Genomic DNA, 72,089 nt, shown 5'->3' on the forward strand with positions numbered 1-72,089 from the left:
TCTATAGTAGTACCACTATATAGGGAATAGGGCTCTGGTCTAAAGTAGTACCACTATATAGGGAATAGGGCTCTGGTCTATAGTAGTACCACTATATAGGGAATAAGGTTCTGGTCTAAAGTAGTGCACTATATAGGGAATAGGGCTCTGGTCTAAAGTAGTGCACTATATAGGGAATAGGGCTCTGGTCTATAGTAGTACCACTATATAGGGAATAGTGCTCTGGTCTAAAGTAGTACCACTATATAGGGAATAGGGCTCTGGTCTATAGTAGTACCACTATATAGGGAATAAGGTTCTGGTCTAAAGTAGTGCACTATATAGGGAATAGGGCTCTGGTCTATAGTAGCACCACTATATAGGGAATAGGGCTCTGGTCTGAAATAGTGCACTATATAGGGAATAGGTTTTTGGTCTAAAGTAGTGCACTAAATAGGGAATATGGTTCTGGTCTAAAGTAGTGCACTATATAGGGAATAGGGTTCTGGTCTAAAGTAGTGCACTATATAGGGAATAGGGCTCTGGTCTGAAATAGTGCACTATATAGGGAATAGGTTTTTGGTCTAAAGTAGTGCACTAAATAGGGAATATGGTTCTGGTCTAAAGTAGTGCACTATATAGGGAATAGGGTTCTGGTCTAAAGTAGTGCACTATTTAGGGAATAGGGTTCTGGTCTAAAGTAGTTCACTATATAGGGAATAGGGTTCTGGTCTAAAGTAGTGCACTATATAGGGAATAGGGCTCTGGTCTAAAGTAGTGCACTATATAGGGAATAGGGTTCTGGTCTAAAGTAGTGCACTATATAGGGAATAGGGTTCTGGTTTAAAGTAGTGCACTATATAGGGAATAGGGTTCTGGTCTAAAGTAGTGCACTATATAGGGAATAGGGTTCTGGTCTAAAGTAGTGCACTATATAGGGAATAGGGTTCTGGTCTAAAGTAGTGCACTATGTAGGGAATAGGGCTCTGGTCTAAAGTAGTGCACTATATAGGGACTAGGGCTCTGGTCTAAAGTAGTGCACTATATAGGGAATAGGGTTCTGGTCTAAAGTAGTGCACTATGTAGGGAATAGGGCTCTGGTCTAAAGTAGTGCACTATATAGGGACTAGGGCTCTGATCTCAAGTAGGGCTGTATATCGGGAATAGGGTGTGATTTGGAACGTATCCTCAATAAACATGGAGTGAGATAATTTAGCCCTACCTCAGTGCCCCAGGGGATCCTTAGTGTATCTGTAGATGAGATGAGGGAAAGCAGTTTCCATTCTTGACCTTTGAAATACAACTAACTGTCTTGTTGTTGTTATGTCTCTTCACAGTACATATCCCAACTAACTGTCATGTTGTTGTTATGTCTCTTCACAGTACATATCCCAACTAACTGTCATGTTATGTCTCTTCACAGTACATATCCCAACTAACTGTCATGTTATGTCTCTTCACAGTACATATCCCAACTAACTGTCATGTTATGTCTCTTCACAGTACATATCCCAACTAACTGTCATGTTGTTGTTATGTCTCTTCACAGTACATATCCCAACTAACTGTCATGTTATGTCTCTTCACAGTACATATCCCAACTAACTGTCATGTTATGTCTCTTCACAGTACATATCCCAACTAACTGTCATGTTATGTCTCTTCACAGTACATATCCCAACTAACTGTCATGTTGTTGTTATGTCTCTTCACAGTACATATCCCAACTAACTGTCATGTTATGTCTCTTCACAGTACATATCCCAACTAACTGTCATGTTATGTCTCTTCACAGTACATATCCCAACTAACTGTCATGTTATGTCTCTTCACAGTACATATCCCAACTAACTGTCATGTTATGTCTCTTCACAGTACATATCCCAACTAACTGTCATGTTGTTGTTATGTCTCTTCACAGTACATATCCCAACTAACTGTCATGTTATGTCTCTTCACAGTACATATCCCAACTAACTGTCATGTTGTTGTTATGTCTCTTCACAGTACATATCCCAACTAACTGTCATGTTATGTCTCTTCACAGTACATATCCCAACTAACTGTCATGTTGTTGTTATGTCTCTTCACAGTACATATCTGTTTTAGTTTCATAGGTCTTCATTCACAGACGTGTGAGGCTGGAGATTGACTACATCATGGTTTTCCATCCAGTGTCAGGTTATTATTCATGTTATAAACTAGCCTGTTATCCCGTCAACCTGCCTTCTATATTGAGACTGTCAACACATTGTTTATCCTATCTATATTGAGACAGTCAACACATTGTTTATCCTATCTATAATGAGACAGTCAACACATTGTTTATACTATCTATAATGAGACAGTCAACACATTGTTTATCCTATCTATAATGAGACAGTCAACACATTGTTTATACTATCTATAATGAGACAGTCAACACATTGTTTATCCTATCAATAATGAGACAGTCAACACATTGTTTATCCTATCTATAATGAGACAGTCAACAGTCAACACATTGTTTATCCTATCTATCATGAAACAAGTCAACAGTCAACACATTGTTTATCCTATCTATAATGAGACAGTCAACACATTGTTTATCCTATCTATCATGAGACAGTCAACACATTGTTTATACTATCTATAATGAGACAGTCAACACATTGTTTATCATATCTATAATGAGACATCCAACAGTCAACACATTGTTTATACTATCTATAATGAGACAGTCAACACATTGTTTATACTATCTATAATGAGACAGTCAACACATTGTTTATCCTATCTATAATTAGACAGTCAACAGTCAACACATTGTTTATCCTATCTATAATGAAACAGTCAACAGTCAACACATTGTTGATCCTATCTATAATGTGACAGTCAACACATTGTTTATCCTATCTATAATGAGACAGTCAACACATTGTTTATCCTATCTATAATGAGACTGTCAACACATTGTTTATCCTATCTATCATGAGACAGTCAACAGTCAACACATTGTTTATACTATCTATAATGAGACAGTCAACACATTGTTTATCCTATCTGTAATGAGATAGTCAACACATTGTTTATCCTATCTATAATGATACAGTCAACACATTGTTGATCCTATCTGTAATGAGATAGTCAACACATTGTTTATCCTATCTATAATGAGACTGTCAACACATTGTTTATCCTATCTGTACTGAGACAGTCAACAGTCAACACATTGTTTATCCTATCTATCATGAGACTGTCAACACATTGTTTATCCTATCTATCATGAGACAGTCAACAGTCAACACATTGTTTATCCTATCTATAATGAGACAGTCAACACATTGTTTATCCTATCTATAATGAGACAGTCAACACATTGTTTATCCTATCTATAATGAGACAGTCAACACATTGTTTATCCTATCTATAATGAGACAGTCAACAGTCAACACATTGTTTATCCTATCTATAATGAGACAGTCAACACATTGTTTATCCTATCTATAATGAGACTGTCAACACATTGTTTATCCTATCTATCATGAGACAGTCAACAGTCAACACATTGTTTATCCTATCTATCATGAGACATCCAACAGTCAACACATTGTTTATACTATCTATAATGAGACAGTCAACACATTGTTTATCCTATCTATAATGAGACAGTCAACACATTGTTTATCCTATCTATAATGAGACAGTCAACACATTGTTTATCCTATCTATAATGAGACAGTCAACAGTCAACACGTTGTTTATCCTATCTATAATGAGACAGTCAACACATTGTTTATCCTATCTATCATGAGACATCCAACAGTCAACACATTGTTTATACTATCTATAATGAGACAGTCAACACATTGTTTATCCTATCTATAATGAGACAGTCAACACATTGTTGATCCTATCTATATTGAGACTGCAAAAACATTGTTTATCCTATCTATAATGAGACTGTCAACACATTGTTTATCCTATCTGTACTGAGACAGTCAACAGTCAACACATTGTTTATCCTATCTATCATGAGACTGTCAACACATTGTTTATCCTATCTATAATGAGACAGTCAACAGTCAACACATTGTTTATCCTATCTATAATGAGACAGTCAACACATTGTTTATCCTATCTATAATGAGACAGTCAACACATTGTTTATCCTATCTATAATGAGACAGTCAACACATTGTTTATCCTATCTATAATGAGACAGTCAACAGTCAACACATTGTTTATCCTATCTATAATGAGACAGTCAACACATTGTTTATCCTATCTATAATGAGACTGTCAACACATTGTTTATCCTATCTATCATGAGACATCCAACAGTCAACACATTGTTTATACTATCTATAATGAGACAGTCAACACATTGTTTATCCTATCTATAATGAGACAGTCAACACATTGTTTATCCTATCTATAATGAGACAGTCAACACATTGTTTATCCTATCTATAATGAGACAGTCAACAGTCAACACATTGTTTATCCTATCTATCATGAAACAAGTCAACAGTCAACACATTGTTTATCCTATCTATAATGAGACAGTCAACACATTGTTTATCCTATCTATCATGAGACAGTCAACACATTGTTTATACTATCTATAATGAGACAGTCAACACATTGTTTATCATATCTATAATGAGACATCCAACAGTCAACACATTGTTTATACTATCTATAATGAGACAGTCAACACATTGTTTATACTATCTATAATGAGACGGTCAACACATTGTTTATCCTATCTATAATTAGACAGTCAACAGTCAACACATTGTTTATCCTATCTATAATGAAACAGTCAACAGTCAACACATTGTTGATCCTATCTATAATGTGACAGTCAACACATTGTTTATCCTATCTATAATGAGACAGTCAACACATTGTTTATCCTATCTATAATGAGACTGTCAACACATTGTTTATCCTATCTATCATGAGACAGTCAACAGTCAACACATTGTTTATACTATCTATAATGAGACAGTCAACACATTGTTTATCCTATCTGTAATGAGATAGTCAACACATTGTTTATCCTATCTATAATGATACAGTCAACACATTGTTGATCCTATCTGTAATGAGATAGTCAACACATTGTTTATCCTATCTATAATGAGACTGTCAACACATTGTTTATCCTATCTGTACTGAGACAGTCAACAGTCAACACATTGTTTATCCTATCTATCATGAGACTGTCAACACATTGTTTATCCTATCTATCATGAGACAGTCAACAGTCAACACATTGTTTATCCTATCTATAATGAGACAGTCAACACATTGTTTATCCTATCTATAATGAGACAGTCAACACATTGTTTATCCTATCTATAATGAGACAGTCAACACATTGTTTATCCTATCTATAATGAGACAGTCAACAGTCAACACATTGTTTATCCTATCTATAATGAGACAGTCAACACATTGTTTATCCTATCTATAATGAGACTGTCAACACATTGTTTATCCTATCTATCATGAGACAGTCAACAGTCAACACATTGTTTATCCTATCTATCATGAGACATCCAACAGTCAACACATTGTTTATACTATCTATAATGAGACAGTCAACACATTGTTTATCCTATCTATAATGAGACAGTCAACACATTGTTTATCCTATCTATAATGAGACAGTCAACACATTGTTTATCCTATCTATAATGAGACAGTCAACAGTCAACACGTTGTTTATCCTATCTATAATGAGACAGTCAACACATTGTTTATCCTATCTATCATGAGACATCCAACAGTCAACACATTGTTTATACTATCTATAATGAGACAGTCAACACATTGTTTATCCTATCTATAATGAGACAGTCAACACATTGTTGATCCTATCTATATTGAGACTGCAAAAACATTGTTTATCCTATATCTAATGAGACAGTCAACAGTCAACACATTGTTGATCCTATCTATAATGAGACAGTCAACACATTGTTTATCCTATCTATAATGAGACAGTCAACACATTGTTTATCCTATCTATAATGAGACAGTCAACACATTGTTTATCCTATATCTAATGAGACAGTCAACAGTCAACACATTGTTTATCCTATCTATAATGAGACAGTCAACACATTTTTTATCCTATCTATAATGAGACAGTCAACACATTGTTTATCCTATCTATAATGAGACAGTCAACACATTGTTTATCCTATCTATAATGAGACAGTCAACACATTGTTTATACTATCTATAATGAGACAGTCAACACATTGTTTATCCTATCTATAATGAGACAGTCAACTGTCAACACATTGTTTATCCTATCTATAATGAGACAGTCAACACATTGTTTATCCTATCTATAATGAGACTGTCAACACATTGTTTATCCTATCTATCATGAGACAGTCAACAGTCAACACATTGTTTATCCTATCTATCATGAGACATCCAACAGTCAACACATTGTTTATACTATCTATAATGAGACAGTCAACACATTGTTTATCCTATCTATAATGAGACAGTCAACACATTGTTTATCCTATCTATAATGAGACAGTCAACAGTCAACACGTTGTTTATCCTATCTATAATGAGACAGTCAACACATTGTTTATCCTATCTATCATGAGACATCCAACAGTCAACACACTGTTTATACTATCTATAATGAGACAGTCAACACATTGTTTATCCTATCTATAATGAGACAGTGAACAGTCAACACATTGTTTATCCTATCTATAATGAGACAGTCAACACATTGTTTATCCTATCTATCATGAGACATCCAACAGTCAACACATTGTTTATACTATCTATAATGAGACAGTCAACACATTGTTTATCCTATCTATAATGAGACAGTCAACACATTGTTTATCCTATCTATAATGAGACAGTCAACACATTGTTTATCCTATCTATAATGAGACAGTCAACACATTGTTTATCCTATCTATAATGAGACAGTCAACACATTGTTGATCCTATCTATAATGAGACAGTCAACACAATGTTGATCCTATCTATAATGAGACAGTCAACACATTGTTGATCCTATCTATAATGAGACAGTCAACAGTCAACACATTTTTCATTATATCTATAATTTAAATTTAATTTAATCTTTATTTAACTAGGCAAGTCAGTTAAGAAGAAATTCTTATAGACAATGACGGCCTCCCAAATTTCAAAAGTTTTCCTGCGGGGACGTGGGGCCTGGGATAATTTTTTTATTTTAATTTTTTTAATATAGATATAGGACAAAACACACATCACAACAAGAGAGACAACACTACATAAAGAGAGACCTAAGACAACAACATATCAAGGCAGCAACAAATGACAACACAGCATGGTAGCAACACAACATGACAACAACATGGTAGCAACACTGACTGACAAAAACATGGTAGCAACACAACATGACAACAGCATGGTAGCAACACAACATCATGACAACAACATGGTAGCAGCACAAAACATGACAACAACATGGTAGCAGCACAAAACATGACAACAACATGGTAGCAGCACAAAACATGGTACAAACATTATTGGACACAGACAACAGCACAAAGGGCAAGAAGGTAGAGACAACAATACATCACACAAAGCAGAAACAACTGTCAGTAAGAGTGTCCATGATTGAGTCTGAATGAAGAGATTGAGATAAAACTGTCCAGTTTGAGTGTTTGTTGCAGCTCGTTCCAGTCGCTATCTGCAGCGAACTGAAAGAGGAGCGACCCAGTGATGTTCGTGTTTTGGGGACCTTTAACAGAACGTGACTGGCAGAACGGGTGTTGTATGTGGAGGATAAGAGCTGCAGTAGATATCTCAGATAGGGAGGAGTGAGGCCTAAGAGGGTTTTATAAATAAGCATCAACCAGTGGGTCTTGCGAAGGGTATACAGAGATGACCAGTTTACAGAGGAGTATAGAGTGCAGTGATGTGTCCTATAAGGAGCATTGGTGTCAAATCTGATGGCTGAATGGTAAAGAACATCTAGCCACTCGAGAGCACCCTTACCTGCCAATCTATAAATTACGTCTCTGTGATCTAGCATGGGTAGGATGGTCATCTGAATCAGGGTTAGTTTGGCAGCAGGGGTGAAAGAGGAGCGATTACGATAAAGGAAACCAAGTCTAGATTTAACTTTAGCCTGCAGCTTTGATATGTGCTGAGAGAAGGTCAGTGTACCTTCTAAACAGACTCCCAAGTACTTGTATGAGGTGACTACCTCAAGCTCTAAACCCTCAGAGGTAGTAATCACACCGGTGGGGAGAGGGGCATTCTTCTTACCAAACCACATGACCTTTGTTTTGGAGGTGTTCAGAACAAGGTTATTAAGGGCAGAGAAAGCTTGTTAGACAATAAGAAAGCTGTGTTGTAGAGTGTTTAACACAAAATCCGTTGGAGGGGCCCGCTGAGTATAAGACTGCATAATCTGCATATAAATGGATGAGAGAGCTTCCTACTGCCTGAGCTAAGTTGTTGATATACATTAAGAAAAGCGTATGGCCTAGGATTGAGCCTAGGGGTACTCCCTTGGTGACAAGCAGTGGCTGAGACAGCAGATTTTCTGACTTTAAACACTGCACGCTTTGAGAGAGGTAGTTAGCAAACCAGGCCAAAGACCTCTCAGAGACACCAATGAGACAGTCAACAGTCAACACATTGTTCATCCTAAATATAATGAGACAGTCAACACATTGTTCATCCTAAATATAATGAGACAGTCAACACATTGTTCATCCTAAATATAATGAGACAGCCAACACATTGTTCTGGTATCGCTGAGAGTTGGGTTTGATGCCTCTTCTATGTGGTTAATTACTAAGCATCCTGCCACACACACACACACACACACACACACACACACACACACACACACACACACACACACACACACACACACTTTTAATTACTGAGCATCTTACTGACAGACAGGTCCTTTCAGCCCTGACACATCCCAGAGCCCAGATCCCAGTAAACAGTGATTTCAAAGAGAAACACACATCTGCACACTCTGTCACTCTAATTCCATATATTTAACAAAACAACCAACATTTCCAGAGTGATCTGATGTCATCTGGGTTTGACATAGTGCAGTCAGATCTGATGTCATCTGGGTTTGACATAGTGCAGTCAGATCTGATGTCATCTGGGTTTGACATAGTGCAGTCAGATCTGATGTCATCTGGGTTTTAAATAGTGCAGTCAGATCTGCTGTCATCTGGGTTTAACATAGTGCAGTCAGATCTGATGTCATCTGGGTTTTAAATAGTGCAGTCAGATCTGATGTCATCTGGGTTATAAACAGTGCAGTCAGATCTGATGTCAAATCAAATCAAATTTTATTTGTCACATACACATGGTTAGCAGATGTTAATGCGAGTGTAGCGAAATGCTTGTGCTTCTAGTTCCGACAATGCAGTAATAACCAACAAGTAATCTAACTAACAATTCCAAAACTACTGTCTTGTACACAGTGTGAGGGGATAAAGAATATGTACATAAGGATATATGAATGAGTGATGGTACAGAGCAGCATAGGCAGATACAGTAGATTGTATCGAGTACAGTATATACATATGAGATGAGTATGTAAACAAAGTGGCATAGTTAAAGTGGCTAGTGATACATGTATTACATAAGGATACAGTCGATGATATAGAGTACAGTATATACGTATGCATATGAGATGAATAATGTAGGGTAAGTAACATTATATAAGGTAGCATTGTTTAAAGTGGCTAGTGATATATTTACATCATTTCCCATCAATTCCCATTATTAAAGTGGCTGGAGTTGAGTCAGTGTCAGTGTGTTGGCAGCAGCCACTCAATGTTAGTGGTGGCTGTTTAACAGTCTGATAGCCTTGAGATAGAAGCTGTTTTTCAGTCTCTCGGTCCCAGCTTTGATGCACCTGTACTGACCTCGCCTTCTGGATGATAGCGGGGTGAACAGGCAGTGGCTCGGGTGGTTGATGTCCTTGATGATCTTTATGGCCTTCCTGTGACATCGGGTGGTGTAGGTGTCCTGGAGGGCAGGTAGTTTGCCCCCGGTGATGCGTTGTGCAGACCTCACTACCCTCTGGAGAGCCTTACGGTTGAGGGCGGAGCAGTTGCCGTACCAGGCGGTGATACAGCCCGCCAGGATGCTCTCGATTGTGCATCTGTAGAAGTTTGTGAGTGCTTTTGGTGACAAGCCGAATTTCTTCAGCCTCCTGAGGTTGAAGAGGCGCTGCTGCGCCTTCTTCACAATGCTGTCTGTGTGAGTGGACCAATTCAGTTTGTCTGTGATGCGTATGCCGAGGAACTTAAAACTTGCTACCCTCTCCACTACTGTTCCATCGATGTGGATAGGGGGGTGTTCCCTCTGCTGTTTCCTGAAGTCCACAATCATCTCCTTAGTTTTGTTGACGTTGAGTGTGAGGTTATTTTCCTGACACCACACTCCGAGGGCCCTCACCTCCTCCCTGTAGGCCGTCTCGTCGTTGTTGGTAATCAAGCCTACCACTGTTGTGTCGTCCGCAAACTTGATGATTGAGTTGGAGGCGTGCGTGGCCACGCAGTCGTGGGTGAACAGGGAGTACAGGAGAGGGCTCAGAACGCACCCTTGTGGGGCCCCAGTGTTGAGGATCAGCGGGGAGGAGATGTTGTTGCCTACCCTCACCACCTGGGGGCGGCCCGTCAGGAAGTCCAGTACCCAGTTGCACAGGGCGGGGTCGAGACCCAGGGTCTCGAGCTTGATGACGAGCTTGGAGGGTACTATGGTGTTGAATGCCGAGCTGTAGTCAATGAACAGCATTCTCACATAGGTATTCCTCTTGTCCAGATGGGTTAGGGCAGTGTGCAGTGTGGTTGAGATTGCATCGTCTGTGGACCTATTTGGGCGGTAAGCAAATTGGAGTGGGTCTAGGGTGTCAGGTAGGGTGGAGGTGATATGGTCCTTGACTAGTCTCTCAAAGCACTTCATGATGACGGAAGTGAGTGCTACGGGGCGGTAGTCGTTTAGCTCAGTTACCTTAGCTTTCTTGGGAACAGGAACAATGGTGGCCCTCTTGAAGCATGTGGGAACAGCAGACTGGTATAGGGATTGATTGAATTTGTCCGTAAACACACCGGCCAGCTGGTCTGCGCATGCATCCTCTTTTTACCAGAAAGATGTTTTTTCCTGTCTGCGCGATGCGTGGAGAAACCTGTTGGCTGCACCGCTTCGGATAGCGTCTCTCCAGTAAGCCACGTTTCCGTGAAGCAAAGAACGTTACAGTCTCTGATGTCCCTCTGGAATGCTACCCTTGCTCGGATTTCATCAACCTTGTTGTCAAGAGACTGGACATTGGCAAGAAGAATGCTAGGGAATGGTGCACGGTGTGCCCGTCTCCGGAGTCTGACCAGAAGACCGCCTCGTTTCCCTCTTTTTCGGAGTCGTTTTTTTGGGTCGCTGCATGGGATCCACTCCGTTGTCCTGTTTGTAAGGCAGAGCACAGGATCCGCGTCGCGAAAAGCGTATTCTTGGTCGTACTGATGGTGAGTTGACGCTGATCTTATATTCAGTAGTTCTTCTCGACTGTATGTGATGAAACCTAAGATGACCTGGGGTACTAATGTAAGAAATAACACGTAAAAAAACAAAAAACTGCATAGTTTCCTAGGAACGCGAAGCGAGGCGGCCATCTCTGTCGGCGCCGGGAGCACAATGGAGCACAATGTCATCTGGGTTTTAAATAGTGCAGTCAGATCTGATGTCATCTGGGTTTTAAACAGTGCAGTCAGATCTGATGTCATCTGGGTTTAAAAATTGTGCAGTCAGATCTGATGTCATCTGGGTTTGACATAGTGCAGTAAGATCTAATGTTATCTGGGTTTGACATAGTGATGTCATCTGGGTTTTAAATAGTGCAGTCAGATCTGATGTCATCTGGGTTTTAAATAGTGCAGTCAGATCTGATGTCATCTGGGTTTTAAATAGTGCAGTCAGATCTGATGTCATCTGGGTTATAAACAGTGCAGTCAGATCTGATGTCATCTGGGTTTTAAACAGTGCAGTCAGATCTGATGTCATCTGGGTTTTAAATTGTGCAGTCAGATCTGATGTCATCTGGGTTTTAAATAGTGCAGTAAGATCTGATGTTATCTGGGTTTGACATAGTGCAGTCAGATCTGATGTCATCTGGGTCATCTGGGTTTTAAATAGTGCAGTCAGATCTGATTTCATCTGGGTTTTAAATAGTGCAGTTTTAAATAGTGCAGTCAGATCTGATGTCATCTGGGTTTGACATAGTGCAGTCAGATCTGATGTCATCTGGGTTTTAGTGCAGTCAGATACGATGTCATCTGGGTTTGACATAGTGCAGTCCCCCCCCAGGAGACCACCCCAGCTACGGTCCCTCTCCAGGAGACCAGCCCAACTACGGTCCCTCCCCAGGAGACCAGCCCAGCTACGGTTCCTCCCCAGGAGACCAGCCCAGCTACGGCCCAACCCCCCCAGCAGACCACCCCAGCTACGGTCCCTCCCCAGGAGACCACCCCAGCTACGATCCCTCCCCAGGAGACCACCCCAGCTACGATCCCTCCCCAGGAGACCAGCCCAGCTACGGTCCCTCCCCAGGAGACCAGCCCAGCTACGGTCCCCCCCCCCCAGCAGACCACCCCAGCTACGGTCCCCCCCCAGCAGACCACCCCCGCTACGGTACCCCCCAGCAGACCACCCCAGCTACGGTCCCCCACAGCAGACCACCCCAGCTACGGTCCCTCCTAAGCAGACCACCCCAGCTACGGTCCCCGCCAGCAGATCACCCCAGCTACGGTCCCTCCTAAGCAGACCACCCCAGCTACGGTCCCCCACAGCAGACCACCCCAGCTACGTTCCCCCCCAGCAGACCAGGCCAGCTACGGTCCCCCCCAGCAGACCAGCCCAGCTACGGTCCCCCCCAGCAGACCACCCCAGCTACGGTCCCTCCCCAGCAGACCACCCCAGCTACGATCCCTCCCCAGCAGACCACCCCAGCTACGGTCCCCCCCAGGCAGACCACCCCAGCTATGGTCCCTCCTATTCAGGCCCTCCTAAGCAGACCAACCAAGCTACCGTCCCCCCCCCAGCAGACCACCCCATCTACGGTTCATCTCCAGCAGACCACCCCATCTACGGTCCCCCCCCAGCAGACTACCCCAGCTACGGTTCATCTCCAGCAGACCACCCCATCTACGGTCCCCCCCCAGCAGACTACCCCAGCTACGGTTCATCTCCAGCAGACCACCCCAGCTTCAGAATACTGCACCATAGTCTTGACCACATCCTAATGACACCATAGTGGTCTGGACCACAGCATAATGACACCATAGTGGTCTGGACCACAGCATAATGACACCATAGTGGTCTGGACCACATCATAATGACACCATAGTGGTCTGGACCACAGCATAATGACACCATAGTGGTCTGGACCACAGCATAATGACACCATAGTGGTCTGGACCACAGCCTAATGACACCATAGTGGTCTGGACCACAGCATAATGACACCATAGTGGTCTGGACCACAGCCTAATGACACCATAGTGGTCTCGACCACAGCATAATGACACCATAGTGGTCTGGACCACAGCATAATGACACCATAGTGGTCTGGACCACAGCCTAATGACACCATAGTGGTCTGGACCACAGCATAATGACACCATAGTGGTCTGGACCACAGCATAATGACATCATAGTGGTCTGGACCACAGCATAATGACATCATAGTGGTCTGGACCACAGCATAATGACACCATAGTGGTCTGGACCACAGCATAATGACACCATAGTGGTCTGGACCACAGCATAATGACACCATAGTGGTCTGGACCACAGCATAATGACACCATAGTGGTCTGGACCACAGCATAATGACACCATAGTGTTTTATGACACCATAGTGGTCTGGACCACAGCATAATGACACCATATTAGTCTGGACCACAGCATAATGACACCATAGTGGTCTGGACCACAGCATAATGACACCATAGTGTTTAATGACACCATAGTGGTCTGGACCTCAGCATAATGACACCATAGTGGTCTGGACCACAGCATGATGACACCATAGTGGTCTTTACCACAGCATAATGACACCATAGTGTTTAATGACACCATAGTGGTCTGGACCTCAGCATAATGACACCATAGTGGTCTGGACCACAGCATAATGACACCATAGTGGTCTGGACCTCAGCATAATGACACCATAGTGGTCTGGACCACAGCACAATGACACCATAGTGGTCTGGACCACAGCATAATGACACCATAGTGGTCTTTACCACAGCATAATGACACCATAGTGGTCTTTACCACAGCATAATGACACCATAGTGGTCTGGACCACGACATTTGTTCACCGATATCCCTTTCTACTTTCAAACAGTTAAATTATTTCTTTCTCAAGCCCTGAGGTACTTTGATCACTGGGATTTGATCAGTCACATTCCTAAATAAACACAAATAGGGTCAGGATCTGCCACATAGTTTTACAAGGGTTTGGTATTGATATCAGGAGGTATTGATATCAGGAGGTAATGATATCAGTAGGTATTGATATCAGGAGGTATTGATATCAGGAGGTATTGATATCAGGAGGTATTGATATCAGGAGGTAATGATATCAGGAGGTAATGATATCAGTAGGTATTGATATCAGGAGGTATTGATATCAGGAGGTATTGATATCAGGAGGTATTGATATCAGGAGGTATTGATATCAGGAGGTATTGATATCAGGAGGTATTGATATCAGGATATCAGACCATATCAGGCCATTATGTTGGTTATGGGATATGATTGGTTGAATAATTATTTCCTATATTAGTCTACGAGAGCTTTTTTTTCAATCTGAAATTAGTATTGAAAAATGATCTCCTATCAATCTAAGACTTCTATTAGAATTGATTACGAGAGTCAGTGTTCTAATTGATAAATGATTGATGACCCCTATAGGTTCAATGAATTACTACTAAATTATCTCTGTTGTTGTGTCTTATGTATGAGTCAGTTTGCTAGCCTTTTTCCCTGGTTCCATCTTAGACTTAAGATTCAGCGGATGAAATCATCTGTTAAAATGAATGGTCATCTTTTCCCCCTCTCTGTCTTCCTGTTGGTGAGTAAAGCACGCACAAGCCTGTTAGGCATTAGATTACTGTCACAACTGGTAACAGTAACATTTCACTGATGTAGACATGCAATGGCTAGGCCAGCAGCATTCCCTCCATTCCTCCTCCCTCCTTCTCTCCTCCCTCCCTCTATTCCTCTTCCCTCCATTCCTACCTCCCTCCCTCCATTCCTCCTCCCTCCGTCCTTCTCTCTTCCCTCCGTCCTCTCCTCCCTCACTCTTTCTCTCCTCCCTCTTTTCTCCTCTCCTTTCCTCCTTTTATCCCCTTCTCGCCCCCTCTTTCCCTTCTCTCCACCTCTCTCCTTCTCCTCTTCCCTCTCTCTATCCTCCTCCTCTCCTCTCCTCTCGAATGAAGAAAGTAATGGAGAGGAGAGAAGAGGGACGGAGACAGAGACAGAGGGAGGAAAACATGCCAGACATATTCTAGCATTAGGCGTTATGTAAAAATGGGTCAGAACAGATCCCATGCTGGATCATCTGGCAGAACGCTGGGCTAGTAAATGAAGTAAGGACTAAGGTTGCGTACAATATGTCACCCTATTCCCTATGTAGTGCACTACTTTTGACCAGTGCACATAGAGAATAAGGTGCCATTTGCGATGCAGCCCTAGTCTAATTACCCATGCAAATCCTCAGCGCCATAACTAGAGTGGACGGAGAGGCAAAGAGTCTGCTATTACTAACTGGGGGAGGGAGAGAAAACGAAGAAGGTCATTTGATGAAATGTTTTGCTGAAAGCAAGTTTACTTTAGAGGATACTGTATCCACCAAACGGAGGAAACAACACTGTAACATACATTAACCAATGAAAGCATAACTTGAAAAATGAAATGCCCCTAAAAGAAAGGAGATGATGAATGAAAATAATGCTTTGATGTACTTTATCATGACTATGTCAGCACCCTGTGTGGTGGTGATAGTGCCTACCATGCAGTAGGTCTTTAAGGCTGCAGGTATGGGTGTGGTTAGTGGCGTGGCCAACCCACATGTGCCATCTTGAATGAACTGAAAGCCAATGGTTAGAGAGAGGACATGTAGTAGCTAACATGTTGTAGCTAAAATACATGCCGATAGCTAAATGTGTTAGCATGGATTGCAGAGCGTCAGGGCTGCGGGAAATCGACACAGCTGGTGGAATCGCTAGGAATCTGAAAGGTTTTTGCGAGCATAGAGACGCCAGAGATAGCCAGATTATTAAATTAGGCTAAGGAACAGAAGAAGAAGGCCATTATAGCTCATTATATTGGCACGATAGTTAAACGGAAACAAACCGCAGTAGGCAAATCTATTTTCTATGCAAACTTTCTAAATATCAGCAACAACAAAAAAATTACTGTCCGAGTAAATTGAAGCATAGCTATTTTCATATTTTTCAAGCTTAACATTGTTGTCATCTATCGCCCGCCAGGTGCCCCTGGAGAGTTCCTCAATAGGCTTGACACCTTGATTAGCTCATTTTACTGGGTGACTTCAATCTCACAACGTCTGACTTCGATTCATTTCTTTCCTTTCCTCTTTTGACCTCACACTTTCCCACTCCCCTATCACTAACAAGGCAGGCCGCTCCTACCAGGTGGAGAGGAGAGAGTCTAAGTCTGCACCACAAACTCTCACTACTGGTGTCCCTGGCTGGCTGGCAACAGGACCATCATCCTTTCTCCTCTGTCGGGGAAGATGTTGGACTGGACTACACGTTCGTCATAACGATGAGACCAAGGCACAGCGTGAGATGAATACATGCTTCTTTTAATGAAGAATAAAACACTAAACAAACTAACAAAGAAACAAAACAAACGTGCCGCTATATAACAACGAGTGCTGACATGCAACTAGACATAGACAATAACCCACAAAACCAACATGGAAAATGGCAACCTAAATAGGATCCCCAATCAGAGACAACGATAAACAGCTGTCTCTGATTGGGAACAAATTCAGGCCACCATAGACCTACATTTACCTAGACATGCCGAAAAACCACTAATATACAAAAAAAACCCTAGACAGGCAAAAACACACATACCCACCCTCGTCAGACCCTGACCTAACCAAAAACAATAAAGAAAACAAAGATAACTGAGGTCAGGGCGTGACAACTACATAGCAATTATTTTTAATCCTGTTTGTTAGATCCGGATCTTTATTCAAATGCTCACTGCCGTTTTGCCATTCGGGCGAACAAATAATGGGCTTATTACCAACATCTTTGTCTCTTATTACAGCGTGGTGCTTGCCTTGCCACTTCAGTGCACACAGCATTATATAATAACATTTCGTTTTGTGAAGAGTCAAAATAAAAATTAATTTGACGTGTTCTAAAGACCTGAACGGCCTTCCATAGACCTGAAGACCTTCCATAGACCTGAAGACCTTCCATACGAAAACAAATTATGGTTTTGACAGTTGTTTGTGTGGAATCACCTCATACATACTCACTGTTTTGCTTCATTTCTGAGATAGCTCCCCCCCCTCCACCACACAGTCAGATAGATAGAGCTCTAGTGTTCATACCCAGGCATATGCTGTGCTCCAGGTGGGTTGCAGACCTGGCCTGGGTTCAAATACTATTTAAAAAATGTAATATACTTTAGTAATGTTTGCTCCAGCCTATCTGGACTGTCAGATTTGCCGTTTTGCTACTATTCTATTGGTCCATTAAGCAAGGCAAGCTCAAGAAAGCACAGACAAAGTATTTGAAAATATTTCAAACGGTATTTGAACCCAGGTCCGGCGGGGTGTACTACATAACGGAACAGCTTGTCTTGACACTGCGCTGGGGAGACAGACAGCGAACCTCAAGTCAGCCAATCAGCCAGTCACACCAGATCTGCTCGAGTAAAGCTATTTGGAATCGCTGCCGCAGTGTGACATGACAAGCACCGCCTGCAGTCTGATCAGCACGCAGTGTGACATGACAAGCACCGCCTGCAGTCTGATCAGCACGCAGTGTGACATGACAAGCACCGCCTGCAGTCTGATCAGCACGCAGTGTGACATGACAAGCACCGCCTGCAGTCTGATCAGCACGCAGTGTGACATGACAAGCACCGCCTGCAGTCTGATCAGCACGCAGTGTGATCAGCACGCAATGTGATCAGCACGCAATGTGATCAGCACGCAGTGTGACATGACAAGCACCGCCTGCAGTCTGATCAGCACGCAATGTGATCAGCACGCAATGTGATCAGCACGCAGTGTGACATGACAAGCACCGCCTGCAGTCTGATCAGCACGCAATGTGATCAGCACGCAATGTGATCAGCACGCAATGTGACATGACAAGCACCGCCTGCAGTGTGATCAGCACGCAATGTGATAGCCCCTGAAAAAGATCCCTTCAAAGATATGAAGGTTTATATGAGAATATATTTTACGGGTACAATACTTATTTCCTCTGCATCAAATAAGAACATTCAAGCTTTGTTTGGTGTTGTTGTGTGTTGTTGTTTTGTGTTGTTTGGTGTTGTTGTGTGTTGTTGTTTTGTGTTGTTTGGTGTTGTGTGGTGTTGTTTGGTGTTGTTGTGTGTTGCTGTTTTGTGTTGTTTGGTGTTGTTGTGTGTTGTTGTTGTGTGTTGTTGTTTTGTGTTGTTTGGTGTTGTGTGTTGTTGTTTTGTGTTGTTTGGTGTTGTTGTGTGTTGTTGTTGTGTGTTGTTGTTTTGTGTTGTTTGGTGTTGTTTGGTGTGGTGTTGTTTGGTGGAGTGGATTTGTGTTGTTTTTTGGAGTGGTTTGGTGTTGTTTGGTGTTGTTTTGTGGAGTGGTTTTGTGTTGTTTTGTGGAGTGGTTTTGTGTTGTTTTGTGGAGTGGTTTTGTGTTGTTTTGTGGAGTGGTTTTGTGTTGTTTTGTGGAGTGGTTTGGTTCTATTTGGTGTTGTTTGGTGTTGTGTGGGGTTTGGTGTTGTGCAGTGTTGTTTGGTGTTTGATGTGGTTTAGTGTTGTTTTGTGGAGTGGTTTTGTGGAGTGGTTTGGTGTTGTTTGGTGTTTTGTGTTTGGTGTTGTGTGGTGTTGTTTGGTGTTGTGTGGTGTTTGTGTGGTGTGGTTTGGTTTGGTGTTGTGTGGTAGTGTTTGGTGTTGTTTGGTGTTGTTTGGGAGTGTGGTTCTTCTTAGATCTCTATCTCTCTCTAATCCCAAATAACTATACATGTATATCTAAGAATAATGGATTAGTTACAGCCTTATTCTAAAATTGATTACACTAAACACTTTCCTCAATCTACACACAAAACTCTATAATGACAAAGCGAAAACTGGTTATTAGACATTTTTGCAAAAAATTACATAAGTATTCAGACCTTTTGCTATGAGACTCAAAATTGAGCTCAGGTGCAACATGTTTCCGATGATGATCGTTGAGTGGTTTATTTTTTCTTTTTAGTTATCAAGACTCTTCCTTGAGCTGGCTGCCAGGCCAATCTGAGCAATCGGGGTAGAAGGTCCTTGGTCAGGGAGGTGATCACTCTGATAGAGCTCCAGAGTTCCTCTGTGGAGATGGGAGAACCTTCCAGAAGGACAAAGATCCCTGCGTTACTACACCAATCAAGCCTTTATGGTAGAATGGCCAGACAGAAGCCACTCCTCAGTAAAAGGCACATGACAGCCCGCTTGGAGTTTGTCATCTAAAGACTCAGACCATGAGAAACAAGATTCTCTGGTCTGATAAGATTTAACTCTTTAACTCTTTGTCCTGAATGCCAAGCGTCACATCTGGAGGACACCTGGAACCATTCTTCTGGTGAAGCATGGTGGTGGCAGCTGAGTGGCTTAGTTTGGCCTGGCGGCCAGCTCTAGGAAGAGTCCTGGTGGTTCCAAACGTCTTCCATTTAAGAATGATGTAGGCCACTGTGTTCTTGGGGAGCTTCAATGCTGCAGACATTTTTTTGCTCTGACATGCACTATCAACTGTCGGACCTTATATAGACAGGTTCGTGCCTTTCCAAATCATGTCCAATCAATTGAAATAACTACAGGTGGACTCCAATCAAGTTGTAGAAACATCTCAAGGATGATCAATGGAAACAGGATGCACCTGAGCTCAATTTTGAAATGTCATAGGAAAGCGTGTGAATACTTTTGTAAATAAGGTATTTCTGTTATTATAATTTTTGTACATTCGCAAAAAATAAAATACTTTGTCATTATGGGTGTTATTATTGTTATTATTGTGTGTTGATTAAGGAGGAAAAACATGTATTTAGTAAACATTTTTTTATAAAGTTGTAACTTTAAAGTTAAAGGGTCTGAATACTTTCTGCACTGTGCTGTTATTGGCAAAGAGGTACGGAAACTTCAGAGTGTTTTCTATCCTAAGCTGTCAATTATATGCATATTCTAGCATCTTGTCCTGACAAAATAGCCGTTTACTTTGGGGACGTTATTTTTCAAAAAAAAAATGAAAATAGTGTCCCCTAGATTCAAGAGGTTCATGTTTAAAAAATATCTAAAGTTGTATTACAAAAGTGGTTTGAATTGTTTTGGCAAATTTAAGGCAACTTTTGAGATATTTTGTAGTGACGTTGCGCAATTTGGAAGCTGTTTTATTCTGGATCAAACGCGCCAAATAAATTGACATTTTGGATATATATGGACGGAATTAATCGAACAAAAGGACCAATTGTGATGTTTATGGGACATATTGGAGTGCCAACAAAAGAAGCTCGTCAAAGGTAAGGCATGTTTTATATTTTATTTATGTGTTTTGTGTAGTGCCTGCAGGGTTGAAATATGCTACCCTCTTTGTTTACTTTTGTGCTATCATCAGATAATAGCTTCTTATGCTTTCGCCGAAAAGCCTTTTAAAAATCTGATCAAAAATCATGTTGGCTGGATTCACAACGAGTGTAGCTTTAAGTTAGTATCTTACATGTGTGATTTAATGAAAGTTAGATTTTTATATCATTTTATTAGAATTTGCCGTGTTGCATTTTCCCTGGCTTTTGGCCAAGCGTCCCCTATACCATAAGAAGTTAAGAGTCATCCGTTGGAAAACCCTGTCTTCTACACAGACGGTTCAAGCACTGTGGAGGAGGGTGTGAGGAAGGCAGGCTGGACAGTTACCACAATGGACAATGTGATAGTGAAAGGCATGTTAACTGCAGGAACATCAGCACAGGTGTAAATGGTGGCTTTGACAGAAGCATGCAAACAGGCTGAAGGAAAAACAACTCATATCCACACAGACTCTCGGTATGTTTTCGGTGTTAACCATGATTTTAGAAAAATATGGAAAAACAGAGGATTCATGACATCACTGGGAGCTCATGCGAAGAATGATGACTCTATCGAATGCTCTCCAGTTACCTGGACAAGTTGCGATTTTGAAAATGAAAGCTCATGGAAAAAACATTTACAGAAGAAAGTAAACGTAATGATCTGGCTGACAGAGCTTCCTAGGAGGCTGCCAAGAGAACACTTCTGTCACCTAAACTGATTAGGAGTTGCACCTTGGATACATTGCAACACATTAGAGACATTCCACGCAGTGCACCACAATTTGAAGTGTGGGAATGGATGGCTACAGGATGCAAACTCAATCAAGAAGGTGTGTGGAAATACAACCAGAGATGTGTAGCGCCAAATGCACTCCTACCCTACTTGGTGACACAGATCCACTCTTTGGGACACAATGGTGTGGACAAGATACTTTATCGTTTCGTGGGCAAACGGTGGAATCCTGGAAATTGGCTGAGGCTGTTGTGGCGAATTACAACATTTGTATGGAAAACAACACCAAGGGACAAGTGAAGTACAGACACGATGACGCCTGCCTCACCAGGAGCCTTCAGACATCTACAGCTTGATTATATCACGCTGCCCAAATGTAAAGGACAGGAAGATGTGCTGGTCGTTGTTGATCGTTTCTCACGATGGGTTGAAGCCTACCCTACTAAGTAAGGAACTGCACAACACACAGCTAAAATTCTGATTTGAGGAATCATTCCAGATGGGATTTCCAGAGCAAATAGATTCCGACCAAGGCACTCATTACACAGGAAAAGTCAGGAGGTAGCTCGTCTTCTGAACATAGACTGGCAACTACACTGCCCTTTACCATCCTCAACCAGAGTGGACAGGTAGAATGCACAAATCGAGTTTTGAAAGAGAGACTTTCAAAGATGCATCAAGAAGGGATAGAATGGCCAGATGCATTGCCTAAGGTATTATGTAGTATACGGGCAACACATAACGAAACCACAGGGTTGAGTGAGTTTGGGGTCGTCACAGGTCGACCCATGTCACTACCAGGCACGTTAGATTTGAGAAAAGCAGACGTTCACTTTATGAGTGACACAAAGCTTAACTATTGCATACAACACTCTAATGCAGTAGTAGGAAGCAGACAGACAAGTAAAAGAGGCGTGGGGAATAACTCCAGAGGGGGGGACACGACGTAATACCAGGACAGTGAATAACTCCCGAGGACGTAGTACCAGGACAGTGGGCGATGGTCAAAAAAGTATGTAACAGAGACATTAGGGACAAAATGGGAAGGTCCATATCAAGTTTTGCTCATAAGTAGGTCATAAATGTCCAGGGAAAATCGCAATGGATACTGTACATGTCACTCATTGCAAGGTTGTTGATGACAAAGAGGAGCCTGGAGAATTAAATAACTGATTGATTAGCAATCGGGGGTGAAGTAGCATAGTAAAATGATCAGAACCTGATAAGCTTTTATGTTGTTCACTGCAGTCATCATGTTAGGAAAATCTATGTGAAATATCAATTTCTCTTGGAACCGGGACATGTTGCTTTCACTTTTTTTGTTTGCTTCGTTACAGGTTATGATAATCTACTGTCTGAAGCTGCATCAATATCCCTTGCACCAAGGACTGTACCTGAAATGATACAAGATCACCGGAGAAATGTTCATTAGAGAAGTCCTTATCAACCTGTGGAACGGAATAAGAATTCTTCACTGCCGGCAGACTGTCAGAATATAATTTCTAATAGTTATCTATAGTGGGCAGAACAAGTATTTGATACACTGCCGATTTTGCAGGTTTTCCTACTTGTAAAGCATGTAGAGGTCTGTAATTTTTTTTATCATTGGTACACTTCAACTGTGAGAGACGGAATCTAAAACAAAAATCCAGAAAATCACATTGTATGATTTTTAAGTAATTAATTAGCATTTTATTGCATGACATAAGTATTTGATACATCAGAAAAGCAGAACTTAATATTTGGTACAGAAACCTTTGTTTGCAATTACAGAGATCACATGTTTCCTGTAGTTCTTGACCAGGTTTGCACACACTGCAGCAGGGATTTAGTGATTCATTTAGGGGGGAGTGTATGAGTATTTTGAAGATAAATATACAATGCAGAGGACTAAAGATCAAGAGGGATTGTCTGGGAACAACCTCGCCAATAGCCAATGAAATTGCAGGGCGCCAAATACAAATCAACAGAAATCTCATAAATCAAATTTCTCAAACACACAAGTAGGCACCATTTAAAAGATACAATTCTCATTAATTCAGCCACAGTGTCTGATTTCAAAAATGCTTTACAGCGAAAGCTCCACAAACGATTATGTTAGGTCACCACCAACTCACAGAAAAACACAGCCATTTTTCCAGCCAAAGAGAGGAGTCACAAAAAGCAAAAATAGAGATAAAATGAATCACTAACCTTTGATGATCTTCATCAGATGACACTCATAGGACTTCCTGTTACACAACACATGTATGTTTTATTTGGTAAAGTTCATATTTATATCTAAAAATCTCATTTTACATTGGTGTGTTATGTTCAGTAGTTCCAAAACATCCAGTGATTTTGCAAAGAGCCACATCAATTCACAGAAATACTCATTATAAATGTTGATGAAAATACATGTGTTATACATGGAAATATAGATAAACTTCTCCTTAACTTCTTGCGTCGAGCAATCCCGTATCCGGGAGCATAATCATAGCCTCAAGCTCATTATCATAACGCAACGTTAAATATTCATGAAAATCGCAAATGAAATGAAATAAATATATTAACTCACAAGCTTAGCCTTTTGTTAACAACACTGTCATCTCAGATTTTCTAAATATGCTTTTCAACCATAGCTACACAAGCATTTGTGTAAGAGTATTGATAGCTAGCATAGCATTAAGCCTAGCATTCAGTAGGCAACATTTTCACAAAAACAAGAAAAGCATTCAAATAAAATAATTTACCTTTGAAGAACTTCGGATGTTTTCAATGAGGAGACTCTCAGTTAGAAAGCAAATGTAATTTTTTTCCAAAAATATTATTTGTGTAGGAGAAATCGCTCCGTTTTGTTCATCACGTTTGGCTAAGAAAAAACCCCGAAAATTCAGTCATTACAACGCCAAACTAACTCCATAATATCGACAGAAACATGGCAAACGTTGTTTAGAATCAATCCTCAAGGTGTTTTTCACATATCTATTCGATGATAAATCATTCGTGGCAGTTGTGTTTCTCCTCGGAAGCAAACGGAAAAATACACGCAGCTGGAGATTACGCAATAATTGCGACGGAGGACACCAAGCGAGCACCTGGTAGATGTAGTGTAAAATGGTCAATCTTCCAATGATATGCCTACAAATACGTCACAATGCTGCAGACACCTTGGGGAAACGACAGAAAGTGTAAGCTCATTCCTTGCCCATTCACAGCCATATAAGGAGACATTGGAACACAGCACCTTCAAAATCTGGGGCACTTCCTGTTTGAAATTTCATCTTGGTTTCGCCTGTAGCATCAGTTCTGTGGCACTCACAGACAATATCTTTGCAGTTCTGGAAACGTCAGAGTGTTTTCTTTCCAAAGCTGTCAATTATATGCATAGTCTAGCATCTTTTCGTGACAAATTATCTTGTTTAAAACGGGAACGTTTTTCATCCAAAAATTAAAAGAGCGCCCCCTATATCCAAGAAGTTAATGCAACCGCTGTTTCAGATTTCAAAAAAACTTTACGGAAAATGCATAATCTGAGTACGGCGCTCAGAGACCAAAACAGCCAAAGAGATATCCGCCATGTTGTGTAGTCAACATTAGTCAGAAATAGCATTACAAATATTCACTTACCTTTGATGATCTTCATAAGAATGCACTCCCAGGAATCACAGTTCCACAATAAATGTTTGATTTGTTCGATAAAGTCCATAATTTATGTCCAAATAACTTATTTTGTTAGGCGTTTGGTAAACAAATCCAAACGTGCGTTCAGGTCCAGCCGAACGTCGGACGAAAAGTTCAAAAAGTTATATTACAGGTCGTTGAAACTTGTCAAACTAAGTATATAATCAATCTTTAGGATGTTTTTATCGTAAATCTTCAATAATGTTCCAAAGGGAGAATGTCTGTAGAAAAGCAGTGGAACGAGAGCTAACTCTCTCGTGACTGTGCGTCACAAGCCTGTGACACTCTGCCAGACCCCTGACTCAAAGAGCTCCCATTCCCCCCCCCCCCCCTTTATAGTAGAAACAGCGTTCTAAAGACGGTTGACATCTAGTGGAAGCCTTAGGAAGTGCAACATAACCCATATCCCACTGTGTATTTTATAGGCGCTGAGTTCAAAAACTACAATCCTCAGATTTCCCACTTCCTGTTTTGGATTTTTTTTCTCAGGTTTTTTCCTGCCATATGAGTTCTGTTATGCTCACAGACATCATTCAAACAGTCTGAAACTTCAGAGTGTTTTCTATCCAATACTAATGATAATTTGCATATATTAGCAACCGGGACTGAGTAGGAGACAGTTTACTCTGGGCACGCTATTCATGCAAAAGTGAAAATGCTCCCCCCTATCCCAAAGAAGTTAACGATCAATGGAAGTGTTTTTTCTGTAATAGGGAATACATTATTAATGGGTCAGAGACATGGGAGGAATTTGTCTAGACATTGAGCCTGAAACAGGATACTTGCTATTTGGCCAATGGCCCAGTTATATTGCAAGGAATTCCAATTGGTCAACCACAGGCTAGGGTTGGGTCATAAAACTGCATCCTGTCTCTTTGTTCTGCAGAGAGAATCACTGAGGACAGGTGAGAATGAACATCTATCTACCTCTCAGCATAACATCTATGATTTGTCCACTTTGAGTAAACCTATTTTTATCCACCTGATTTGCTATAAGGTCTGTTATTGAAGAGTAACATCAACTGTCTAAAACACAGAAGCGCGCTGTATCGCCAGTCTAACTTAGTTTTTCCTACTTCCTGGATATGCAGTACGATTCTCACAACATACAGTTGCTGCCACTTCCACAATCTTGTTGAACAACACTAAAAATGTCTCTCTCTGATCTCTCTTTCCCCACAAAGCACAGTGATTACGACTGATACGTTATATGTTGTGATGCGTGAATGCAGTTCTACAGTTGTCATCATTATGTTTCCTTCTGCAATCACTACTGTACATTATGAAATCTCATTTATATTGTGTGTGGATGATTACATGTAATTTGTGTGTGTGTGTGTGTGTGTGAATGTTAATGTTGTTTGGTGCTGAGTATTAGTTAACTAGTGGCTGAACACTGTGAATGTTAATGTTGTTTGGTGCTGAGTACTAGTTAATTAGTGGTTGAACACTGTGAATGTTAATGTTGTTTCGTGCTGAGAATTTGTCCATTAGGAGAGGAACACTGTGAATGTTTGTGCTGAGTATTAGTTAATTAGTGGTTGAACACTGTGAATGTTAATGTTGTTTGGTGCTGAGTATTAGTTAATTAGTGGTTGAACACTGTGAATGTTAATGTTGTTTGGTGCTGAGTACTAGTTAATTAGTGGTTGAACACTGTGAATGTTAATGTTGTTTGGTGCTGAGTACTAGTTAATTAGTGGTTGAACACTGTGAATGTTAATGTTGTTTGGTGCTGAGTATTAGTCAGTTAGGAGAGGAACACTGTGAATGTTAATGTTGTTTGGTGCTGAGTACTAGTTAATTAGTGGTTGAACACTGTGAATGTTAATGTTGTTTGGTGCTGAGTATTAGTCCATTAGGAGAGGAACACTGGTTCGACATGCTAACAGGGGGAAATGTACCAATCAGCCACTTCAGAACCCCACATCCAGTCCGTTACCATAGTGATTTAGAGGGTGAATAGGGGAGAAGTGGAGGAGCATGGCAGACACCTGCATGCCTCTTACAGACACGCTGGTGAACACACACACACACACACACACACACACACACACACACACACACACACACACACACAAGCTTACACACAGTTTTCTCATATTCACATATCCAAACACACATTCACACTCATTCATACAACCTCCCTCCCCCTTCTTTCTAAGGAGTTAATCTGGGGAGGAAGATAATTGGTTCATTACATGGTCAATTAGCCAGAGCAACAGTACAGAAGGAGACAACATCAAACACCTGTCCAGGTAGCAGGTAACGAGTAATGATGGATGGAATCACAATCACATGATACATTCCAGAGAGGGGTCCAGTCTCACATGCTATTTCCAGGCCAGATTGAGAATAGAGAAAACATTTGAAGCCGTACTATTGTACCAGTGTGTCCATTCCCTCCACTCTCGACTACAGTTGTTCTGAAATAACCTATGTGTTAGGAGTGGGTGTCCAATTAGAGGAGGAGATGATTATGGTGTGACCAATCAGTGTCAGAAGTATAAATAATTTCAAATTCATTAACATTAAACAAACCAGACAGCCACAATTTTGTTTTGTTTTTTGAAATGTACTGATAGCCAGGGGCTCCAGACATAATTTACAAATGAAGCATGTGTGTTTAGTGAGTCCTCCAGATCAGAGGCAGTAGAAATGACCAGTGATGTTATTTTGAAAAGAGCTTGAATTGGACGATATTCCTGTCCTGCTAAGCATAAAACATGGAATGAGTGTTTTTGGGTTTCGGGGGAAAACATACGGGGTAAAAGTGCATTATTTTCTTTAATAAAAGTACAATTTGTCAAAAATATAAAAAATAAAGTCCCCCCCAAAAAAATGACTTAAGTAGTACTTTAGAGTATTTTTACTTAAGTACTTTACATAACCGGTAATACAGTGCCTTGCGAAAGTATTCGCCCCCCTTGAACTTGGCGACCTTTTGCCACATTTCAGGCTTCAAACATAAAGATATAAAACTGTATTTTTTTGTGAAGAATCAACAACAAGTGGGACACAATCATGAAGTGGAACGACATTTATTGGATATTTCAAACTTTTTTAACAAATCAAAAACTGAAAAATTGGGCGTGCAAAATTATTCAGCCCCCTTAAGTTAATACTTTGTAGCGCCACCTTTTGCTGCGATTACAGCTGTAAGTCGCTTGGGGTATGTCTCTATCAGTTTCGCACATCGAGAAACTGACATTTTTTCCCATTCCTCCTCGCAAAACAGCTCGAGCTCAGTGAGGTTGGATGGAGAGCATTTGTGAACAGCAGTTTTCAGTTCTTTCCACAGATTCTCGATTGGATTCAGGTCTGGACTTTAACTTGGCCATTCTAACACCTGGATATGTTTATTTTTCAACCATTCCATTGTAGATTTTGCTTTATGTTTTAGATCATTGTCTTGTTGGAAGACAAATCTCCGTCCCAGTCTCAGGTCTTTTGCAGACTCCATCAGGTTTTCTTCCAGAATGGTCCTGTATTTGGCTCCATCCATCTTCCCATCAATTTTAACCATCTTCCCTGTCCCTGCTGAAGAAAAGCAGGCCCAAACCATGATGCTGCCACCACCATGTTTGACAGTGGAGATGGTGTGTTCAGGGTGATGAGCTGTGTTGCTTTTACGTCAAACATAACGTTTTGCATTGTTGCCAAAAAGTTCAATTTTGGTTTCATCTGACCAGAGCACCTTCTTCCACATGTTTGGTGTGTCTCCCAGGTGGCTTGTGGGAAACTTTAAACAACACTTTTTATGGATATCTTTAAGAAATGGCTTTCTTCTTGCCACTCTTCCATAAAGGCCAGATTTGTGCAATATACGACTGATTGTTGTCCTATGGACAGAGTCTCCCACCTCAGCTGTAGATCTCTGCAGTTCATCCAGAGTGATCATGGGCCTCTTGGCTGCATCTCTGATCAGTCTTCTCCTTGTATGAGCTGAAAGTTTAGAGGGACGGCCAGGTCTTGGTAGATTTGCAGTGGTCTGATACTCCTTCCATTTCAATATTATCGCTTGCGCAGTGCTCCTTGGGATGTTTAAAGCTTGGGAAATCTTTTTGTATCCAAATCCGGCTTTAAACTTCTTCACAGCAGTATCTCGGACCTGCCTGGTGTGTTCCTCGTTCTTCATGATGCTCTCTGCGCTTTTAACGGACCTCTGAGACTATCACAGTGCAGGTGCATTTATACGGAGACTTGATTACACACAGGTGGATTGTATTTATCATCATTAGTCATTTAGGTCAACATTGGATCATTCAGAGATCCTCACTGAACTTCTGGAGAGAGTTTGCTGCACTGAAAGTAAAGGGGCTGAATAATTTTGCACGCCCAATTTTTCAGTTTTTGATTTGTTAAAAAAGTATGAAATATCCAATAAATGTCGTTCCACTTCATGATTGTGTCCCACTTGTTGTTGATTCTTCACAAATTTTTTTTTTATATCTTTATGCTTGAAGCCTGAAATGTGGCAAAAGGTCGCAAAGTTCAAGGGGGCACTGTATCCTGGCCATGATCTCACCTGACAGAGAATGGGGTAGATAATATTCTAACTTAATGTTATTGTATATTAATGTCTTTAAGTATGCTCAAAATAATGTCTGCCAGTCTGTATGAACAAATGTTTCCAACCAACCAAGCCAATAGCACTGACGTTCGTAGAGATACTCTTGGTTGGTAATGGGACTGGAGGGACGAGTCTGAGTCGGTGGGTGGGGTTGTTGGCACTGTACGTAAACAAAAACAACTCGTTACTTCAATAGTACACGATTACAATACAATGTCGTGCTCCTGTACACACCCCACTTGTATCCTGTTTATATGCCAAAGAAACATGTTTTTTTTTAAAATGTTTAAACATACTATGGATGGAATGTTGTTCATGTAACCAGGGTAACTGTAACACACTAGGCGTAGTGGGGGCGGAGTCAGGTGTAGTGGGGGCGGAGTCAGGTGCAGGAGGCAGAATGCTCAGAATAGCGCTTTATTACGCACAGGGAAAAGTAGTACTCTCCACGAAACTGGGCGTAATCAAACAAATGCCCCAAAAACAGGTAACTAAACAACACGCACTACAACACATCAACACAGTGGGAAGAATAACCCGCAGAAAGAGCAGGCGGGCCAACCGGCTTAAATAGCCCAACTCAAAATATAAACCAGAAACAGGTGAAACAAATCAGACTGAACCAACAGAAAAGAGAAAAGGGGATCGGTGGGAGCTAGTAGACCGGTGACGACGACCCCCGAGCGCCACCCGAACAGGAAGGGGAGCCACCTTCGATGGCAGCTAGTAGACCGGTGACGACGACCCCCGAGCGCCACCCGAACGGGAAGGGGAGCCACCTTCGATGGCAGCTAGTAGACCGGTGACGACGACCCCCGAGCGCCACCCGAACAGGAAGGGGAGCCACCTCCGGTGGCAGCTAGTAGACTGGTGACGACGACCCCCGAGCGCCACCCGAACGGGAAGGGGAGCCACCTTCAATGGCAGCTAGTAGACCGGTGACGACGACCCCCGAGCGCCACCCGAACAGGAAGGGGAGCCACCTTCGATGGCAGCTAGTAGACCGGTGACGACGACCGCCAAGCACCACCCGAACAGGAAGAGGAGCCATCTTCAGTGGGAGCTAGTAGACCGGAGACAACGACCCCCGAGCGCCACCCGAACAGGAAGGGGAGCCACCTTTGGTGGCAGCTAGTAGACTGGTGACGACGACCCCCGAGCGCTACCCGAACGGGAAGGGGAGCCACCTTCGGTGGCAGCTAGTAGACCGGTGACGACGACCCCCGAGCGCCACCCGAACAGGAAGGGGAGCCACCTTCGATGGCAGCTAGTAGACCGGTGGTGACGACCGCCGAGCGCCACCCGAACAGGAAGGGGAGCCACCTTCGGTGGCAGCTAGTAGACTGGTGACGACGACCCCCGAGCGCCACCCGAACAGGAAGGGGAGCCACCATCGATGGCAGATAGTAGACCGGTGGTGACGACCGCCGAGCGCCACCCGAACAGGAAGGGGAGCCACCTTCGATGGCAGCTAGTAGACCGATGACGACGACCCCCGAGCGCCACCCGAACAGGAAGAGGAGCCACCTTCGATGGCAGCTAGTAGACCGGTGACGACGACCCCCGGCGCCACCCGAACAGGAAGAGGAGCCACCTTCGGTGGCAGCTAGTAGACCGGTGACGACGACCGCCGAGCACCGCCCGAACGGGAAGGGGAGCCACCTTCGGTAGGAGTCGTGACAGTAACATGCTAATGTAACCATCCTGTGACGTCATGGCCCATAGTCCACCAATATGTCATGCAGATGAGCCATTGGTTACTTGATGAGCCATTGGTTACGCTGGATATTCCTTCAGTGGATCTGGTCGGTAGTTCACACTAAGTAGGACTCAATGCTGTATATAGGCAGGCAATGTGCTAAACAGGCAAACATAACTATTTTGGTTGATTTACCAGCAAAATAATGATTGAATCACAAAAAAACATAACAAAGCTTTCCTCTCTTTCAATGTCGGGGTTTGGACAACCACAACTTGTACAGCCTCAGGTTCACTCTAAAGCAAACGGTCTCCACCAGTATCTCCCTGATAAATACATGTTTGTGTGATGTTACTGTACTGAATCTTTATAGCTAGATACATTTTCTAGCTAGCATTATCATCTACAAAACTAAACACACTCATGTCATCAATATGCATATCTAGCTTTACTAACGTAGCTAGCAGACTAAATACGCAGCCCAACACTTACCTAACTTTACCAGTCCCTGAGAACGGTGTCCATTTCAGCGTTACTCTTATGGATTGGTCATGAGCAGTCTTTTTCTTGCTTCTTTTTCTCTTTTTGGGTGGAGATGATTCAGATCCAAGACCAGAGAATGATGGCTTGTTGGCTTTGTCTGCTCTGTTTCTTTCTGACAGCTGTAACATGTGACTTTCACTTCCTCTCCGGCTCTGTGTCAGCCAGGTCATTAGAGTGGGCGGGATTAGAGCAAAGACACACCCAGAAGCCCAGCCCAAGGCAGCTCAGTGCTCAAACAAAGACACACCTAGCCCAGAAGCCCAGCCCAAGGTGGCTCAGTGCTCAACCAAATACACACCCAGAAGCCCAGCCCAAGGCAGCTCAGTGCTCAACCAAAGACACACCTAGCCCAGAAGCCCAGCCCAAGGCAGCTCAGTGCTCAACCAAAGACACACCTAGCCCAGAAGCCCAGCCCAAGGCAACTCGGGGCTCAACCAAAGACACATCTAGCCCTGGAGGCCAGCTCAAGGCTCAACCTCCTTGTTTTAGTTCGAAGTGAAAACACTACACATGAAGTGGGGCGGCATAGGGTCGCCCACTACCTGCAGATTCCTGCTTAAATGGAGATTCTATAAAGTGAATGAAAGTGAATGAACCAGCTGTGATATTGCCAGCCGAGACCCCTGAGGTACAGCTGCATAATGAAGCCTAATACATCTGGGACTTACATACACACGTAGGTTATCATCAGCAGAGTCAATAGAGGGGCTGTAGATGCAGGAAGGGAGCATGAAAAATGACCAACCAACCTACCAACTGACCAAACGTCATACCTACTGTACGTACCTACCATCCTCCTCAGTGAATCCTCAAATATAAAATTAGTGAAACATTAAAAAAGTTATCCTTCATGGACAAAACAATACTAAATATATTCACGTCACCAAATAATGGATTAAAACACTGTTTTGCATCAAAGGTCTACAGTAGCCTCAACAGTACTCTGTAGGGCAGCACCATGGTGTAGATGGAGGACAGTTAGCTTCCGTCCTCCTCTGGGTACAATGACTTCAATACAAAGCCTAGGAGACTCATGGTTCTCATCCCCCCTCCATAGACTTACACAGTAATTATGACAACTCCCGGAGGACATGCTCCAAACTATGAGAGCTCTTGCAGCATTAACTGACATGTTGTCCACCCAATCAAAAGATGAGAGAATGAATCTAGTACTGAAAGCATAAGCTACAGTTAGCTAGCACTGCAATGCATAACGTGTGGTGAGTAGTTGACTCAAAGAGAAAGACAATAGTTGTACAGTTTTGAACAAATTTATTTATTCCTAAATTAAGGAGATGCGAGAGAGAGAGCAAGAAATTAATTTCTCAGAACAAGAATAGATTGACAAGTTTCAGAAGAAAGTTCTTTGTTTTTGGCCATTTTGAGCCTGTAATCGAACCCACAAATGCTGATGCTCCAGATACTCAACTAGTCTAAAGAAGGCCAGTTTTATGGCTTCTTTAACCAGCACAACCATTTTCAGCTGTACTGACATAATGATCAATTAGCCTTTTAAAATGATAAACTTGGATTAGCTAACACAACGTGCCATTGGAACACAGGACTGATGGTTGCTGATAATGGGCCTCTGTACGCCTATGTAAATATTCCATTAAAAATCTGCCATTTCCAGCTACAATAGTCATTTACAACATTAACAATGTCTACACTGCATTTCTGATACATTTTATGTTATTTTAATGGACAAAAAAAATGTGCTTTTCTTTCAAAAACAAGGGACATTTCTAAATGACTCCAAACTTTTGAACGGTAGTGTAAAAATATGGACGAGCGATGTCAGAGCGGCATAGACTAAGATACAGTAGAATAGTATAGAATACAGTATATACAGATGAGACGAGTGCAATATTTGAAAGCTACGTAAACATTTTTAAAGTTACATTATTAAAGTGACTAGTGTTCCATTTATTAAAGTGGCCAATGATTTCAAGTGAGTGCATATAGGCAGCAATACGCTGTAATAAGGCCATACATTTTTTTTATCATCAACCCTCATCTTAAACGGCTCCGACCACCTCTGCCACCTACCTGCCTACCTTCCGTGCTGTTGCCTAGCAACACATCTGCAAATAATACCACTACAGTACTTAGTTCCTGCTTTGATTTTCCCCTCAGTTAATTAAGTAGCTATCCCTCTTCCTTGTTGACTAAGGTGAGTCATGAACTCTCTTATAGATGATGTAATTTGTCAGAATGGATTGTTGTTGTGAAAAACATCCAATGAATACTTATCAATTATACGATCACAGATAACAACATCAACAACAGCAACTGTCTTCTATGAATAAATTGCATGGGTAAAAAGATTATGCAGTGAAAAACTGTAATCTCATTTTCTGTCTCTCTATGATTTCGTCAGTGGTGTATTGAGGGCCAGGCAGGCAAGTGGGCTGAGGATGGCTGAGGGAGGCTGAGAATGGCTGAGGGTGGCTGAGGGAGGGCTGAGAATGGCTGAGGGTGGCTGGGGGAGGGCTGAGAATGCCTGAGGGGTGCTGAGGGAGGGCTGAGAATGCCTGAGGGTGGCTGAGGGAGGCTGAGGGAGGCAAAGGATGGCTAAGGATGGCTGAGGGAGACTGAGGGTGGCTGAGAATGGTTGAGGGTTGCTGAGGGAGGCAAAGGACGGCTGAGGATGGCTGAGGGAGGCTGAGGGTGGCAAAGGATAGCTGTGGATAGCTGAGGGAGGCTGAGGGTGGCTAAGAATGGCTGAGGGAGGCTGAGGGAGGCTGAGGGTGGCTGAGGGAGGCTGAGGGTGGCAAAGGATAGCTGTGGATAGCTGAAGGAGGCTGAGGGTGGCTAAGGATGGCTAAGGGAGGCTGAGGGAGGATACAGGGGCAGAGAAAGCTAGAAGCTGATGGTGAACTACAGAAGAAAGAGGATAAAGCCCGTTCCCATCAACATCAACAGGGCTGTAGTGGAGCGGGTGAAGAGCTTCAAGTTCCTGTGTCCACATCACTAAGGAACTATCATGGTCCAAACACACCAACACAGTGGTGAAGAGGGCACGACAGCACCTCTTCCCCTTCAGGAGGCTGAAAAGATTTGTCACGGGCCCCTCGGACAATGAAAAAAGTTCTACAGCTGCACCATCGTGACTGCAATGCATCACCGCTTGGTATGGCAAATGGATCGCCCTCGACTGCAAAGCTCTACAGAGGGTGGTGCGGACAGGCCGGTGCATCACTGTGTCCGAGTTCCCTGCCACCCAGGACCTCTATATCAGGTGGTGACAGATGAAGGACCAGAAAAATTGCCATTGACTCCAGCCACTCCTGCCACAAACTGTTCACTCTGCTACCATCTGGCAAACGGTACCGGAGCATCGTCTCTCGGACCAACAGGCTCAGAGGCACCTTTTACCCCCAAGTCATAGTCCGTTAATGGTACCCAAACTATCTGCACTGACCCTATACCCACTCACTAGACTATATATACACACTATATACACACTCACTAGACTATATATACACACTATATACACACTCACTAGACTATATATACACACTATATACACACTCACTAGACTATATATACACACTATATACACACTCACTAGACTATATATACACACTATATACCTACTCACTAGACTACATATACACACTATATACAAACTCACTAGACTATATATACATTATATACCCACTCACTAGACTATATATACACACTATTTATACACTCACTGACTATATATACACACTATATACACACTCACTAGACTATATATACACACTATTTACACACTCACTGACTATATATACACACTATATACACACTCACTAGACTATATATACACACTATTTACACACTCACTAGACTATATATATACACACTCACTGACTATATATACACACTATATACACACTCACTAGACTATATATACACACTATTTACACACTCACTGACTATATATACACACTATTTACACACTCACTAGACTACATATACACACTATATACAAACTCACTAGACTATATATACACATTATATACCCACTCACTAGACTATATATACACACTACTTACACACTCACTGACTATATATACACACTATATACACACTCACTAGACTACATATACACACTATATACAAACTCACTAGACTATATATACACATTATATACCCACTCACTAGACTATACATACACACTATTTACACACTCACTAGACTATATATATATACACTCACTAGACTTTATATACACACTCACTAGACTATATATACACACTATATACACACTCACTAGACTATATATACACACTATATACCCACCCACTAGACTATATATACACACTATATACCCACTCACTAGACTATATATACACACTATATACACACTCACTAGACTATATATACACACTATATACACACTCACTAGACTATATATACACACTATTTACACACTCACTAGACTATATATACACACTATATACACACTCACTAGACTATATATACGCACTATATACACACTCACTAGACTATATATACGCACTCACTAGACTATATATACACACTATGTACACACTCACTAGACTATATATACACACTCACTAGACTATATATACACACTATATACACACTCACTAGACTATATATACGCACTACATACACACTCACTAGACTATATATACACACTCACTAGACTATATATACACACTATGTACACACTCACTAGACTATATATACACACTCACTAGACTATATATACACACTATATACACACTCACTAGACTATAAATACACACTATATACACACTCACTAGACTATATATACACAATGACTAGACTATATATACACACTATATACACACTCACTAGACTATATATACGCACTCACTAGACTATATATACACACTCACTAGACTATATATACACACTATGTACACACTCACTAGACTATATATACACACTCACTAGACTATATATACACACTATATACACACTCACTAGACTATAAATACACACTATATACACACTCACTAGACTATATATACACAATGACTAGACTATATATACACACTATATACACACTCACTAGACTATATATATACACTATTTACACACTCACTAGACTATATATACACACTACATACACACTCACTAGACTATATATACACACTCACTAGACTATATATACACACTATATACACACTCACTAGACTATATATACACACTATTTACACACTCACTAGACTATATATACACACTATATACACACTCACTAGACTATATATACACGCTATATACACACTCACTAGACTATATATACACACTATTTACACACTCACTAGACTATATATACACACTATATACACACTCACTATACTATATATACACACTATATACACACTATATACACACTCACTAGACTATATATACACATTCACTAGACTATATATACACACTATATACACACGATATACACACTCACACACATTACGTTGACACCCACACACAAAACCCACACAAAAACATACATACACATTACACACACACTTTTGCACTCATCATTTGCTGCCGCTTTATTTTGCTCTTATCATTATCTGTACTCATGACTAGCCACTTTACCCTGCCTTCATGTACATACAGAGCATTCGGAAAGTATTCAGACCCCTTGACTCTTTCCACATTTTGTTACGTTACAGCCTTATTCTAAAATTGGATTAAATAGTTCCTTTCCCTCATCAATCTACACACAATACCCCATAACGACATCACAACACCCCATAACGACATCACAATACCCCATAATGACATCACAATAACCCAAAACGACAACACAACACCCCATAACGACATCACAATACCCCATAACGACATCACAACGACCCATAACGACATCACAACGCCCCATAACGACATCACAACGACCCATAACGACATCACAACGACCCATAACGACATCACAACGACCCATAACGACATAACAAAGACCCATAACGACATCACAACAACCCATAACGACATCACAACGACCCATAACGACATCACAACGACCCATAACGACATCACAACGACCCATAACGACATCACAATAACCCATAACGACATCACAATACCCCATAATGACATTACAATACCCCATAACGACATCACAATACCCCATAACGACATCACAATACCCCATAATGACATCACAATACCCCATAACGACATCACAATACCCCATAACGACATCACAATACCCCATAATGACATCACAATACCCCATAATGACATCACAATACCCCATAACGACATCACAACGACCCATAACGACATCACAACGACCCATAACGACATCACAATAACCCATAACGACATCACAATACCCCATAACGACATCACAATACCCCATAATGACATCACAATACCCCATAACGACATCACAACGACCCATAACGACATCACAACGACCCATAACGACATCACAACGACCCATAACGACATCACAACGACCCATAACGACATCACAATACCCCATAATGACATCACAATACCCCATAACGACATCACAACGACCCATAACGACATCACAACCCATAACGACATCACAATACCCCATAATGACATCACAATACCCCATAATGACATCACAATACCCCATAACGACATCACAACGACCCATAACGACATCACAATACCCCATAATGACATCACAATACCCCATAACGACATCACAACGACCCATAATGACATCACAATACCCCATAACAACATCACAATACCCCATGATGACATCAAAATACCCCATAATGACATCACAATACCCCATAACGACATCACAACGACCCATAACGACCTCACAACGACCCATAACGACATCACAATACCCCATAACGACATCACAACGACCCATAACGACATCACAATACCCCATAATGACATCACAATACCCCATAATGACATCACAATACCCCATAACGACATCACAATACCCCATAATGACATCACAATACCCCATAATGACGTCACAATACCCCATAACGACAAGGCGAAAACAGTTTTTTAGATATTTTTGCACATTTATTACAAATAAAAGACAGCAATTTGACATTTACATAAGTATTCAGACCCTTTACTCAGTACTTTGTTGAAGCACATTTGGCAGCGATTACAGCCTTGAGTCTTTTTGGGTATGACGCTACAAGCTTGGCACACCTGTAAATGGGGAGTTTCTCCCATTGTTTTCTGCAGATCCTCTTCAGCTCTGTCAGGTTGGATAGGGAGTGTTGCTGCACAGATATTTTCACGTCTCTCCAGAGATATTCGATTGGGTTCAAGTCCGGACTCTGGCTGGGCCACTCAAGGACATTCAGAGACTTGTCCCAAAGCCACTCCTGTGTTGTCTTGGCTGTGTGCTTAGGGTCATTGTCCTGTTGGAAGGTGAACCTTCACCCCAGTCTGAGGTCCTGAGTGCTCTGGAGCAAGTTTTAATCAAAGATCTCTCTTTGCTCCGTTCATCTTTCCCTCAATCCTGACTAGTCTCTCAGTCCCTGCCTCTGAAAAACATCCCCACAGCATGATGCTGCCACCACCATGCTTCACCGTAGGGATGGTGCCAGGTTTCCTCCAGACGTGAAAATTGATCTGGTACTGGATCTCCCTGTATATAGCTCCACATTGATCTGGTACTTCCTGTATATAGCTCCACATTGATCTGGTACTGGATCTCCCTGTATATAGCTAAACATTGATCTGGTACTCCCTGTATATAGCTCCACATTGATCTGGAACTCCCTGTATATAGCTCCACATTGATCTGGTACTGGAACTCCCTGTATATAGCTCCACATTGATCTGGTACTGGAACTCCCTGTATATAGCTCCACATTGATCTGGTACTGGAACTCCCTGTATATAGCTCCACATTGATCTGGTACTGGAACTCCCTGTATATAGCTCCACATTGATCTGGTACTTCCTGTATATAGCTCCACATTGATCTGTAACTCCCTGTATATAGCTCCACATTGATCTGGTACTGGAACTCCCTGTATATAGCTCCACATTGATCTGGTACTGGAACTCCCTGTATATAGCTCCACATTGATCTGGTACTGGATCTCCCTGTATATAGCTCCACATTGATCTGGTACTTCCTGTATATAGCTCCACATTGATCTGGTACTGGATCTCCCTGTATATAGCTCCACATTGATCTGGTACTCCCTTTATATAGCTCCACATTGATCTGGAACTCCCTGTATATAGCTCCACATTGATCTGGTACTGGAACTCCCTGTATATAGCTCCACATTGATCTGGTACTGGAACTCCCTGTATATAGCTCCACATTGATCTGGTACTGGAACTCCCTGTATATAGCTCCACATTGATCTGGTACTGGATCTCCCTGTATATAGCTCCACATTGATCTGGTACTCCCTGTATATAGCTCCACATTGATCTGGTACTGGAACTCCCTGTATATAGCTCCACATTGATCTGGTACTGGAACTCCGTGTATATAGCTCCACATTGATCTGGTACTGGATCTCCCTGTATATAGCTCCACATTGATCTGGTACTTCCTGTATATAGCTCCACATTGATCTGGTACTGGATCTCCCTGTATATAGCTCCACATTGATCTGGTACTCCCTGTATATAGCTCCACATTGATCTGGAACTCCCTGTATATAGCTCCACATTGATCTGGTACTGGAACTCCCTGTATATAGCTCCACATTGATCTGGTACTGGAACTCCCTGTATATAGCTCCACATTGATCTGGTACTGGAACTCCCTGTATATAGCTCCACATTGATCTGGTACTGGAACTCCCTGTATATACCTCTCCACATTGATCTGGTACTTCCTGTATATAGCTCCACATTGATCTGGAACTCCCTGTATATAGCTCCACATTTATCTGGTACTGGAACTCCCTGTATATAGCTCCACATTGATCTGGTACTGGAACTCCCTGTATATAGCTCCACATTGATCTGGTACTGGAACTCCCTGTATATAGCTCCACATTGATCTGGTACTGGATCTCCCTGTATATAGCTCCACATTGATCTGGAACTCCCTGTATATAGCTCCACATTGATCTGGTACTGGAACTCCCTGTATATAGCTCCACATTGATCTGGTACTGGAACTCCCTGTATATAGCTCCACATTGATCTGGTACTGGAACTCCCTGTATATAGCTCCACATTGATCTGGTACTGGAACTCCCTGTATATAGCTCCACATTGATCTGGTACTTCCTGTATATAGCTCCACATTGATCTGGAACTCCCTGTATATAGCTCCACATTGATCTGGTACTGGAACTCCCTGTATATAGCTCCACATTGATCTGGTACTGGAACTCCCTGTATATAGCTCCACATTGATCTGGTACTGGATCTCCCTGTATATAGCTCCACTTTGATCTGGTACTTCCTGTATATAGCTCCACATTGATCTGGTACTGGATCTCCCTGTATATAGCTCCACATTGATCTGGTACTCCCTGTATATAGCTCCACATTGATCTGGAACTCCCTGTATATAGCTCCACATTGATCTGGTACTGGAACTCCCTGTATATGGCTCCACATTGATCTGGTACTGGAACTCCCTGTATATAGCTCCACATTGATCTGGTACTGGAACTCCCTGTATATAGCTCCACATTGATCTGGTACTTCCTGTATATAGCTCCACATTGATCTGGAACTCCCTGTATATAGCTTCACATTGATCTGGAACTCCCTGTATATAGCTCCACATTGATCTGGTACTGAAACTCCCTGTATATAGCTCCACATTGATCTGGTACTGGAACTCCCTGTATATAGCTCCACATTGATCTGGAACTCCCTGTATATAGCTCCACATTGATCTGGTACTGGAACTCCCTGTATATAGCTCCACATTGATCTGGAACTCCCTGTATATAGCTCCACATTGATCTGGTACTGGAACTCCCTGTATATAGCTCCACATTGATCTGGTACTGGATCTCCCTGTATATAGCTCCACATTGATCTGGTACTGGAACTCCCTGTATATAGCTCCACATTGATCTGGTACTTCCTGTACACTGCCTCCTAGCTGACCAACTGTTTTCTACCTGACCAACTGCCTCCTAGCAGACCAACTGCCTCCTACTTGACCAACTGCCTCCTACCTGACCTACTGCTTCCTACCTGACCAACTCCCTACTACTTGACCAACTGCCTCCTACCCGACGAACTGCCTGCTACCTGACCAACTGATACCAACTACCTACCTGAACAACTGCTGCCTACCTGAAAAACTGCTGCCTACCTGACCAACAGCTACCTGGTGACTACTTGACCAACTGTTACCTACATTACCAACTGCTGCCTGCCTGACCAACTGTTTCCTACATGACCAACTGCTACCTGCTACCTACCTGACCAACTTCTGCCTGCCTGACCAACTGTTTCCTACATGACCAACTGCTGCCTACCTGACCAACTGTTTCCTACATGACCAACTGCAAGAATGAAGAATTGCTCCATGGTGTTGTGGAGGGAGTTGAACTGTGCAAAGGCTGGGTGAAGGACTGGTTACCTCTCCCGTTCTCCCACAGCATGTCATCTTAACCCGAACCAATGGGATTATTAAAGGGGAAATACACTTTATCAGAGTAAGAATAAAGTGAATGAGAGAATACACAAAACACACTTTGATTTGGGAATGTGATGAATAATGAGTTATTTTCTCTGTCCGAGCGGGGCAGAGACAGAGATAGTTGCACGCCATAGACATCTCTGTGAAATGTCTGTATAAAACGAGTGGATAAAAGGACTAATCCTTTGTTAAAGCCATGGTCCTACTGCAGTGAAGTAAGGACTAACTCTTTGTTAAAGCCATGGTCCTACTGCAGTGAAGTAAGGACTAACCCTTTGTTAAAGCCATGGTCCTACTGCAGTGAAGTAAGGACTAATCCTTTGTTAAAGCCATGGTCCTACTGCAGTGAAGTAATGACTAATCCTTTGTTAAAGCCATGGTCCTACTGCAGTGAAGTAATGACTAACCCTTTATTAAAGCCATGGTCCTACTGCAGTGAAGTAAGGACTAACCCTTTGTTAAAGCCATGGTCCTACTGCAGTGAAGTAATGAGAGCACTTCCTGCACTCTGCTGCTCCAGACCTAGTGCATGTGTCCCTAATGGATCCCACTGGGCTAAAACCTGTCGAATCAACGTTGTTTCGACGTGATGATGTTGAATCAACCTGGAAAACTAATTGGATTTACAAAAAGCATTTTGTCTTCTTTTCGCCCAGCTTTTATTAACCTAAATCCAATTACTTTGTGAAATATTTTGTTGATTTCACGTTGAATTCACGTTAGTTGACAACTCAACAAAAGGTAAGTCAAAGCTAGACGTTGAACCGCAACTACAGGATGACGTTTAGGACAGCCTGTTATGTCATGTCAACACAGCCCTAGCCTGGTCTGAATCACAGCCTGGTCTGAATCACAGCCTGGTCTGAATCACAGCCTGGTCTGAATCACAGCCTGGTCTGAATCACAGCCTGTTATGTCACATCAACACAGCCCTAGCCTGGTCTGAATCACAGCCTGGTCTGAATCACAGCCTGGTCTGAATCACAGACTGTTATGTCACATCAACACAGCCCTAGCCTGGTCTGAATCACAGCCTGGTCTGAATCACAGCCTGGTCTGAATCACAGCCTGTTATGTCACATCAACACAGCCCTAGCCTGGTCTGAATCACAGCCTGTTATGTCACATCAACACAGCCCTAGCCTAGTCTGAATCACAGCCTGGTCTGAATCACAGCCTGTTATGTCACATCAACACAGCCCTAGCCTGGTCTGAATCACAGCCTGTAATATCATGTCAACACAGCCCTAGCCTGGTCTGAATCACAGCCTGGTCTGAATCACAGCCTGTAATATCATGTCAACACAGCCCTAGCCTGGTCTGAATCGCAGCCTGTTATGTCAGGTCAACACAGCCCTAGCCTGGTCTGAATCACAGCCTGTTATGTCACATCAACACAGCCCTAGCCTGGTCTGAATCACAGCCTGTTATGTCACATCAACACAGCCCTAGCCTGGTCTGAATCACAGCCTGGTCTGAATCACAGCCTGTTATGTCAGGTCAACACAGCCCTAGCCTGGTCTGAATCACAGCCTGGTCTGAATCACAACCTGTTATGTCACATCAACACAGCCCTAGCCTGGTCTGAATCACAGCCTGGTCTGAATCACAGCCTGTTATGTCAGGTCAACACAGCCCTAGCCTGGTCTGAATCACAGCCTGTTATGTCACATCAACACAGCCCTAGCCTGGTCTGAATCACAGCCTGGTCTGAATCACAGCCTGGTCTGAATCACAGCCTGGTATGTCATGTCAACACAGCCCTAGCCTGGTCTGAATCACAGCCTGGTCTGAATCACAGCCTGTTATGTCACATCAACACAGCCCTAGCCTGGTCTGAATCACAGCCTGGTCTGAATCACAGCCTGTTATGTCAGGTCAACACTGCCCTAGCCTGGTCTGAATCACAGCCTGGTCTGAATCACAGCCTGGTATGTCAGGTCAACACAGCCCTAGCCTGGTCTGAATCACAGCCTGGTATGTCAGTGCTGTCATCATGTCTCATCATGTCTTGCACGATGAATGACACAATACTTTGCTGAAATCCGTTTGCATCCAGACAGTCATTTTAAAATATAAATATCATTATGGAGTATCAATGGGGTAAATGTGGATATTAGTCCCAAACCTCTCTCCAAATTAGTGTGGCTAGCTCATAGGCCCTCCTTCTGAGTTACATTTCCATACATAATCTGTTTCTTAAACACAGCTGATTTTGTTGCAAACTGCTACCTTTTTAGATATTTTAAATGTGAATTATCATTAGAATAAAATTCTCTCTGCCATTTTCCACCTGCTTGTGTTATCATGACAGACAACCTCGTTGGTGATTCTACTGGTGTCGACGTGGGATCTTTTTTTGCACAAACGGTGCTCATAGCTGAATACCAAAAAGACCTCAGAGAGATGGGATTATCACAACCTACTGCAATTATACGGTTCAATGCACAGTGGCACTATCAGCACCAATGCCTAAACACTTTGAGTCTGTGACAACACGCATCCCAAATGACAGGCTATTCCAGACATAGTTCCCTACGGGTCAAAAGCAGTGCACTGCCTATGTGAATAGGTTGCCGTTTGGGACACGTCCGATGGCTGGCTGCAGGTGGGGGCCAGGTGGGGGCCAGGTGGGCCGGCATGTGGCGGTGGTGTCTCTCTCTCTCTTTGCTCTGCTAACCTCCATCCCCAGAGGGAGAAACAACCAGGTGGGGTTTTAGAAATGCTACATTTAATTTTGTATCATTAGTAGGTTAGCTCACCCCTCATTGGCTTCCCATCTGCTGCCGTCCCAAATGGCACCCTATTTCTTCCATAGGGCTCTGGTCGAAAGTAGTGCACTATATAGGGAATAGGGTGCCAGCCCTGGTGTAAAGTAGTGCACTATATAGGGAATAGGGTGCCAACCCTGGTGTAAAGTAGTGCACTATATAGGGAATAGGGTGTCATTTGGGATTTAGCCTATACCTTTATGCCTTCATAGTGCAGCAGATTAGAAACCACAGCTATTGGCTTCCTACACTACAACAACAGACACCACAGGTACTGACAGCATTATCTCCAACCTAGACCCCTTTCTCATCAGAGATCGAGGGACAGACACAGACAGATAGACAGACAGACAGACAGACAGACAGACAGACAGTGACATAAACAGAGAGAGAAGCAGAGAGAGAAGCAGAGAGAGAGAGAGAAGCAAAGAGAGAAAGAAGCAAAGAGAGAGAAGCTTAGAGAAAGAGAGAGAAGCAGAGAGAGAGAGAGAGAGAGAGAGAAGCAGAGAGAGAAGCAGAGAGCGAGAAGCAGAGAGTGAGAAGCAAAGAGAGAGAGAAGCAAAGAGAGAGAAGCTTAGAGAAAGAGAGAGAAGCAGAGAGAGAGAGAGAGAAGCAGAGAGAGAAGCAGAGAGCGAGAAGCTGAGAGAGAGAAGCAAAGAGAGAGAAGCTTAGAGATAGAGAGAAAAGCAGAGAGAGAGAGAGAGAGAGAGGCATAGAGAGAAGCAGAGAGCGAGAAGCAGAGAGAGAAGCAAAGAGAGAGAGAAGCAAAGAGAGAGAAGCTTAGAGAAAGAGAGAGAAGCAGAGCGAGAGAGAGAGAGAGAGAGAGAAGCAGATAGAGAAGCAGAGAGTGAGAATCAGAGAGAGAGAAGCTTATAGAGAGAGAGAGGAGCAGAGAGAGAGAAGCAGAGAGAGAAGCAGAGAGAGAGAGCCGCAAAGAGAGAGAGAAGCAGAGAGAGAAGCAGAGAGAGAGAGAAGCAGAGAGAGAGGCAGAGAGAGAAGCTTAGAGAGAGAGTAGCAGAAAGAGAAGCAGAGAGATAGAGAAGCTTAGAGAGAGAGAGAAGGAGAGAGAGAAAAGCTTAGAGAGAGAAGGAGAGAGAGAAGCTTAGAGAGAGAGAAGGAGAGAGAGAAGCTTAGAGAGAGAGAAGCATAGAGAGAGCCGCAAAGAGAGAGAGAAACAGAGAGAGAGAAGCAGGGAGAGAGAAGCAGCGAGAGAGAGAAGCAGAGAGAGATAGAAGCAGGGAGAGAGAAACAGATGTTATAACAGCTGTCGTGGTAGGTTATAACAGCTGTCGTGGTATGTTATAACAGCTGTCGTGGTAGGTTATAACAGCGTTCCTTGTATGTTATAATAGCTGTTGTGGTAGGTTATAACAGCTGTCGTGGTGTCTTATAACAGCTATTGTGGTAGGTTATAACAGCGTTCCTTGTATGTAATAACAGCTGTCGTGGTGGCTATAACAGCTGTCGTGGTAGGTTATAACAGCTGTCGAAGTAGGTTATAACAGATGTTGTGGTAGGTTATAACAGCTGTTGTGGTAGGTTATAACAGCTGTCGTGGTAGGTTATAACAGATGTTGTGGTATGTTGTAACACCTGTCATGGTAGGTTATAACAGCTTTCCTTGTATGTTATAACAGCTGTTGTAGTAGGTTATAACAGCTGTCGTGGTATGTTATAACAGCTGTTGTGGTAGGTTATAACAGCTGTTGTGGTAGGTTATAACAACTGTCGTGGTAGGTTATAACAGCTTTCTTTGAATGTTATAACAGCTTTCCTTGTATGTTATAACAGCTGTTGTGGTAGGTTATAACAGCTTTCCTTGTATGTTATAACAGCTGTCGTGGTATGTTATAACAGCTGTCGTGGTGTCTTATAACAGCTGTCGTGGTAGGTTATAACAGCTGTCGTGGTAGGTTATAACAGCTGTCGTGGTAGGTTATAACAACTTTCCTTGTATGTTATAACAGCTGTCGTGGTAGGTTATAACAGCTGTCGTGGTACGTTATAACAGCTGTCGTGTTTATAACACTGTTATTATAGGTCTTTCCACATTGGTTTTAAACCTGTGCTCTGTAGTCCAATGAAATGAGTTCCCATCAGAAGATGACGGACCAGAAGCTGTGATACGTCAGAGAGAGTGGTACATACCTGAATACGGCCTCACAATCCAAATGAGTGGGTGACTGTGGCTAGGAAATTAGAAACATCGTTGGCACCAGGTGATTTTGGGCGATCGGGTTATAATGAAATAATCTATTCACCATTTGGTATGCATGGACTTCAAGCTTTGAAGAATAGAGAGTGGATAAAACACCCAATCCCCATTCTAGCTGAGTGAGCCAATCAGAATGGAACACAACAGAGGCCATCTTTCTGTTTTAGCTGTTTATTCCTTTGTCTCTGCACTTTTCCAAGTCTCACACCCACTGAGGCCCAATCTCCCTGTGAGACACTATAGCGTCTACTAATCAATATATTCATTTGTCTCCACATTTTGGGGTTCAATTCTGCTTTTAAAGTCTGTTTTTCCTCTGCCACCGGGGTCTTATATTTCACGAGACAGCGGATTAAAAAGATTATAGGCGCAGTTTTCAATTTATCTCCCACCCTCAGACTAGCTTGTATTGACTGGTTCCTCTTATCACAGTTTGCCAGCAACCACAGCATGATTGGCATCTGCCTTCACATCAGCCACTCTCTGGGAATGGTTGGTTTCTCTGACATAAACAGAGGAAAAACTGCGGATGCACAACCAGCTTTCTAAATTGCACCTTGCTGAATTCTACTATTCTAACTCACAACAGTAAATTGAGACCCCGACTTGAGCTAATTTGTTTCTGGGAATATCAACACGGTTAAGCGTATGATAACTGTCCTATATGTGAGAAATCGCGTAAAGCTAACAAAATGTTAAGTCATTTAACGAACTGTCTGTGAGTCACCCAATCAATTCGTGTAGAAAAAAAAAATCCACAAATTGATGAAAAGCACTATGCCTATAAAACCATGAGACTATAAAATGCTACTTTATCAGAACCACAGCGATCTCAGTGGTGGAAATGTTGGACACACGGGGAGGGTCGACTTACAGATGACATTGACGCTATGTAGATGAGAACGGGGATTTGTGGTCCGCGTAACCACCCTGGCCGCTGAAGATAGACGGTGTTACGAGGTGAAGCTGCTGCCTTTTCGTGGTGTTGTTCCCCCCCGCTCTGCTCTCCTCTGCTTGTCTCTCTCTCCTTCAGGCATCATCAAGCTAACGGACAGCACCACTCACACCTAGTTCCTGCTTTCCTGCAAACTCATCTTTCCCATCAGGATCATAGTTTAGTTTAGCTTATCTATCTCTAAAAATATTTGATTTGTTCTGCCCGGTTAGAAGCTTCAAAGAACACAACTTTTCGAAGAACGCACGGATACTATACCATGTCCCACAATTCTGGCTGGCACAGCAGTTTAATTGTAAGTACAGCATTTACGTTAAACAGTGTGGGAAAACTTCATTGCGATGGTCAGAACATTGGACAGTGTGAACCCATTTGGGGATGCGGAGTTGCGTCTCGGTGGGGAAAAACGGTGTTTCAGATGTTGCGCACTGAGTAGCCGAGATGATTAGCCTAAATTGGATAAATCAATTATATATATTTTTTAAATCAATGCAACTTCAAAGAGAGTGATAAATCACATCATTCTACATTTGATTCGTTTTTTGAAGTTCCATAATTCATGGAATATAATCAGCAAATGTGAAAGGACGCGTAGGAGAGTGACTGACGCGTAAATCTTGTCGCTTTTGTTTGGCGGGCACATATCCATCTCCATCTCTTTCCATAAATGTCAACTAGCTGATGGGAAAAACGGGGGATATTTGACCATTATACTACAGATATAGAGGCACGGAATTATTCAACCAAATAAAAGCCTAAAAATACCAAAAGCATGACGTTGCCAAGCCAATGTTTCCACAATACGCACATTGCGTTTGGACTTGTAACAGGAACGATTTTTTTTTTTTAAATCGACCAATTTACCATTGTCTCACATTTATTATGAATAATTAAAGATAAATTATATTCAAAGTATTTAACCTCGGATAATTAACAGTCAAGCTGATTTATGTTAATATGAATGCTTTGCAATTCAGTTTTTATTTATAACGTTACACTTATTTGGATGCGTACATTCTAAGCCATAGCGTGTGAATGAACGTAATTTATCTTTTTTTGTGTGTCAAATTGATGGTTGAGTTCCGCTGCAATTAACCATCCAAATGCTGAATAATTGGACCTCCTCCTCTTAACAGTATTAAATGACCTGTCTGCGGAATGTGTTCTGTTTTAAAGTTGTATAAGGGGGACATTGAGAGTAACGACGCTGTGAATCAACGGGCCCTGGCTGTTTAAAAAGCACCACAGGGTCTTCGTGTGATCTCTTGTCCCCTGCGCCAACAAAGTGACTCAATGAAAACTCTTCAAAACGGCCCATTTTCAGCGCTATACTTTAATTTGGATAATTCCCGTGTTAATTCAATATTATGTAAATATTTAGGGTCCTATCATTATTTTAATTTCCTATTTGGTAACATTCTCTTTCTCTTTTTTTCCAGGTTGGCTTTTAACTTCCTCGGTGTTCCCTCTCCTTCTCCCGCTCCTTCACATCCAACGGTCAATCGGCTGGGTAACGAACCGCGAAGCTGCTCTCTACGTGGATCAGTGGGGTTAAAATCTTCCAACCGCCTGCCAGCCTTGCCAGGAAATCTACACCTAATCAGAGAGACATGGCCACTAATGGAACTAAAGCCTCGGATGGACACGTTTTAACCGAGGTGAATGCGGAGCCTAACGACAAACCCAAAACCTTGGTCGTAAAAGTCCAGAAAAAGGAACTTCCCGAAAGAGAAAACTGGACTGGAAAATTTGACTTTCTCCTGTCTTGCGTCGGGTACGCAATTGGACTCGGAAATGTCTGGAGATTTCCTTATCTATGTGGGAAGAACGGAGGAGGTAATCAAGATTTCGGCGCTTTTCCCATGTTTTCAAAAACAGGAGGCTTAAAAACTTAACCCTTCAAACAGGAAATGTGTTCTGGGTCCCTCATTTAATTATCACAATGGTCATTTTCTCTCCAGATTGAGCGTAATTATCATTAATATTAGGATTGTGATACAAAAAAATATTGTCTTCATCTCTTTATTTCTTTGGATGATTTGAAATGTTCCCGGTATATCAATGCAAATGGTCGCTTTTATTCACCATCCTATATATGTGTTGTTTACTTACCTTTCACCTTCCATTCAGGGGCCTTCTTGATTCCATACTTTTTGACGCTCATATTTGCTGGCATGCCCCTGTTTCTGCTCGAAACGTCCCTCGGTCAGTACACATCGATTGGAGGCCTTGGGGTGTGGAAACTGGCTCCCATGTTTAAAGGTAAATCAAAACACTACGTTTAGAGGTTCAACTGAAATACATCTCAATATATACCGTAAGACAATTAGCTCTCCTCATCCAATACTCTTTTTGCTGGTTGTCAATAAACACACACAAATATCTGCAATTTCAGTGCACGCCTCCTCTCCCCGTTGTAATTACAGATCAAACCACATATTTAATATAACTAGCTAAAGCTATTTTATGTATTTTTTTTCTCAAATTACTCAAGTTGTCACATTATTTCATCTTATATTAACTGACTGTATATACATTCCTAATCCCACGTTTCCCTGCTGTTCTAGGTGTTGGTCTGGCCGCTGCAGTGCTTTCTTTCTGGCTAAATATTTATTACATTGTCATCATTTCCTGGGCCATATACTATCTCTGGTCCTCCTTTACTTCTGTGAGTATGATGGATATTATTGCTTTTCTATTAAAAAGTTGTAAGTACACAACAAACAAACCCCCCCAAAAATCGAATTAATGTGAGGTTACTGCATTTCTTTCACTGGGAGGTTTAAAAAGGAAAAGCACATCTCCCTGATGAATGTCTTTAAGTAGCATGACTGAGGATTGAAAGAGCAGGGGGCATAGGCCTCTTCGGTGTTATCCATTTGAATGCTGAAAAGAAAGAAATACTGTTTCTTTTATGTATAGTTAATTCAAATATATCGAATTTGGCCATCGCTACCCTTTCAAAAAAAAATGTGGTGCATGTCGCCTGGGTGAAAAGAGATGGGCAAAATGACAAAAAGTGAGAGAAAGAAAAAAAAACTGTCTTTGTTATTACAGGAGTTGCCATGGCAATCATGTGGAAATTCTTGGAATACAGATCGCTGTTACACCAACTACAGCATCCCGAACGCTGTAAACCTCACCAGCGCCGTTCAGGAATTCTGGGAGTAAAGAACATATATTTTATTATATTTTGTTAAACTTTTTTTTTTTTTTTGGTCTGTGGTTAGACCACGCAGTGTAGAAATAATGAATGGGGTTGTAGTTGATGAAAAAAAGGATTTATAAATAGATTTGATTGGTTGCTTGATTGATTGGTTGGTTGATAGATTGGTTTCATTGGTTGATTTGTCCTATAGACGTAACATGCACCAATTGACGGATGGTCTGGAGAAACCTGGGGAGATCAGAGCGCCTCTAGCCATCACGCTGGCCATCGCTTGGGTCCTGGTTTATTTCTGCATCTGGAAAGGTGTCGCATGGACCGGCAAGGTAAGAGGCTGCCACCGACTAAATTCATAGAGTAGGGGCTAAACCGCACAGAGGAATCTTGACATTGGATTTTGGCAGCCATATTGGATTTTGGCAGCCATATTAGATTTTGGCAACCGTATTGGATGTTGGGAGGGCGGGGGGTCCAGCATGTCCCCTGGCTTATTTGCAAAAGTAAGAGGCATTACTATAGATTAAAAATCCATTAAGAAACATTTGACTGGAAAAATGGCAGTTAATCCATGCATGGGTTCTAGCTGTAATAATGACGTAAGGAGGGTGGCATAGCTGCATTGTATTTTAACAAGTCTCTCCCTCCCTCCCTGTTTCAGGTGGTGTACTTCTCAGCGACGTACCCCTACTTTATGCTCTTCATCCTCTTCTGCCGCGGCATCACTCTGCCCGGAGCCATCGATGGAATCCTCTTCTATATCACGCCCAACTTTGAGAAGCTCAAGGAATCAGAGGTAGCTAGCCTTTATCAGTGAACAGATTCAGAGGTAGCTAGCCTTTATCAGTGAGCAGATTCAGAGGTAGCTAGCCTTTATCAGTGAGCAGATTCAGAGGTACCTAGCCTTTATCAGTGAGCAGATACAGAGGGAGAATGGATGCTGATTTGCTGTATGTGATGCTGTGAGTACCAGTGTGTCTTGACTTGCAGTGTGTTTTGACTTGTGGTGTGTTTTGACTTGTGGTGTGTCTTGACTTGTGGTGTGTCTTGACTTGTGGTGTGTCTTGACTTGTGGTGTGTTTTGACTTGTGGTGTGTCTTCACTTGTGGTGTGTTTTGACTTGCAGTGTGTCTTGACTTGCAGTGTGTCTTGACTTGCAGTGTGTTTTGACTTGTGGTGTGTCTTGACTTGTGGTGTGTCTTGACTTGTGGTGTGTCTTGACTTGCAGTGTGTCTTGACTTGCAGTATGTCTTGACTTGTGGTGTGTTTTGACTCTCTGTCTCTCTGTTCTCGTCAGGTGTGGTTGGATGCTGCCACTCAGATCTTTTTCTCCTATGGGCTAGGGCTGGGATCACTGATTGCTCTGGGAAGCTACAACCCATTCAATAATAATGTTTACAGGTAGGTTAAAATCTACAACACCGTTCAATAGTCATGTTTGCAGGTAGGTTAAAATCTACAAAGCCATTCTATTCAGCTCCCTACTATCGCTTTATATTCTGCCTCTGCCAATGAGAGAGCGAGTGAGACAAAGAGAGAGCGAGTGAGTAACAGAGGGAGAGAGAGGGAGCGAGTGAGAGAGAGAGCGAGTGAGACAGAGAGAGAGAGAAGGGGGGAGAGAGAGAGAATGAGAGAGAGAGAGACAGAGAGATAGAAAGAGGGGAGAGGGAGAGAGAGAGAGAGAGAGAGAGAGAGAGAGAGAGAGAGAGAAAGAGGGGAGAGGGAGAGAGAGAGAGAGAGAGAGAGAGAGAGAAGGGGAGAGACAGAGAGAGAGAGAGAGAGAAGGGGAGAGAGAGAGAGAGAGAGAGAGAGAGAGAGAGAGAGAGAGAGAGAAAGAGGGGAGAGGGAGAGAGAGAGAGAGAGAGAGAGAGAGAGAGAGAGAGAGAGAGAAAGAGGGGAGAGGGAGAGAGAGAGAGAGAGAGAGAGAGAGAGAGAGAGACAGAGAGAGAGAGAGAGAAAGAGGGGAGAGGGAGAGAGAGAGAGAGAGAGAGAGAGAGAGAGATTGTGAGTGTAATGTTTACACTGTTTATTTCCCTTTTGTTTATTGTCTATTCCATTTGCTTTGGCAATGTAAACATATGTTTCCCATGCCAATAAACCCTTTTGAATTGAATTGAGAGGGTGAGAGAGAGAGAGAGAGAGAGAGAGGGGGTAGGAGAGAGAGAGGGGATTTGAAGAGGGGGGGTGAGAGAGAGAGAGAGAGACAAAGAGAAAACACATCTCTCAGCTGTCACATCATCTCTGTCTCTCTCCTATGTTCAACCCTGGCACCGAATGAACAATCACCCCATCTCCGAAATGAATAGGTCAGTCCATTGACATTGCAGTAACACTCGGCTATAGAATGCAAAACCCTCCCTCCCTCCCTCCCTCCCTCCCTCCCTCCCTCCCTCCCTCCCTCCCTCCCTCCCTCCCAATTTTAAATGTGCTGTGGTTTTGATAAGGCTTCCATATCAGTGTGACAACAGACGTTCCAAACCACATGCTTTTTGTCTTTCTCTCCATCTCCCTGCAGAGATTCTGTCATTGTGTGCTGCATCAACTCGTTCACCAGCATGTTCGCTGGCTTAGTCATCTTCTCCATTGTGGGCTTCATGGCCAACGTGACTAAGAGGCCCATAATAGAAGTAGCAGCCTCAGGTAATTACCGTTCACTATTGATATAGATCTTAATTGGAACAATACATGACTTAGCCTATTTAATCAAATGGCCACCCGGACTATTTACATTGACACCCCCCCCCCCCCTTTTCTTTTTACACTGCTGCTGCTTGCTGTGTATCATCTATGCATTGTCACTTTACCCCTACCTACATGTATGAAAAATAACTCGACTAACCTGTACCCTCGCACATTAACTCTGTACCGGTACCCTCTGCATATATCCTCGTTGTTATTTGAACTTTTTAATTTTAATTTGACTATTTTTACTGTAGTTTATTTTAGTAAATATTTTCTTAACTCATATTTCTTGAACTGCATTGTTGGGTAAGTCAGCATTTCACGGTCTACACTGGTATTCGGGAACATTTGATTTGAGTAAAAAAAAATATGAGCAAATCTTGGAATAACAGTAGGACTCACTGTAAAACCACAGACATTGAAACACTTCTCTATATGGGTATTTGAACAGGAATGGGATGTGTTGTGTTGTCAGATCACGTCTTTAACTGTCTGTGTTGTGTTGTCAGATCCCGTTTCTGTCTGTGTTGTCAGATCCCGTCTCTAACTGTCTGTATGTGTTGTCAGATCCTGTTTCTAACTGTCTGTCTGTGTTGTGTTGTCAGATCCTGTCTCTAACTGTCTGTGTTGTGTTGTCAAATCCCGTCTCTAACTGTGTGTGTTGTGTTGTCAGATCCCGTCTCTAACTGTCTGTGTTGTGTTGTCAGATCCCATCTCTAACTGTCTGTCTGTGTTGTCAAATCCCATCTCTAACTGTCTGTCTGTGTTGTCAAATCCCGTCTCTAACTGTCTGTGTTGTGTTGTCAGATCCCGTCTCTAACTGTCTGTGTTGTGTTGTCAGATCCCATCTCTAACTGTCTGTCTGTGTTGTCAAATCCTGTCTCTAACTGTCTGTGTTGTGTTGTCAAATCCCATCTCTAACTGTCTGTGTTGTGTTGTCAGATCCCGTCTCTAACTGTCTGTCTGTGTTGTCAAATCCCGTCTCTAACTGTCTGTGTTGTGCTGTCAGATCCCGTCTCTAACTGTCTGTGTTGTGTTGTCAGATCCCATCTCTAACTGTCTGTCTGTGTTGTCAAATCCCGTCTCTAACTGTCTGTGTTGTGTTGTCAGATCCCGTCTCTAACTGTCTGTGTTGTGTTGTCAGATCCCGTCTCTAACTGTCTGTCTGTGTTGTCAGATCCCGTCTCTAACTGTCTGTGTTGTGTTGTCAGATCCCGTCTCTAACTGTCTGTGTTGTGTTGTCAGATCCCGTCTCTAACTGTCTGTCTGTGTTGTCAGATCCCGTCTTTAACTGTCTGTGTTGTGTTGTCTAACTGTCTGTCTGTGTTGTCAGATCCTGTCTCTAACTGTCTGTCTGTGTTGTGTTGTCAGATCCCGTCTCTAACTGTCTGTGTTGTGTTGCAGGTCCTGGCTTGGCGTTCTTGGCCTACCCTGAGGCAGTAACCCAGCTGCCTATCTCTCCTCTCTGGGCGATCCTTTTCTTCTCTATGTTGCTCATGCTGGGAATAGACAGTCAGGTGAGGAAACAACAGCTATTTGCATTTCATGTTTCTGTTGTTGTTTTGTGTTATTGTATGTGTGTTTTGTGTTGTGTTGCTGTGTGATGTGTTGTTATGTTGTGGTTTGTGTTATGTTGTGGTGTTTTGTGTTATCTTGTGTTGTTGTGTTGTTGTTTTGTTGTTATTTTGTGTTGTGTGTTGTTGTATGGATGTTATGTGTTGTGTTGTTGTGTGATGTGTTGTTATGTTGTGGTTTGTGTTATGTTGTGTTGTGTTTGTGTTGTGTTTTGTGTATGTTGTCTTGTTGTTTTGTTGCGTTATTGTGTTGTGTGTATTTTGTCTTGTTGTGTTGTTGTTGTTATGTTGTGTTATTGCATTGTTGTGTTGTGTTTTGTTTGTTTGTTGGACAATGAATGTAGTATTATCCATCTAATGCAGTGCTTGATGAGTTGCGTGATTGGAATAGTGTTTAATATTCTATAAGATGCAGGAAGTCAGTTCCATCCAACATCTAATCTATCTAACCTAGTAGTGTTAATGTGTTGTATAGTATTATATCCTGTGTAGTATAGTACTATATCATGTGTTGTATAGTACTATATCATGTGTTGTATAGTACTATATCATGTGTTGTATAGTATTATATCATGTGTTGTATAGTATTATATCATGTGTTGTATAGTACTATATCATGTGTTGTATAGTACTATATCATGTGTTGAATAGTATTATACCATGTGTTGTATAGTATTATATCATGTGTTGTATAGTACTATATCATGTGTTGTATAGTATTATATCCTGTGTAGTATAGTACTATATCATGTGTTGTATAGTACTATATCATGTGTTGAATAGTACTATACCATGTGTTGTATAGTACTATATCACGTGTTGTATAGTACTATATCATGTGTTGTATAGTATTATATCATGTGTTGTATAGTATTATACCATGTGTTGTATAGTACTATATCATGTGTTGTATAGTATTATATCATGTGTTGTATAGTACTATATCATGTGTTGTATAGTACTATATCATGTGTTGTATAGTATTATATCATGTGTTGTATAGTATTATATCATGTGTTGTATAGTATTATATCATGTGTTGTATAGTATTATATCATGTGTTGTATAGTATTATATCATGTGTTGTATAGTATTATATCATGTGTTGTATAGAATTATATCATGTGTTGTATAGTACTATATCATGTGTTGTATAGTATTATATCATGTGTTGTATAGTATTATATCATGTGTTGTATAGTATTATATCATGTGTTGTATAGTATTATATCATGTGTTGTATAGTATTATATCATGTGTTGTATAGTATTATATCATGTGTTGTATAGTATTATATCATGTGTTGTATAGTATTATATCATGTGTTGTATAGTATTATATCATGTGTTGTATAGTACTATATCATGTGTTGTATAGTATTATATCATGTGTTGTATAGTATTATATCATGTGTTGTATAGTATTATATCATGTGTTGTATAGTACTATATCATGTGTTGTATAGTATTGTATCATGTGTTGTATAGTATTATATCATGTGTTGTATAGTATTATATCATGTGTTGTATAGTATTATATCATGTGTTGTATAGTATTATATCATGTGTTGTATAGTATAATATCATGTGTTGTATAGTATTATATCATGTGTTGTATAGTACTATATCATGTGTTGTATAGTATTATATCATGTGTTGTATAGTATTATATCATGTGTTGTATAGTATTATATAATGTGTTGTATAGTATTATATCATGTGTTGTATAGTATTATATCATGTGTTATATCATGTGTTGTATAGTATTATATCATGTGTTGTATAGTACTATATCATGTGTTGTATAGTATTATATCATGTGTTGTATAGTATTATATCATGTGTTGTATAGTATTATATCATGTGTTGTATAGTATTATATCATGTGTTGTATAGTATTATATCATGTGTTGTATAGTATTATATCATGTGTTGTATAGTACTATATCATGTGTTGTATAGTATTATATCATGTGTTGTACAGTACTATATCATGTGTTGTACAGTATTATATCATGTGTTGTATAGTATTATATCATGTGTTGTATAGTATTATATCATGTGTTGTATAGTATTATATCATGTGTTGTATAGTATTATATCATGTGTTGTATAGTATTATATCATGTGTTGTATAGTATTATATCATGTGTTGTATAGTACTATATCATGTGTTGTATAGTATTATATCATGTGTTGTATAGTATTATATCATGTGTTGTATAGTATTATATCATGTGTTGTATAGTACTATATCATGTGTTGTATAGTATTATATCATGTGTTGTATATTATTATATCATGTGTTGTATAGTATTATATCATGTGTTGTATTGTATTATATCATGTGTTGTACAGTACTATATCATGTGTTGTATAGTACTATATCATGTGTTGTATAGTATAATATCATTTTTTGTATAGTATTATATCATGTGTTGTATAGTATTATATCATGTGTTGTATAGTATTATATCATGTGTTGTATAGTATTATATCATGTGTTGTACAGTACTATATCATGTGTTGTATAGTACTATATCATGTGTTGTATAGTATTATATCATGTGTTGTATAGTATTATATCATGTGTTGTATAGTATTATATCATGTGTTGTATAGTATTATATCATGTGTTGTACAGTATTATATCATGTGTTGTATAGTATTATATCATGTGTTGTATAGTATTATATCATGTGTTGTATAGTATTATATCATGTGTTGTATAGTATTATATCATGTGTTGTATAGTATTATATCATGCGTTGTATAGTATTATATCATGTGTTGTATAGTATTATATCATGTGTTGTACAGTACTATATCATGTGTTGTATAGTATTATATCATGTGTTGTATAGTATTATATCATGTGTTGTATAGTATTATATCATGTGTTGTATAGTATTATATCATGTGTTGTACAGTATTATATCATGTGTTGTATAGTATTATATCATGTGTTGTATAGTATTATATCATGTGTTGTATAGTATTATATCATGTGTTGTATAGTATTATATCATGTGTTGTATAGTATTATATCATGTGTTGTATAGTATTATATCATGTGTTGTATAGTATTATATCATGTGTTGTATAGTATTATATCATGTGTTGTATAGTATTATATCATGTGTTGTATATTATTATATCATGTGTTGTATAGTATTATATCATGTGTTGTATAGTATTATATCATGTGTTGTATAGTATTATATCATGTGTTGTATAGTATTATATCAAGTGTTGTATAGTATTATATCATGTGTTGTATAGTATTATATCATGTGTTGTATAGTATTATATCATGTGTTGTATAGTATTATATCATGTGTTGTATAGTATTATATCATGTGTTGTATAGTATTATATCATGTGTTGTATAGTATTATATCATGTGTTGTATAGTACTATATCATGTGTTGTATAGTACTATATCATGTGTTGTATAGTATTATATCATGTGTTGTATAGTATTATATCATGTGTTGTATAGTATTATATCATGTGTTGTATAGTATTATATCATGTGTTGTATAGTATTATATCATGTGTTGTATAGTATTATATCATGTGTTGTATAGTATTATATCATGTGTTGTATAGTACTATATCATGTGTTGTATAGTACTATATCATGTGTTGTATAGTACTATATCATGTGTTGTATAGTATTATATAATGTGTTGTATAGTATTATATCATGTGTTGTATAGTATTATATCATGTGTTGTATAGTATTATATCATATGTTGTATAGTATTATATCATGTGTTGTATAGTATTATATCATGTGTTGTATAGTATTATATCATGTGTTGTATAGTATTATATCATGTGTTGTATAGTATTATATCATGTGTTGTATAGTATTATATCATGTGTTGTATAGTATTATATCATGTGTTGTATAGTATTATATCATGTGTTGTATAGTATTATATCATGTGTTGTATAGTACTATATCATGTGTTGTATAGTACTATATCATGTGTTGTATAGTACTATATCATGTGTTGTATAGTACTATATCATGTGTTGTATAGTATTATATCATGTGTTGTATAGTACTATATCATGTGTTGTATAGTACTATATCATGTGTTGTATAGTATTATATCATGTGTTGTATAGTATTATATCATGTGTTGTATAGTATTATATCATGTGTTGTATAGTATTATATCATGTGTTGTATAGTACTATATCATGTGTTGTATAGTACTATATCATGTGCTGTATAGTATTATATAATGTGTTGTATAGTATTATATCATGTGTTGTATAGTATTATATCATGTGTTGTATAGTATTATATCATGTGTTGTATAGTACTATATCATGTGTTGTATAGTACTATATCATGTGTTGTATAGTATTATATCATGTGTTGTATAGTACTATATCATGTGTTGTATAGTACTATATCATGTGTTGTATAGTACTATATCATGTGTTGTACCACCACACACGGGTAGCAAAACATCTTAGCGGACGCCATGTAGACAGCGGAGAGACCTTTTTTAAAAGTTTTAGGTTGAATTTTGTGTAATTCTTCACATTTTGCAGTTGGGTGTAGAGAAAATTAAAACAAGATTTCTGCAATTCTACACCTTTTGCGTAGAGAGAAGATGTTTCAATTGTATACCTCTTAACATGCAATTCTACTCATTTTGGTTTGAGGCGGAGAGGAATATGAGTTTTCAATAACCGGGAGGTAATTCCACCATGAATACTAAGTTTAGATAGCTAGCCGCTAGACTAATTTACCAATCCCCCCCCCAAAAATGTGGCTGACGTGGTTTAATTGAGGGACTGTCAGTGACTGACATAACAAGAGAAAAACCTACTGATGAACAACCAGGTTTATTCTACTATTCTACCTAGCAACAGGAAGTTTAGACCCCAACTGAGTTCCTGCGGGAAATTGATCCGAGAGCCTTTGAAAGGGGTGAGCCTGATCTAATATGTTTTACCTTTCTGTGTAGTTCTGTACGGTGGAGGGCTTCATCACTGCGTTGGTGGATGAGTTCCCCAGGGCTCTGAGAGGAAGAAGAGAACTCTTCATCGCTGCCGTCTGCCTGGTTTCTTATATCATCGGCCTGTCCAACATCACACAGGTACAGTAAACACTCACTTCTAGTCCGGTCACATCTAGTCCAGTCACATCTAGTCCGGTCACATCTAGGCCGGTCACATCTAGTCCAGTCACATCTAGTCCAGTCACATCTAGTCCAGTCACATCTAGTCCGGTCACATCTAGTCCATTCCGGTCACATCTAGTCTGGTCACATCTAGTCCAGTCCGGTCACATCTAGTCCAGTCACATCTAGTCCAGTCACATCTAGTCCGGTCACATCTAGTCCAGTCACATCTAGTCCGGTCACATCTAGTCCGGTCACATCTAGTCCGGTCACATCTAGTCCAGTCCGGTCACATCCAGTCCAGTCACATCTAGTCCGGTCACATCTAGTCCGGTCACATCTAGTCCGGTCACATCTAGTCCGGTCACATCTAGTCCAGTCCGGTCACGTCTAGTCCAGTCCATTCCGGTCACATCTAGTCCAGTCCAGTCACATCTAGTCCAGTCACATCTAGTCCATTCCGGTCACATCTAGTCCAGTCCATTCCGGTCACATCTAGTCCGGTCACATCTAGTCCAGTCTGGTCACATCTAGTCCAGTCCGGTCACATCTAGTCCAGTCCATTCTGGTCACGTCCATGTCTAGTCCAGTCCGGTCACATCTAGTCCAGTCCAGTCACATCTAGTCCAGTCACATCTAGTCCAGTCACATCTAGTCCAGTCCAGTCACATCTAGTCCAGTCACATCTAGTCCAGTCACATCTAGTCCGGTCACATCTAGTCCATTCCGGTCACATCTAGTCTGGTCACATCTAGTCCAGTCCGGTCACATCTAGTCCAGTCACATCTAGTCCAGTCACATCTAGTCCGGTCACATCTAGTCCAGTCACATCTAGTCCGGTCACATCTAGTCCGGTCACATCTAGTCCAGTCCGGTCACATCCAGTCCAGTCACATCTAGTCCGGTCACATCTAGTCCGGTCACATCTAGTCCGGTCACATCTAGTCCAGTCCGGTCACGTCTAGTCCAGTCCATTCCGGTCACATCTAGTCCAGTCCAGTCACATCTAGTCCAGTCCAGTCACATCTAGTCCAGTCACATCTAGTCCATTCCGGTCACATCTAGTCCAGTCCATTCCGGTCACATCTAGTCCAGTCCGGTCACATCTAGTCCAGTCCGGTCACATCTAGTCCAGTCCATTCTGGTCACGTCCATGTCTAGTCCAGTCCGGTCACATCTAGTCCAGTCCAGTCACATCTAGTCCAGTCACATCTAGTCCAGTCCGGTCACATCTAGTCCAGTCCGGTCACATCTAGTCCAGTCACATCTAGTCCAGTCCGGTCACATCTAGTCCAGTCCGGTCACATCTAGTCCAGTCACATCTAGTCCAGTAACATCTAGTCCAGTCCAGTCACATCTAGTTCAGTACAGTCACATCTAGTCCAGTCACATCTAGTCCAGTCCAGTCACATCTAGTCCAATCCAGTCACATCTAGTCCAGTCACATCTAGTCCAGTCACATCTAGTCCAGTCCAGTCATATCTAGTCCAGTCACATCTAGTCCAGTTCAGTCACATCTAGTCCAGTCCAGTCACATCTAGTCCAGTCCAGTCACATCTAGTCCAGTCACATCTAGTCCAGTTCAGCCACATCTAGTCCAGTCCAGTCACATCTAGTCCAGTCCATTCCGGTCACGTCCATGTCTAGTCCAGTATTTTCAAAGACAAGTTGGCATATCAGAATTCAAATAGCTTAATTACACCAGAACTAATGTGTAAGAAGTGAAATAATCAAAGTATGGGAATGGCAGTAGTGTTCTTGCTGAGATAAACACATAGTCTCTGTTTTAGCCCACTGTAGGGGATGGGAAATGTTCTAATGACTATCAGCTATTGTGTAAGACCAAATGAATTAAACAGAGATCAAATCTCCTAAAGACAAGATGACGTAGCCTACATCTGCTCCGCCTCACATCCAGCACAAATTATATTTCACTGTGTTGTCACACCCCCTCAACCTGAATCAGTTACACATTTGGGTTCACAATCTGTTTGGCCAAAATAATGTTCGTTATTTCAGTGAGTTAAATCGGGTCACCAGATTCCCTGCTGAGTTAGTGACCAAAGTAGGTGAATAATGTCCTGTGGATCTGGGTTAATGCTACAGGGTTAATGCTACAGGGTTAATGCTACAGGGTTAATGCTACTGGGTTAATGCTACAGGGTTAATGCTACAGGGTTAATGCTACAGGGTTAATGCTACTGGGTTAATGCTACAGGGTTAATGCTACAGGGTTAATGCTACAGGGTTAATGCTACTGGGTTAATGCTACAGGGTTAATGCTACAGGGTTAATGCTACAGGGTTAATGCTACTGGGTTAATGCTACAGGGTTAATGCTACAGGGTTAATGCTACAGGGTTAATGCTACTGGGTTAATGCTACAGGGTTAATGCTACTGGTTAAATCAATAGTATAGCCTATTATCTTATGCTGCCATAAGGAAGCATTCAGCGACAGTGAGGTGGCAGTGAGGTGTCGGTGAGGTGGCGGTGCGGTGGCAGTGAGGTGGCGGTGAGGTGGCGGTGAGGTGGCGGTGAGGTGGCGGTTAGGTGGCAGTGAGGTGAGGTGGCGGTGAGGTGGAGGGGAGGTGATGGGGCGGTGGTAGTGAGGTGGCAGTGAGGTGGCAGTGAGATGGTAGTGAGATGGCAGTGAGGTGGTAGTGAGGTGGTGGTGAGGTGGCGGTGAGGTGGCGGTTAGGTGGCAGTGAGGTGAGGTGGCGGTGAGGTGGCGGTGAGGTAAGGTGGCGGTGAGGTGGCAGTGAGGTGGCGGTGAGGTGGCAGTGAGGTGGCGGTGAGGTGGCAATGAGATGGCGGTGAGGTGGCGGTGAGGTGGCGGTGAGATGGCGGTGAGGTGGCGGTGAGGTGGCGGTGAGGTGGCGGTGAGGTGGCGGTAGGGTGGCAGTGAGATGGCGGTGAGGTGGCGGTGAGCTGAGGTGCCGGTGAGCTGAGGTGGCGGTGAGGTGAGGTGGCGGTGAGGTGGCGGTAGGTGGCGATGAGGTGTCGGTGAGGTGGCAGTGAGGTGTCGGTGCGGTGGCAGTGAGGTGTCGGTGCGGTGGCGGTGAGGTGGCGGTGAGGTGTCAGTGAGTTGGCGGTGAGGTGGCGGTGAGGTGAGGTGGCGGTGAGGTGAGGTGGTGGTGAGGTGGCGGTGAGGTGGTGGTAGGGTGGCAGTGAGGTGAGGTGGCGGTGAGGTGGTGGTAGGGTGGCGGTGAGGTGAGGTGGCGGTGAGCTGAGGTGGCGGTGAGGTGAGGTGGCGGTAGGTGGCGGTGAGGTGTCGGTGAGGTGGCAGTGAGGTGGCGGTGAGGTGGCAGTGAGGTGTTGGTGAGGTGGCGGTGAGGTGGCGGTGAGGTGAGGTGGTGGTGAGGTGTCAGTGAGTTGGCGGTGAGGTGAGGTGTCAGTGAGATGGTAGTGAGGTGTCAGTGAGATGGTGGTGAGGTGGCGGTGAGGTGGCGGTGAAGTGTCAGTGAGATGTCAGTGAGGTGGCGGTGAGATGGCGGTGAGGTGGCGGTGAGGTGGCGGTGAGGTGTCAGTGAGGTGGTAGTGAGGTGGCGGGGGGGTGACAGTGAGGTGGTAGTGAGGTGGCGGTGAAGTGGCAGTGAGGTGGCAGTGAGGTGGCTGAAAGGTGATGGGTCTCCCAGGTGAAGCTGGACCTGTTACAATACTCATGATGTAGAACAGCAAATTTGAGTTGAAAAGTGAACTCACTGAATATTCTCCAGATTAATTAGGAAATAAAAGCAGAAGTTTTTTCAATGATAAATAAGAGGTGTGCCGCGTGAAGAGGGTCCAGTCCGTGTGAAGAGGGTCCAGTGCGTGTGAAGAGGGTCCAGTGCGTGTGAAGAGGGTCCAGTGCGTGTGAAGATGGTCCAGTGCGTGTGAAGGGGGTCCAGTGCGTGTGAAGAGGGTCCAGTGCGTGTGAAGAGGGTCCAGTGCGTGTGAAGAGGATCCAATGCGTGTGAAGAGGGTCCAGTGCGTGTGAAGAGGGTCCAGTGCGTGTGAAGAGGGTCCAGTGCCTGGGAAGAGGGTCCAGTGCGTGAGAAGAGGGTCCAGTGCGTGAGAAGAGGGTCCAGTGCCTGTGAAGAGGGTCCAGTGCCTGTGAAGAGGGTCCAGTGCCTGTGAAGAGGGTCCAGTGCCTGTGAAGGGGGTCCAGTGCCTGTGAAGGGGGTCCAGTGCCTGGGAAGGGGGTCCAGTGCGTGTGAAGTGGGTCTAGTGCCTGGGAAGAGGGTCCAGTGCCTGGGAAGGGGGTCCAGTACGTGTGAAGAGGGTCCAGGGCCTGGGAAGAGGGTCCAGTGCCTGGGAAGAGGGTCCAGTGTGTGAGAAGATGGTCCAGTGCGTGAGAAGAGGGTCCAGTGCCTGTGAAGATGGTCCAGTGCGTGTGAAGAGGGTCCAGTGCGTGAGAAGGGGGTCCAGTGCGTGTGAAGGGGGTCCAGTGCCTGTGAAGGGGGTCCAGTGCGTGAGAAGAGCGTCCAGTGCGTGTGAAGGGTGTCCAGTGCGTGAGAAGAGGGTCCAGTGCCTGGGAAGAGGGTCCAGTGCCTGTGAAGGGGGTCCAGCGCCTGTGAAGGGGGTCCAGTGCGTGTGAAGAGGGTCCAGTGCCTGTGAAGAGGGTCCAATGCCTGTGAAGAGGGTCCAGTGCGTGAGAGTTGGCAGCACTGCATCCTTGCATCGCCATGAACAATACGTCTTATCTAGTTGTCTGACATTACTTCAGCTGAAAACTAGATTTAAACCAGAAAATGACATCACATGACAGATATTGACAGCTAGCGTTGGTCTACGTCGTGTATTTGTATGTATTTAACTAGGCAAATCAGTTAAGAACAAATTATTATTTACAATGACGGCCTAACCCCGGCCAATCCCTAACCCGGACGATGCTAGGGCAATTGCGCACAGCCCTACGGGATTCCCAATCATGGAGGGTTGTGATACAGCCTGGAATTGAACCAGGGTCTGTAATGATGCCTCTAACACTGAGATGCAGTGCCTTAGACCGCTGCGCCTCTCGGGATCCCCAAAATATAGGGAAATAAGCAAAAAAGTGCTCTGTCAAGGTTCGTTCACCTGAGGTAACTGGGTTCACTTGTATTGTGATGTAATGACAGTGTAGTTGTGTAGTAGTTAATTAGATCTACTTTGTTACAGTCTACCGATACATACTGACATACACTATCTTCATATTTTCTGACTGTCTGTTACGACTAGGTGTAGACTTTTAAGACTGGTGACAATTAGATAAAAAACATTGAAACTTTAAGTCCCTTAACGTCAAATCTTTAAGTCCCTTAATATCAAACTTTTAAGTCTCTTAACTTCTTATGGTATAGGGGACGCTTGCGTCCCACCTGGCCAAAAACCAGGGAAAATGCAGCGCTGCAAATTTAAATAAAATGATATAAAAATCAAACTTTCATTAAATCACACATGTAAGATCCTCTATTAAAACTACACTCGTTGTGAATCCAGCCAACATGTCTATTTTCAAAAGCCTTTTCGGCGAAAATATTAGAAGCTATTATCTGATGATAGCACAACAGTAAACAAAGAGGGTAGCATATTTCAACCCTGCAGGCGCTACACAAAACGCATAAATAAAATATAAAACATGCCTTACCTTTGACGAGCTCCTTTTGTTGGTACTCCAATATGTCCCATAAACATCACAATTGGTCCTTTTGTTCGATTAATTCCATCCATATATATCCAAATGTCCATTTATTTGGCGCGTTTGATCCAGAAAAAAACAGCTTCCAAAATGCGCAACGTCACTACAAAATATTTCTGAAGTTGCCTATAAACTTTGCCAAAATAGATTTAGGTATAGGTATTTATAACTTTAGGTATTTTTAAACGTTAATAATCGATCAAATTGAAGACGGGTCTATCTGTGTTCAATACAGGAACACAACAAACCAAGCTACTTTTCAAATCTTGCGCAACTCTCAACAGTGTTACGCAGTTCCTAGTTGGCCCTAATTCTTCATTGCACAAATGAATAACCTCAACCAAATTCCAAAGACTGGGGACATCCAGTGGAAGCTGTATCTTTTGCCAATGAGAACTCAGTGAACAGACAGAGACCTAAAAAAAAAAAAAATCTGAACGGTTAGTCCTCAGGGTTTTGCCTGCTACATAAGTTCTGTTATTTTATTTATTTTATTTTATTTTACCTTTATTTAACCAGGCAAGTCAGTTAAGAACAAATTCTTATTTTCAATGGCGGCCTGGGAACAGTGGGTTAACTGCCTGTTCAGGGGCAGAACGACAGATTTGTACCTTGTCAGCTCGGGGGTTTGAACTCGCAACCTTCCGGTTACTAGTCCAACGCTCTAACCACTAGGCTACCCTGCCGCCCATATACTCACAGACATGATGCAAACAGTTTTAGAAACTTCAGAGTGTTTTCTATCCAAATCTACTAATAATATGCATATCTTATATTCTTAGCATGAGTAGCAGGAAGTTGAATTTGGGCACACTATTTATCCAAAAGTGATAATGCTGCCCACTATACCTAAAGAAGTTAATATCAAACCTTTAAGTCCCTTAACATTCCATGTTATTTTTCTCCAATATAATTTCTTTACAGGCTGTGTTGACATCCCTGTATCTGATCAGTTGATGTTATTTCACCCTAACGGCTTCATCTCCTCGACCCCCCCCCCCCTCCCCCCTCCTCCCCTGCCCTGGACTCTTTCACAGGATCAAACCAGGGAAAACGATGATGTCTTCTCAAGCTCCACATCCCAAACTCTGAGGTCAATAACTCTCCTCCTGAAACCTGTACCGATGTAGCGTGGCCACTGACAGGATCACTGAATGCTTCCAGTCACCCCACCCCCCCCCTTCCAGTCCTCTGCTTGTATGAAACACTACCCACCACTCTCTACCCTACTACACCGCTCTTCACAGCATTATCACATCTGTCACTGGAGATTAATGTCTGCATCCCTCTTGGATTGAAACAATCGGCCTAATCAGTTGTTCACCTCAGCTCTGCAGTACCAGTCTAGCGTTTCATCTCCCTCCACCCTTCCCTAGCGCTGGGCTCCAGAGCCCTGAAGATTCCCAGGGAGACAGGCAGGCAGCTAGGGTCAGTGACCCTCCACCAGCTACCACCACTAGTGCTCTCATCCCTCACATTATTCCACGTCACCAGTTTAATAGGCTACATCACATCTCAGTCGTTCTATCTCCTATCCTCTATATCCCCCCCCATGACTCCCCGTCTTGCTGGTCTCGTTCTCTCTACACTTGGGAACCCGTATCCAACAGTCTTTCTCTGTTCTCTTCTCGTCCAATAGGGTGGGCTGTACGTGTTCAAGCTGTTTGACTACTATTCAGCCAGCGGAATGTGCCTGCTCTTCCTGGTCTTCTTCGAGTGTGTCTCCATATCCTGGTTCTACGGTGAGTCGGTTACCTCACTTCCTGTTAGAGCTACGGTGACGTCGCTAACCTGACTGATGTACAAAGAGGTTGGGGCCTTCTCAATGTAATAGTCTATGTAAAAGGTTTGGGTGTTGGTGTTGTCAAAATCCAAATTCCAAAATCTGCTTCCAATGAGTGCAGGTACTTGTCTTCCAACACAGCACCTTTGACCTACTTGCTTCCTGTCTTGCATATGTTGCAGGTGCTGATAAGTTCCTTGCCAACATTGAGGAGATGATTGGCTTTAGGCCCTGCCTGTGGTGGAAGCTGTGTTGGGTCGTGTTCACTCCTCTCATCGTGGCTGTAAGTACTCTCTCTTTTTCTCTCGCTCTCTTCTTCTCTCTCTCTCTATATATCTCTTCCCCTTTCTCTGTCTTTCAACATTCTCAAACTAGAGCATTTAAACATCAAATGAAATCAAATGTTATTGGTCACAAACACGTGTTTAGCAGATGTTATTGCGAGGTGTAGTGAAATGCTTGTGTTTCTAGAGACAACAGTGCAGTAATATCTAACAAGTAATATAACAATTCCACAACAATACACAGAAATCTAAGTAAATGAATGGAATGAATAATATATACATATATGGACAAGCAATGTCGGAGTGGCATAGGCTAAGATACAGTAGAATAGGATACAGTATTTACATATGAGATGAGTAATGCATAGGCTAAGATACAGTAGAATAGAATACAGTATTTACATATGAGATGAGTAATGCATAGGATAAGATACAGTAGAATAGAATACAGTATTTACATATGAGATGAGTAATGCATAGGCTAAGATACAGTAGAATAGAATACAGTATTTACATATGAGATGAGTAATGCATAGGCTAAGATACAGTAGAATAGAATACAGTATTTACATATGAGATGAGTAATGCATAGACTAAGATACAGTAGAATAGGATACAGTATTTACATATGAGATGAGTAATGCATAGGCTACGATACAGTAGAATAGAATACAGTATTTACATATGAGATGAGTAATGCATAGGCTAAGATACAGTAGAATAGAATACAGTATTTACATATGAGATGAGTAATGCATAGGCTAAGATACAGTAGAATAGAATACAGTATTTACATATGAGATGAGTAATGCATAGGCTAAGATACAGTAAAATAGAATACAGTATTTACATATGAGATGAGTAATGCATAGGCTACGATACAGTAGAATAGAATACAGTATTTACATATGAGATGAGTAATGCATAGGCTAAGATACAGTAGAATAGAATACAGTATTTACATATGAGATGAGTAATGCATAGGCTAAGATACAGTAGAATAGAATACAGTATTTACATATGAGATGAGTAATGCATAGACTAAGATACAGTAGAATAGGATACAGTATTTACATATGAGACGAGTAATGCATAGGCTACGATACAGTAGAATAGAATACAGTATTTACATATGAGATGAGTAATGCATAGGCTAAGATACAGTAGAATAGAATACAGTATTTACATATGAGATGAGTAATGCATAGGCTAAGATACAGTAGAATAGAATACAGTATTTACATATGAGATGAGTAATGCATAGACTAAGATACAGTAGAATAGAATACAGTATTTACATATGAGATGAGTAATGCATAGGCTAAGATACAGTAGAATAGAATACAGTATTTACATATGAGATGAGTAATGCATAGGCTAAGATACAGTAGAATAGAATACAGTATTTACATATGAGATGAGTAATGCATAGGCTAAGATACAGTAGAATAGAATACAGTATTTACATATGAGATGAGTAATGCATAGGCTAAGATACAGTAGAATAGAATACAGTATTTACATATGAGATGAGTAATGCATAGACTAAGATACAGTAGAATAGGATACAGTATATACATATGAGATGAGTAATGCATAGACTAAGATACAGTAGAATAGAATACAGTATTTACATATGAGATGAGTAATGCATAGACTAAGATACAGTAGAATAGGATACAGTATATACATATGAGATGAGTAATGCATAGGCTAAGATACAGTAGAATAGAATACAGTATTTACATATGAGATGAGTAATGCATAGACTAAGATACAGTAGAATAGGATACAGTATATACATATGAGATGAGTAATGCATAGGCTAAGATACAGTAGAATAGAATACAGTATTTACATATGAGATGAGTAATGCATAGGCTAAGATACAGTAGAATAGAATACAGTATTTACATATGAGATGAGTAATGCAAGGTATGTAAACATTATTATTAAAGTGACTAGTTAATAAAGTGGCAAGTGATTTCAAGTCTACGTATATAGGGCAGCAGGCTCTAATGTGCTAGTGATGACTATTTAACAGTCTGATGGCCTTGAGATAGAAACTGTTTCAGTTTCTCTGTCCCAGTTTTAATGCACCTGTACTGACCTCGCCTTCTGGATGATAGCGGGGTGAACGGGTAGTGGCTCGGGTGGCTGTTGTTCTTGATGATCTTTTTGGCCTTCCTTTGAAGGTGGGTGCTGTAGGTGTCCTGGAAGGCAGGTAGTTTGCCAAACGTGATGCGTTGGGCAAACCGCACCACCCTCTGGAGAGCCATGTGGTTGCGGTTGGTGCAGTTGCCGTAACAGGCTGTGATATAGCCCAACAGGATGCTCTCAATTGTGCGTCTGTATACGTTTTGTGAGGGTTTTAGGTGCCAAGCCAAATTCTTTAGCCTTCTGAGGCTGTCTGTGTGGGTGGACCATTTCAGTTTGTCAGTGATGTATACGCTGAGGAACTTGAAGCTTTCCACCTTCTCCACTGCGGTCCCGTCAATGTGGATACGGGGGTGCTCCCTCCGCTGTTTCCTGAAGTCCATGATCAGCTCTTTTTGGTTTGTTGACGTTGAGGGAGAGGTTATTTTCCCGGCACCACTCTTCCAGGGCCCTGACCTCCTCCCTGTAGGCCGTCTCGTCATTGTTGGTAATCAAGCCTACTACTGTTGTGTCGTCTGCAAACTTGATGACTGAGTTAGAAGCGTGCATGGCCACGCAGTCATGGATGAACAGGAGTACAGACACTCCCTATTCCTAATGACAAGCATACCCATACCATGATGCAGCCAGTAATGTGTTGTGTTGGATTTGCCCCAAACATAACACTTTGTATTCAGGACATAAAGTTAATTTACAAATCAATGTAAAGCATTCAATTGACTACCACAATGTATAGAGTTGTCAAATGAACTCTATGGTGTTTTTGTATGGAGGGCTGTAAAACCAAATTATACAACATATTTTTGGCATTAATAACCCTCCATATTCCTTCATCCTTGGTGTTGTGTTTGTGATGTAACAAGATGACTTTGATTGATTAATTGTATTAGACAATGGAAAGTAGTAGTCCGTTCTAGCCAGATACAACCTTACATACATTTAAAAACATTATCCAGGATGAAAACACAATTAAGCCCTGAGGCCTTTTTTTCTCCATTGTGGTTGATTGTGTTGTGACCAGGTTGTTCTTCTGTGTTCCAGGGAGTGTTCCTGT

General features: G+C 41.8%; 2 protein-coding genes across 2 annotated transcripts in view; both read left to right on the plus strand.

Annotated features, from left to right (window-relative positions):
* Positions 1 to 12,307: 12,307 nt before the first annotated feature.
* LOC139369524 (uncharacterized) lies at positions 12,308 to 13,291 on the plus strand. The gene has a single exon (XM_071108765.1). It carries the CDS (start codon positions 12,308 to 12,310, stop codon positions 13,289 to 13,291), a length of 984 nt encoding a protein of 327 aa, XP_070964866.1.
* Positions 13,292 to 48,572: 35,281 nt separating this feature from the next.
* LOC139369954 (sodium- and chloride-dependent GABA transporter 1-like) overlaps positions 48,573 to 72,089 on the plus strand; it is a 27,183-nt gene continuing 3,666 nt past the window's right edge. The window contains exons 1-14 of the mRNA XM_071109238.1: positions 48,573 to 48,878; positions 50,023 to 50,419; positions 50,714 to 50,845; positions 51,151 to 51,251; positions 51,641 to 51,750; positions 51,943 to 52,075; positions 52,408 to 52,542; positions 53,044 to 53,147; positions 54,262 to 54,386; positions 55,833 to 55,945; positions 60,996 to 61,127; positions 68,451 to 68,553; positions 68,777 to 68,877; positions 72,077 to 72,089. The exon at positions 72,077 to 72,089 is cut by the window's right edge and continues 155 nt beyond it. Coding sequence (XP_070965339.1) covers positions 50,194 to 50,419; positions 50,714 to 50,845; positions 51,151 to 51,251; positions 51,641 to 51,750; positions 51,943 to 52,075; positions 52,408 to 52,542; positions 53,044 to 53,147; positions 54,262 to 54,386; positions 55,833 to 55,945; positions 60,996 to 61,127; positions 68,451 to 68,553; positions 68,777 to 68,877; positions 72,077 to 72,089 — 1,528 coding nt within the window. The 5' untranslated portion in view covers positions 48,573 to 48,878; positions 50,023 to 50,193. The remainder of the gene's footprint in view (positions 48,879 to 50,022; positions 50,420 to 50,713; positions 50,846 to 51,150; positions 51,252 to 51,640; positions 51,751 to 51,942; positions 52,076 to 52,407; positions 52,543 to 53,043; positions 53,148 to 54,261; positions 54,387 to 55,832; positions 55,946 to 60,995; positions 61,128 to 68,450; positions 68,554 to 68,776; positions 68,878 to 72,076) is intronic.

This window comes from Oncorhynchus clarkii, chromosome 17 (genome assembly GCF_045791955.1).
Source record: "Oncorhynchus clarkii lewisi isolate Uvic-CL-2024 chromosome 17, UVic_Ocla_1.0, whole genome shotgun sequence".
Classification (NCBI taxonomy): Eukaryota; Metazoa; Chordata; class Actinopteri; order Salmoniformes; family Salmonidae; genus Oncorhynchus; species Oncorhynchus clarkii.

Coding starts and splice junctions, on each gene's coding strand:
- LOC139369524 (XM_071108765.1), top strand. CDS start 12,308: ATGTCATCTGGGTTTGACATAGTGCAGTCCCCCCCCAGGAGACCACCC.